Source organism: Haemaphysalis longicornis, unplaced genomic scaffold (assembly GCF_048455015.1).
Source record: "Haemaphysalis longicornis isolate Haplotype H1 unplaced genomic scaffold, Haemaphysalis longicornis Haplotype H1 scaffold_7, whole genome shotgun sequence".
Classification (NCBI taxonomy): Eukaryota; Metazoa; Arthropoda; class Arachnida; order Ixodida; family Ixodidae; genus Haemaphysalis; species Haemaphysalis longicornis.
The window spans coordinates 165582810-165654898 of record NW_027526422.1 but is presented as its reverse complement, the minus strand read 5'-3'; the positions used below and the strand labels follow the sequence as shown (position 1 = coordinate 165654898).

The window sequence follows — 72089 nt, the reverse complement described above, 5'->3', positions numbered from 1 at the left end:
TAATGGAGGAATTTCTGGTTGGTCTGGAGGCGCCGGCAAGTGTGTTCGTCGGCCACACCTTCCGAAGGATGCGGGGGCTGTAGGGCCATGGGGGAAGCTGGGTAGGATGTCGGAGTAGTTTTGTGAGGAGGAGTTCAGGATCGAAAGCTCTCTGAGTGGTTCGTCGTCTTTTCCATTTCAGAATGGCCTGTGGGTAAGATTGCGGGCAGTGGCATATGTCACCTCATTCCCACGTAGTTGTGTAGGGGATGGGGTTTAAAAATTACAGGTCTCTGTCAGTTCTGGTCGTTGTTTGGTGTATGGTAGCTTCAAGGCCGGTGATGTTTCCCGTTGCGAACCATTGGCAAGCTTTGTGTGAGTTGGTAATCACCATGACGTTGGAGGTCAGGGCGTGCACTACCGCTAAGTTGATGCCCGCTTCTTCAGCAGTACTTGTAGAGCCAATGAAAAACGTTGCTATGGCCAGGGTAAGCCATTAGGCGGGACTACCATAGCCGCGTATGAATGTCGAAAGCAGTGGCTCCCGGCGTTCGGGTAGCATGCTTCGAGGTCTCTGGCACATCTCGCTGCAAGGAGCCGGGCCCCGTGTTTTCTGAGGCAAGCTTTGTAAGTCGGGTGCATATGCTTTAGAACTGCAAGTACCGGTATGGCAGCTCTTTGGATAGCTGCCATTGCCTGCACAGTGTCCAGTGTGAGTGGAAAGGAGCTGTTGAAAGTGCCTAGCACATATCACCCGGCAGTAGATAGTGACAGTCGCTTATGTGGACTGTTGGTGAGGACTCCAATTACCTCCAAGAGGGTTTTACGGTGACTGGCAGGTATATTATGACTCGAAAGGCTGACCGATTTTTCAGTGGATTGTAAAGAGGAGGAATACAGATCTCTATTTGGCGGCGAACCTCAAGACTCGGTGTTTACTTAGTATAACTGCTAAAAAGAAACGTCTAGTATTAGTCGGAATAATCGGTCATTTCGTGGAGTTTATGTACCCGCTATTCAGTGTAAGAATACGGTAAGTTACCACACAAAGGACAAAAATGGTTCACAATTGCACATTGCGGGCAGGTTGAGAGCAGAAGCCCTGCTGCTTTTACCCCAGTTGTTAGGTATTCCTCGGCTACTTCAGCCTGCTAACATGCGTTAACAGCGAGAACCTGGTGATTACGCCGGAATTACGCAGGACCTCGCGTGGCAGCATTCAGAGATCTCCGCCGTCAGAAAGCTCCTGCGAGTTTAGCGGCTCTACCCACGTGCGTCACGTTCACCTGTAACGGGGCACGCACGAGGCAAATTCTTTCGTTACGTCAAGGTAGGACTACTACTACTAGTAGTTGTAGTAGTAGTCGCAGTAGTAGAAATAGTAGTCATAGCAGTAGCAAAACTTTATTTTCCCCAAAGGTTGTGGTGATTGCACTACTGAGTTATTCACTGCTGGCGTAGCGCACTGGTCTCCTACTGTGCCGCACACCAACCCAATTATGTTTCTGATAATTTACTTGCACTCTCCGGCTACGGCAATTGTTGTAGTATTCGTGCTGACGGACTACGACGGCCACTTTTTGAGTTTGATAAGGCATCTGGGGATTTTGTCTCATAATTTTACAAAGATGACGGAAGTTTGACAATATCTCTTTGGAACCCTCGGAATCGACTTTCATATCGTTGCAAGCTTCCCGATGGAGACGCAAGTCGGCTCCACACAGCAAAGGGACTTTATTATGTGATAACCCATGTTCCGGAGGTCAGGAACAGTAAACCCCAAAGGTGTGGCCAGTACTACTACCGAAGTACAAAGACCCGCACTTTTTTGCCGTCGTCTCCGGTGGCACGTTTTAACAGCGTGTCACAATCCATAGCACATACACAAACATGGCATAGAAGCTTTGTTTCGACTGCGTAAATGTACACGTGACAATATCATTCAAATGATCTAGTTGACATTAGAAAGATTCCCACGAAAAAGAGACGCGAACTAACCCCTGCCATGCAGCGAGCGATCTGGCAAGTCTCTCTCCCGACCACATGCCAATGCTTGAAGCTGTTAAAAAAACTCAACAGCTTCATCTGATAACCCAGCGCAAAATAATAACCACCAACGTCTAGCAGGCTATATTCTTCAGGGGTTCTTTTACAAAATTAAGAAATACTGTGACCGCCCAATCCCAACAATTTTGCAAATTTGGTTCGAAATAAACAAACTCAACTTTCTACGCTCGTTCACAACAAGCTCCCGACAACTTCCGTAAGTCTTGGCGAGTTTTACACGCATGCCCGAGGTTTGCGTGCGATTTCTTGTGCAGGGTGTGGACTCGCTCTGCTCCAGGCCAAGGTTTCGGTATTTTCACTCACGATGATCTCAGCCGCTGCGGTTTGCACCGGAGCGGTCGGCAGCGCTTCTGCCTAGACATGGTGTGCATGAGCGTCGCCATCGGAGGTGTTTACGGTGAATATTAGAAATTGCGGCGTTGACAGCACTACTTTGTGCACTTTACCTCTTGGTCTTTAGAAAAAATGTGTAAAGAAATCAAAACGTTCCTATAGAGAATACCCAAAGCATCAACATTTAAAATCGAGGTAAAGGCGCTCTCCTTGAAAGAAGGCTAAAAAGAAGAGCCATGCCCACTATGACCAGTATTTTAAGCCATTTGAAAACCTCGCTGCAGTAAGCCCCCATACAATCATACCTGTTCATTTATAATCGTAAAAGTTTATAAACACGTTCCTATGGGACATGAAATGGCATTAGTTATCCTATTGGGCTCATTAGGATGGTGTGAATCAACTCTTTTCGTTCCTTTGCAGACTGATAAGAAAAAGAGCCGGCCATAGGCGTGGTATCGCACTATATGCGCCTTGTTAGGAATACATTTATTCTGTGTAGGCTCCTGTATGAAAGAATGCGGAGAGCGAGTAATACAGTTTCCGTTTCTAGGCAATGCAGAGCGAGTGAAGGCAGAGGCAGCAAGGAAGGTTGGCCACATCAACGTTGCTAAAGAAGACCTCTCACCTCGCCACCTCGTTCTTCCCGGCGTGCTTGATGCTGTTGATGATGTAGTCCACGTGTGTCAAATGGGAAAACCGGTTTTGTCTGCTGCTTGTTCGCTGTCGGGTGACTGCGCCCCCACCTCGTTGGCCCTCCAATGTTTGTGGTCAAGCACACCTGTATAAAGTTGTTGCAGAGCGCAACAGCCTCACTTACAACCATGCACAGTACCCGAATAGGCAGTTGCTGCTGCGCTCGAAAACCATTTTTAAAAAGCCGAGCAACAGTGAAAGCTGGGACAAAATCAATTTATAACGCCGATATTGCTTTTTAAAAAGCCGATGCTTTCCTCAACCTCTTCCAGTTTACTCAGAATCTGGTGTTGCAACACCATTCATCGGGAAAGTCAAACTTGTAATAAACATGAGAAAAGAACTGACGTTTGCCTATTGTGTGCTGCAGCATGCCAAAACACCCTCGTATTTATTTGAAACAAATTCTACTTTGAACTATATTTGCTTTATGGTTGGTACAGTTGTCTTAGAAAACAGCGGACATTTTCTGGTAATGTTTCGCTTCTGCTCACTATTACTGTTATTTGCACTGCTAAGTGTTTTGTTTCCTTAAAAACCAAGCGGTGCGTGCAATCGACCAGTGGTTGTGGATTGCTGTTTCTCTAATTAGAGTTTTTTGTTTCACACGTTTTTCTTTAAAACTGTTAGTTACGTCACCAAGACACCTGTTTACAGAAATGGTGATTCGAAAGTGGCGTCCTACACAGCAAAGGGCTGCTAGTACGACAAGTCCCATTGTTTCCGTTCTCAAGGGTTGAAAGTATTCTGCAATTACCTTTTCAAAACATTTACTCATCGACAGAAAAAATCGTGGCACAATTTGAACTTTTGATTCCGTAATATTCCGTTGTACCTCAAGAGCAGGAAATTACCATATATTTCACCACTCAAAATGAAATCATTTTAATGTCTCAATATCTCCGTTCTGTTTTTAAAGGCTTGTTTGATGAGCAGTAAAAAGTGACAAAAGACTTCGTCGGTGTTGGCGGAACTAGGTGAACGGTGATTGTATCAGCGCTTTGGAGTTGTACTAACATCTTCAGTGCATGCTTCCCAGACTACCTGTTGCAAATCACGGCACCTTAGTCACGTTTGCAGGAAGTTATCGTTATACGTGAGCAACTAAGTGTGCGAAGAAACGCAATGACGCGGACTGTGATTTTTGAGGATGTCAAGGTATCCGAGAGTGTAAAAAACGTGTGTCCAGGAAAAAATTGCAATTCGCACGTACGCGTTTACTAAAAGTATAATTATAGAAAGGCCCGGCGTTTAGCGGCATATTTCTTTAGCTAATGCTCCATTACGATGCTCCCTTTACTGGAGACCACATAGAGCCACAACCACAGTAAGGGACTCATGGGAAGATTGACGCAATTTTAAATGCTATACCTCGCTGTTTACGGATAAAAGAGATCACAGAACGACTGCCCATTGGGCTAGTTGCTACTTGTTCATGATGGAAAACAGCGCAAAAACGACGAAATAGAAAAAAGGCAGACAGGAAACGCGCTGTCCGGTCTCCCTTTTTTTCTAGTTCGTCATCTTTGTGGTGTTTTTATATCATGAATAAAATAGATCACCACACTCAGCACACAGCTGGGGAATATGGTTGCGGATTGCGACAAAGCAGGTGGTGTTTTTTAAACTATGACGTTTTCACCGTATGTACGTCGAGCCCAATTACCCTCCGTTAAATATGTGCGATCCGAGGCTTGCACGTGAACACAGTAGACTAGGCTACAGTAGTCCGCATGCCAAAAGGTACCATGCCTAAACATAACTTACAAACAAAACATTTTATGCCTTTGTTGGGAATACCTACTGATTTTAATTGAGCTTGTATCTAGTACTCGGAACTTTTAGACGAGGCGATCGAACTCACTGCTCTTGATAACATTTATAACAGGTGCGGGACATGGTGCCACCTTGACGTGCTTCGGCCTGTACAGCATGCTCTACTTAGACAAGTACAAGGCCTCTGCGACGCCAGTCAAATTTGTCGCCTTGGCGACTTCAGGACTGGTTGCACCCCAATTATATCTCTCCTCGTCAATCCTTACGGTCTGTCTGGGGCACTGCTCTTAAGCGGAGCTATCTCAGTGCACGCCGCACCACTGGTAATGCTTATAAAACATCCTCATCCCTTCAAGTATTCCTGCTTTAAAATTGGCACGCCGCATCATTCAAGAGGTTCTGTAAAGAAGAGGCAGCTGCAGACGATAAACGCTGTTTATAACCCGCAGCTAATGAAGAACCCGTTAGCTTAGAGAGAATCAGTAGTATACCTGGCTAAACCCTCGGCAGATATGGCTGCTATGTCTGCGAAAAGCCCGGCAGAAATGCTGCTTCAACCCGAATTCTACGTCCCCATAACTGCATACTTTGTCAGCAGCTAGACGGACGCAATTCATAGAACAACCATCGTACACTATGGACCGGTCAAAGGAGCTCCCCTGGAGAGCAACAACTACCTCCAGGCGTACGGTGGCATTGGGGAACTTCTGGGCCGAATCGTAATTCCGTGCCTTTTGGGACAAATTTGCCAGCGGTAATTCTTTATTTGTAAAAGAAAGTCTCATTTGGGTATCCATAACACTATTCGGAATGGCATTCAATACATCCTTCGCGTCCTTTGCAAGCTTTAACGCTTGCGGTCTGTCCCCGGCATGGATTACCTTGGCCTGAGCTTATTTTATTTTCTGGCCGTCTAAACTTTGCGGGTCTAACTAGAATTAAGGCTGGCGTAGATTCATGTGGATATGGTAAATTTATAGTTGGAATGGTCTTGTTATGAGGGCATTTCGAAATCTTTCCGCCAACTTTGTCCAATAACTTGGATGTGAAATAGCAGCAGGCTGGAATGAAATGTGATCTTCTAAATTGTCATGGTGGGTTGGCTGCATTTAAAGTAATCTCGAAGATTTGTTGCAGATTAGTTTTCAGGAAATTGGCATTCTGAAAGGTTATTTGCTGTAAAGTTGCAGTATTTACTGCACTGGACCACTTCGCAGTTACTGTGCAAGCAGCAATTTCATTTCAGCTGTGTCTAGTGATTTTCTTTACGGCTTGTAGCGGTGAACCTAATAAAAGTCAAGGATCTACCGTATTTTCTCGAATTGAGGATGGCCTCGATTGTAAGCGGACCCACGAAATTTGGAAGGTCATAGAGTTACCTTGAATGTAATCCAAATGAAAAAAGGCACTGGACTTGGGATAAACGAACGCGCTTTATTGCTCTTGCGACACGCGTCTTAGCATGTTCAATGCTCAATCGTCGACGTCGTCTTTGAGGACATCGCTGTCGTTTTTGTTGATAGGCTCGTCTCAAAGCGCACTGCCCTCACTTCCGTCCAGCACATTTCACATGCTGCAGTTATGGAAGCCCCGTACAATTAGCTCGGCCCGAATTTCGCCCCATTCTGCAGTGACGAAAATTCCTATTTGGCTGAGTGAAGCACGTTTGATGCGCCTGGTACGTGCGAGTTGGCGGTTTTGCAGCGTGAACCAGTAATTGTGACTCTAACGCAGCCTCCCCCTAAATGGATTGTTGATGGCCGCATCGAGGAGTTTTAGCTGGCTCACCACCTTCTGAAAGCACAGACTTAACATCTCTCAAGTGACCACGGTAGGAGTGACTCCTAGGAGTGACCAGGAGTTACCCTAAAAAGCAGAGCCCTCGGCATTTAGAGTCTTCACCCAATCTTTGATGAGAGCACGACTCATCCACCCATTCTTATGATCTCGTTCGACAGAGTTTTTAGGAGAACTGTCCCAGTTGGAATGCTTCCCTTAAAAATAATGTGTGCGGCAGATTTCTTCCATCAGCTGTGCAACCTGGCGTCACGGTGGTGCGCAGATTCTCGTAGCCGACAGTTTTCCCTTTCACTTGTTTAGCACCCTTCTCATTCACTGTTAAGGCCACAGCAAAGCCAAAATACATTGCGGTCTGATTGGAGGTACTGATATGTCCCGCTGTTTTTCCAGCTGCTCCTTAACAACAAAGGGTTGGAATGCGACTAGCCTCTCCTTAATGACAGGGGTTCTGTGTTGTACCACAGTCATCCGCCGTCACAGGCTGAACACGACCTGCTTCATAAAACGAATGACCCAGCCACTGCTGTACTTGAGCTGAGTATATGCGCTCTTCGAATGTTTTCAATCTCCCTTTTCTTTAACTGAATTATCTCCGTCGTTAGATGCATTCCACCTTCTTTTGCTGCCGGATAAATTCGGCGACATCCTTGCCCACCCCGTGGTGTGGACCTTTCTAAGGTCTTATGAAAGCCAGTCGCTTGCCAGCGCAGTTGAAAAATTCGTTGGACTGCTTCCTCCATCAGTGTAGATTCTTCTCATCCATGTTGAATTCACGCTTTGCTTGGAGATTTGAGTTTCTCTATGCCTCCAACGCTACCTTCCGCTTAAAAATCACACTGTAATGGCCCCGCTAGGTCGGCACCATTTTGTTGCGAACACAGGTGTTTCTCGAAGTCACTCGGCAATGGGCACAAGGAAGCACGGAACGTTTAAAGCTGTGCCCACGACGCTTGAATACACAAAATGAACCCTGTAATCCTGCAAGCTGTAAGCCTGTGGCTGTGAGATAGCGTTGAATGTCAAGGCAATACACAAAACTCGCATCCTTGAATGTAAGGCGCCCCCGACTTTACTAAACAACCTTCTAAAAACAGTAGCGTCTAACATTCGAGTGAATGCGGTAGTTTTTGTCCACAGTAATACACATTAGTGTAAAAAAATTTATATATCAGAGGGTCATTTAACCCTGCTAGTGTGCAATTCATCAGGATTTTTTAGGGGCGTTTAGTATTTTTGCCTCTGCACGTTTTTAACCCTTTGAAACCTGGGAATTTTATCCACTTTTCAGCCATTGCAGTCCGCAACTATTTTGCCAGTTTATAGTGCTGGGAAGAAAAACTCTCAGCACCCCGGTGTAGCCCCAAAGCCAGCGTGGCGGGCGATTTCCTCAGTTGTACTATTTGCGATTCTTAGATGCAGTGTAATGTAGCATCGGGTAGAGCCTTACCAGAGTGAGCAGTACAATTGTTTACCGTCGTATGCAGTGGAGCAGTGTACTCATTGATTAGCTTCGAGATAATATATGCCTCAGGAGCTCTTCTTATTCACGTTGTTTTGAGTGAAAAGGACCACTGTACAATGTCGACAATAACGATTTTTTCGAGAATTGAAGCTTTCTTTCTACTATGGGATATAGAGCTAATATAAAGCAGTGGAACCAGCTTCATTGCTTCATTGGCTTAAGAAAGGTTTATTGCTGATGCTGGTAGTTGTTTTCCCCAACTGATTGTGTTACCTGACCATTGGCACACCATGGTCCTCTCGACGTATTTGCAATAGTCTGTCAACCAAGTGAACTGGTGAAAGTTTCGGCAAAAATTTCACCATGCTCTTATGAATTCTTACAAATTGAATTTCCGCCGCGGATAAGTCATTGCAACACCGGTCGCAACATTTCAGCTGATGATGCTGAGTGGATATTTCATGGCAGTGAATGGTTTGAGTCTGCTAGATAGTCATCGCACTCCTGCTCCTGTTCCTCGAAGCTGTAAATAATTTTTCCTACGCCCGACCATCTAATGCGCCATTCAATATTTAGTTGGCTGATAGGCAGCCCTAACAGCCAGAAAAGCTAACACGGAAATTTTGTGTCAGTAAGTCGCAGGCGTACATCACATTTTGCGATGAAATTGCAAGCTGTTGTTGCTACAGAGACTGATAATGAACGCACACTGATGCACCACAATGGCGACTAAAAATCTTTTATTGTTTAAAAAGCAAATATCATATAGTGAAGCCTTGGTAGGTCGAAATTGGTAATTTCAAATTACAGCTAGTCTAACTTGACGTCGGGGTCCCGGCAGGGGGAAACTCCCGATAATTCGAGCGGGATGGTATTCCCAACAGTCAGTTCGAACTAGCAAACCCTGGCTTTCACCGCTCCTTGGATATATAAACATAGGTTCATAGTGAATACAGTGCATTGAAAACCACACCAACTTTACTAGACACCCAATAGTATGAGTCAGAAGCACAAGCAGGTGTGCACTTAGTGCACATTTCACTGGACTGGCCCGCCAGCACTCCGGAGCATGCCGCAGCATATTTTGACTTCCACAGCCGGCACTGCCATTGTTGGGCTCAAGCGGTGGCAGGTTTTTTTAGGCCTGATCGCTGGGCCTGCGAGCAGCTACAATTCCAGAATAGGTCATAAAAAGCTGAACTCTCATTCCTAGCGCCCGCTTCCTAATTCGAACTACACTTGAACTAGTTTTTAGTCCCCTTCCGGTTCAACTAACGAGCTTCTACTGTGTTTTATCATCATCAGCCTGCTTTTGTGCACTGCTGGATAAACGCTTTTCCCTACAACCACCAGCCCCGTATTTACATTGGGTTTATTGCAGCACTGTTGCAGTCTTGATTCAGCTTAAACTTTATAGCAAACCTGGTCTATAATATTTGGTAACTACACCAAATTGTTGCAGTTATTTTAGGCGTCTTTAACCAAAGTATCTGCCTCGTGTTTCATTTGTGTGAGCCTTGAAATCTTGCAGGTATTTCCGTAAAGTGTTTTTGGGTCTGACTGATTTTTCTGTTTTCGTTGTTTTTTTGAGAAGCAAAGTTCATCTTCCACCCTTATTGGAGTTGTCTACTGATGCTGTTGGCGTGGACCCATATGGCCAGCTTTCTTTTCTTGCACCCTTACTGTTTGCAGGCTGTGGGGCATATTTTGCACATTGTTTGGATATATAATGTGAAATACCCCATGACGACCCGCAGTTTTCAAGTTTTTCAGCATGCTTTAGGGCTTGCAAGTACCCAGTCATGTGGGAAGACCGTAGACTTAATCAGATTTTGTCACGTCAGTCGGGTACTTACTTTTTATGGCAATGAAATAATTGCAAATAAATAAACAATCTCAATAATGTTGGTTACGCTTTTTTATTTCTTAACTTGTGCGCTTGTGTGAAACTACGATTTTTTCCATTCTGTATTTGGTCATTACCAAAAAAACCTGTGTTAAGAATATCACAACAATTTTTAATTCTTGCGTGATTATTTCTACCTTTCATAAAGCATGAAAGAACAAGCGTAGCATAGAGCGTGTATTTATGTTTTCTTTAAGCCGCATCTACGCTGTGGGTCAACTAAAACAAATAAAAGCCAAGTACAGCATTCGAACCTTTGAGAAAGTGACCAGTGTACTTTAAAATAGCACCTCAAATGCCAACCTTTCATTCAAACTCTTTAAAGGGGATTATAATTCGTCTCTTTTCTTTCTTTCAGCAAAGGCTCCAAAAAGTTTTCTGAGTGCGAAAATATTATTCGAACTACTAAATACTGCATTCAGGCACAAAAACTCCCTTCTGGCTTTGTAAAAGCTACCCAAAAAAGCATTAAAATACGACCTTATGGTCCCTCACTTGATACCGTTATGGCTGAAAAGAAACATGTATTATTCTCTATTCTATGCTAAACTAACGTACGGCATTTTGGTGTGGGCAACAACCTCACAAAATAATTACAATCGGCTGGTTGTCATGAAAAAAAAAAGATATTACGGTGTTTCAAAAACTTTTAAGGGACATTCCAAGCCCTGCCAACTTCACCTTTGTTTTCAAAACACTCAATACTTAGAGCTTACTTAGATGGTACACAAAATGAAGTTACATGTAGATGGTGACGCAGAAAACCGTCCTTACTTTGTACGGCGTCCAATAAGACGTACACCAAAAACTGGCACTACTTACGGCAAACAATCGGCCACTTATTAACTACCACATGTCTTGAACATCATAGCGGATAATTTAAAATTTAACACTATTGCAACCGTATTTAAGCCTGAAACCAAGGTGATGTTTAAGAAAAGAAAGGGATATGATAATCACTAGGCGTGTCTCATTCTAACGAATTTAAACTGTATTGTGTGAAGACATGATTTTTTTAAGACACAACGAAAAATCAGTCAAGAAATGTGTCGTGTATTCTATCTGCTGGTAACAGGTAATGCAGAAAAACGTTTTATGTATATTGTATAGCATGGCATTTTCATTATTGGAAATGTACGATTTTTTGTATTTTTCCTAATTTACTTATTTTTTCTTTCTGTATTGCTGGATCTTATAGTTAAGTATGCATACTTGATTTGAAAATGTCCTCTGCTGTGATCTCCTCTGTTGTGAACTCCCGAGGCTCAGGAGCCCTCATCAGGCGCTCAATGCCTTTAGCTCCTGCCCCATCAGCAGGGATTGTAAAAACGTCTGCCGAAGAATAAACTCTTCTTCTTCTTCTAAAACAGCCCCAAGTTGTATATATGCTCCCCCGAGGGAGGGAGAATATCCTTCTCAACGGCCTAAAAATTACATAAACATCACTTCAAAACGTTCCTGAGGGAGTTATAAATGCTCCATTTGAAACTACTTAAATTCTCCCAAGCATTTTTTAAAACTCCTTAAATACCACCTTTCTATCTCCTAAAAACATCCTGTTTTAGGGTAGTAAACAAAACCTCCCAATGATATCTTCTAAAATAACAAGAAGGAGAATCACTACAGGACAGGCGATTTAGTACCTCTAGGGAGCACATAATTTTTAGGAGTGAAATCTTGGCACAATAATCACATGCGCCGTTGCCTACGTAATAGCATGTCAGCTGTGATTCCAGGTGAAATCAGCAATTTTCGAGCTGTTCCTTAATTACCGCTTCGCGCACTACACGACGGCCACACCATTTGGTTCGCCTAGCGTAAAATTTAGCCTACCAGCCTTGGAGTAGCCGCTTTTCTCTGTGCGTATTTGATCAGTGGTCGGGGTAGCACTGCACAAACTGTGTTGTGCTAATTTACGTGCGCAGTGGAATGACCACCAGCATCTCAAGCACTGCCCATTGAAACACTGACGGGTCCCCTGGGAGCTCATCTTGTCAATCCCGATGGCTTGCAATATAGCCGCGGATGAGTTGCAGTTGTGAAGATTTTGAAGCCCTGTAGGGTTGCGCCCTTGCTTGTTCGTATCCAATCCTCTGCATCACATCCAACAATAGTCGATCGTACCGTTCTTCTCGGCACTATACACCGCTATCATTCTAAAATGATAGGAATATATTTTGCAGCGGTATATGTAACGAATTAACGATCATTCCTTCCGCTAAAGGAGGAGTGTCTAGTCAAGTGCTCTTGACGAAGCCGATGAACACATTGCGGTGGTTGGTATCGTTTATCGCATGCTTGCTTGAGTGTGCATCAATACCCCCGTCACCGGAATTCTGTTCGGCTCATAAGTGAAAAGGGAATGATTGTTGATTTATTCCTACGGGACGGCGTAACTGGCCGGTGTGTGAAATGTTTATTACCATTTCTAAAGGCTACGCAATTTCTTGTTATTAACTCGCCATGGCGGTGGTGGTGCAAGAAGGACGAGCCATCGCATGTTTGAGCCGGTCTGACATTAGGACGGACGTCACTATTCACAGTTGAACGACATCTACCAATACAAGCCGCTGAACTTGCAATGAGTATGAATGCTTGTTACATGTTTATAAGGCTCAAATGGCAGGTTTCCTATCGTTATGCCTAAAAAAAGCTCGCAAGATAGAACGTGACGCTTCGAAGTTAAACGTCCTCAACCGATACCAATTGAATTAAGTGGACGTCGACATCATTGCAATTGCAGCTGCGGTTACGGCTTGACGCTGGAACATCTGAAAGCCACACGAAAGGAGTAAGCTCGGGCTCTCCGGTGCATACTTGACAGTTGCTGCCATTATTCAATCGCTGTGTCACCTACACACAGATATACAGATACTCGTTGTGGACCGTCGGACAGCGCTCTGTAAGTGGGAACGTATACCGCTGCAGCACCGGTGGCGACAAACGCTTTTTTTCGTTTACGGAGCATATGCGTGAGTCATGCAATCAACTAAAACGCAAAAAGTTTCAGCATCCACCGCGTGACATCTGGCGCGCTCCATGAACCCTGAACTCCCAATTTAAAGGAGCCATGAAGGGAAAATACAAGTTGGGTTTATTAGAAAGACTGCTTAGTCCGGATAACAATGATACCAATATCATCGCAATCTTCGAACACATAACGGAGATATTAAAGAAAACGTGTGAAGCAGTCGCGACCCCCTAGCCAATTTCCCGGAACTTTTCTATGACGTCACGGAACCTTCTTTGTGCGATTGGCGGACGCTTAACTGACCTGTCGCGACGGCACATGACTGGACGTCTGTAATGGGACTTCTAGTTCCGTTTGACTGGATCACTTGAACGCTAACGTGCAGTTAACGCACTGAAAATTGTGTTTTATTGCTGGCCCGTATGACGTCATTCTTGCTCATAACACGTCACCTTGGCGCAAAATTTAAAAGTTTTTAAGTACTTCTTGCTTTTTTTTGTTAAAACAAACATTATTTGTGACTCTAATGGAGCTGAGTGAGATACTGAATCCTAGTTCTTTCAAATTAAATGAAGTTGTAATTTCTCTTCATGGCTCATTTAAAGTCAAGCAAATTTTATGCACAAAGAAAAGGCTCGTAACTACAGTTGGTATTTGACAACCGCGGATTTGGAGGATCGTCAGTAGAATAGTTAAAATATTTGTGGTTATCGCAGCCACATCGTGGAATAAGAGCATAATATTAAACATTCGTTGCGGTCAGCTAAGCCAAAATAACGAAGGAAAATTTTCGGTAAATATCTTCTTGCAGCTGGTACACGCATGTTCTATAGGGAGGAGTAGTTCAAAGTATGGTGTGTGTAGTTGAAATGGCATCCGTGAGACTTCTACAAAGAATAGTTAGGTAGAAGTATTCGTACTGCAAAAACTACTATTCGACGCATTGCTTGGCAGATCATTGACCTCGAAACACCCGTAAGGTTTTATGCCCGCGTGCCTCTCAAGCATTTTATTAGAAGCATTGGTATCACCCATATTAGAAAAATACTATAGGAAATATGAAGGGTTCTCCGTATCTCACCCGTGTTGCTTTAATATTGTGAAAACATTGTTTAGCTCATGGCAGGCAACCAGATTTGTAGGTCTCAATCAAAGGGGTCATTTGCTTCACATAAACCTCTGTCAAAAAAAGATTGCTTTATTGCTCCCGCATATTGTGCGAGGCTGCGGTGATTGATCTCACATGATTCCGCCTGTGTGCCCTGCAGAGAACTGCTATGCGAAGCTCTCCGGGCAGTAACTGGGAACCCATGCCTGCAAAGGGTCCAACTACGTGAGTGTGAGTTGTGTACGCAGCATTTTAGTTAGAGGAAGTGTCACGTTAAAATTGCAACAGAACCGGCCTCTTGCTTTTTGACTGTAGCTCATACAGGGGTATTATCTTCTCAAAGGGAGACGTGGAAACATTTGGCCCATCGAGTGCCGTGCGCCAAAATGCCTGCTTTTCTGAAACGAGCTTGCACTTCGCGTTCATATCTTATATATGCTTCGAAACATTTTTGCTAACCAGGGAGAAGTTTGAACAGTGTAATTTTGTTTGAAGTAACCTGCAAATCCAATTACTCCTTTCCCACAGCTGTTCAAATTATGCCCAAATCCTATTGCAGGAGGGAGAGAGAGAAAGAGAAAAAACGTTTATGGAAACAATAGGGACGGGAAGAAAAAGCTATGGGCAGTGGGCGGCCATCGTATTCCGCTAGGCACCGTGCTGCAGATGCCGTCCTTGCACGAGAGATCAGGGCCTCCTGGTCATCAAGCTGGAAGCTATGCAACATGCACTCCCTTGCTTGAGGGTAAGGGATCTGGGTCGTGGAGGATTCGTGGGGCACATCCAGGTGAGCTGAGGGGTATTGTTAGGCTCATTTTATTGGGGGCAGTTGGGTGTGTATTAGTAGGAGAAGTGGCGGTGATTTGTGGCGGTGGCGGTGATTTGTAGTACGTGTGAGTTCGAAATCGGCGCCAAATGCTGTTATCTCTGATAGGAAGGGAAATGTGGGAAGGGGGATAGGTGCGTCGGGTTGCTCTGTAGTGATATGGGATGTCAGCGTGGGTTTGCTAGGGGGGCGTTAGTGAATTTGCAATATCAGTTGCGCTGTGGACCTCTTGTGGGAATTTCGCGGAAAGAGAGCTCGAGCGGTGGCGTGTGCCACCTCGTTTCCAGTGAGGGCAGTGTGGCGGAGGGCCGACACTATGCCGGCATGAGGGTGGGTGGCGCATAGAAGGATAATGGGTGGAATAGAAGCTGATACACGTCCGTGCGCTAAACAAAGGCCGGCAGATGGGGAGTGAGACAGAGTTGCTATGCTGGGACGGATGGCTTGGGTTATTGCGATTGCAGTGGCTGCGGCTTCAGTCATGGTGGTAGAAAGTGTGCAGGCAGTTGCCGAGGTGAGGCAAGGATTCTGTAAGCGGGCAATATTAGCGACCAGAGCGGGTCACCAAATTTTGTGGAAGGCCGTCCGTATATGGGGTGGTCGGGTTAGTGCCATATTTTCAGATGAAGAGGCGTGTAGGACGCTGACGGTGGCCGGCATTGTATGTAGGGAGCATGTGAGTCGAAGTGATGGAGGTGTACGTTGTGGCGAGTCCGGAGTTTGTACCACCTGCCGGGACAACGTTTTGAGCAGATGACGACCGGTGGGGATTAGTTGTAGGCGTTGGAGTGGGTTTTAGACATGGGCTTCAGTAATCTCCCAGACGGAAATCTGTAGACCTAGTTTTCGTGAGCGGTCGGTAGAAGCGAAGTTGGGCAGGCCGAAGGCTGTCTTGTAAGGTTTGCGTATTAGACTCAATATTGGCATTTTTTGGGGATTTTAAATTGAGATATGGTGCCCCGAGAGTGAAGCGGCTGATGAGCATTGCTTGTAGGATGCGGCAGTTATGTGCTTCCTTGGGTCACTGTCGGCGAGAGCATATTTGTTGAATGAGGGGTGTAAGCTGGAGGACTGTCTGCTGAAGGTAGGGCACGTACACAGTCCCGGAACCGCCGTGCTTGTGGATTCTCAGTATGCGGATGGTTTCGACGGTAGGGATTGCTTGCCAGCTGAGAGTGAATGCGATGTCGGGGGTAGGGTTTGGTAGGCGCCCCGGGTTCGTGCTTGGAGGGCAAGAAAGGCGGATTTTGATGGGACGAGGATATTGAGAAAATACCAAATGCTCGAGGATATCGACTGCCCGTTGAATGCTATATTGCTGTTGTGTTGCAGATGCTGTGCTGGGCAACATGGTGACGTCGTCTGCATGTAAGGCTTGCGCAACGCGGGGTTTTGCTCAAGTAGTGTGGAGGCTCGCATTAGCTCTATAAGAAAAATCAGTGGTGAGACAACCTAGCTTTGGAAAGTGACCTTCTGGGGTGTGAAAGATCTCTGTCTGGTGAGGCCAATGTGGAGAGTGGTAGTTCGATTTCACAAAGAGGCTCTCACATATTTATCCATGGCAGATTCGCAGGTAGTGTTTTAAGGTTGGCGGAGAACGGTTGTGCGACTTACGCTATCTAAATCACCTTCTATGTCCAGAGGAAGGATGAAACTGGGGTGTACGTTGCTGAGGCGTCCAGAACCCGTTTTTTAAGATGGGCGCGGATGTTCAGCTCCGAGTGTTGGGTACGAAACCCGAACATGGTGTGAAGTAACTGGTCGGTGTCTCCAAGGAATTGCGCTAAACGGCGAGCACCCACATGTTCCAAAAATTTGCCCTCACAAGATGGGAGAGAGATTAGTCGTAAGTTGTCAAAAGTGAAGAATTGGTTCAGCTTGTGAAGTAGCGTGATATCAACCTGGCGCCACTGGGACGGCACAGTGGTTGCAATGGGCAAGGAGATATTCGAGGTGGTCGTCAATAAGGTTGCCTAGTAATGTGTGCGTTATAAAATCGCGTCCGGGTACTGTTGTGCGGGTTAGCCGGTGAGCGTTTGCGTGTGTTCGCAATTAGTAAACGGGCCATTCCGCTGATGCGTGGAGATGCCGGCGTAGTCAGGGTGCGAGGGTGTTGTCGGATACGGTGCGGGTGCGAATAACTTGCGACGGATCTGAGAGAGTAGTTCGATAGGCGGGTGAGGGTGGTTGTGGATCAGTTGCGCTATGTTTTGAGGATTGGCAGTTTTAGTAGGGTTGTTTCGCAGAAGGTGCCATAGGATGTGCCAAGCTTTTTTGGCGATAAGAGTGCCATTCATTTATTTACAGAAGGCGCGCCTGTTTAGTGTTTGAAGTTGTTGGGCGTATTTGATAGCCTCTTTTGTAATCTGTGCAATACGGTGCTTATGCTGGCGAATGTGGCTATTTTGGCCCTGTCGGTTGCGTAGGCCAAGTCCTGCCATCCATAGATGGCCTAGATGGTTATCTGCTGCCGGGAGATCCTGCGTGAGCTGATTTTCTTAGTCTGATTATTTGTATACCGAGAAGTGGTTGCGTTCATTCTACTATGTATTCGGTGGGCAGTATTGTGGAAAGGGGACCTTCGTGAAAGGCTTCCGAGTATATGAACTGTGTCATGACCGTCTTGTGACGAATACTGGTGTGTGGAATGATGAGGACAATGAAGTAGTTGTAGCTGCCTAAATTATCTGGTCGCAGATCTCATACCACGTCGGATGTGTTGTGCCTAAAGGACAGATCCGGTGTGCTCTCGATTCCGCTCTTGCCCAGACGTCTTGGCTGGGTCAAATCGTTCTGCATAGTGAAGCGGTGGTGCTGTGCGGCTTCTAGAAGAGCCGTGCCTTTTGGAGGCGTGGGTATACCGCATGTAACATAAGCTGCGTTTAAATTGCCCAGCAGTGGGCATGGGTATTTGCGAATAGCCGCACCACCACGTTGACAAGTTCTTTGATGTCGGATAGGGGTTATGTGGGCAGGCAGTGGACGTTTAGTATGCAGAGGCTTTGTGCTGGTGGCGTATCAGAAAGGACTTCAACTAAGGCGTGGTGGATGGGCAATGTAATTTGTATTACCTGGTCTGTCAATGATCCGACGATGACGATCCCAGTGCGCTGGTTATGGGGATTAGTTAAGTGTCGTAACTGCGAAGACTGGGGAATTAAGTTACAGTTTCTTGTAACGCGATGAAATCAGTGGGTTTGAGGAAGCCCAGAATTTCACGGCTGGTTTTTTTGCCTTTAAACAAACGGCAATCATACAGGTAGATGGTCAGGGGCACTCTTGCCTTGCGGGTCTATTGGGTATCAGGTTTAGACTTCGTTTTTTAAGTGGTTGGTCAGGGAGTAGCGTGTGTTCAATCAAGGCAATGCGTTCTGTAAGGAGACTACGATACGTTTGGCGGAGTCGGTGATCATTTTGGTGAGGCATTGCGCTGATTGTTGTGCCGGGTGATCAACTTCAGAGATAATGTGGGCTGTCAATTGTGCATTGATGATTTCCTCTACGTGGGCTTGTGGGAGGGCAGGGGTAATCAAGGGGACGAGCGGGAGAGGTTGGCACTGGGGGTCTCGCTTGGGTACAAGGACATCTACCCGGCATAGGAGTTCGGCATTCCGCATTTTGTTGGTGTATGTTTTTGATCAGGCCTAGGACTGCCGGGGGGAAGGTGGCGTGGAGTAGCATGAGTGGGGATAATTCGTGATAGTTTTGTATGTCGCTTTGGGGAGGGAATTGACCAGTGGGAGCGAGAGAGGCATGAGCATACCTGCTTACGTCGTGGTGGCTTGTGTGGATGCCTTGCTTGTCGGCGAGTTCGGGATGAAGCGGTGTGTACAATCTGCACAACCGTGGTATGAGGTTGGGAGCACAGTCGGCATTTAGAGGTGCACACACAGTCTACCCTTTTACGTTAAACTTATCAACTTCCGTTTTTTGTTCCCTGAGTTGTCCTGGATTTAAGCTTAACCCTTTTAGTGAGCTTTCGAGTTTCGAAAAGAGAGCGGAGTGGGTCAGGAAACAAACGCCTGATAAGCACATATTAGTAGAAGTTAAGAAAAAATAGGCGCGCGCTCACGGAATTTAATATGAAGGCAAGATAACCGTGGGTTATTAAGAGTAACAGAGTGAATCGCCAGCGAACACAAGCCTGGCAAGGGGCGGCAGAAAGTTACGTTGGAAAATTTGATGAAGACTTTTGCGGCAATAGATTGGTCGCAGTTAACATAGTTGTAGATCCACGCATAGGTGTAGATCCAGCATAGTTGTAGAATTGTAGGTACACGGGAGGGGCCTATGACCGGCAGTGGGCAGAGACAGTCTGCTGCTGATGATGAAGATGACATGGTTTGCTTTTAAAATAGGTTGTCCGCAGTATCAAACTTTCGGCTGTCGGGATGAGGGCGCACGTCCAAGCGGCGCTCCAGTTCACCGTACACGCGACACACTTGCACAGAGCGGGGAAACGTACGGCATCAGATGACACTGCCTCCCTTCACGTTTAATGGCAAGCGAGTCCGTTGAAACACGAGAAGCAGGGAGCGTGTGCTGCCAATGTCGAGGCCATGGTTGACTGGTGAAATATTGCCGGTGGTGGTTTCATATACGAAACAAACTCGTAGGATATGCCATCTTTCAATGACATTTTAAATACCATGAGAGGCACCTAAATGTACCGACAGAAGAAGGCAATCATGATAGTCTCCAAAATACTCACGTAAAAGACACCGCAAATGCCAAGGAAACTTACGGCGAGCATAGATCAAAGCTAATGGCAACGGAGCCTATAATCTAAACAAGGGAACGCAATGGTTATCCCAACACGCCTCCCAAAACCAGATAGGTTCAAACAGGTGGTCAAAAATATTGTAGCCCAGTGTTTTGTATTCTTAAACGAAAGAATTTGCTAAAGTCGTGAAGCGATTTTTATGCGCCGGATATATTTGTGTACCCAAAAAACACCCCATGACCTCTGCAAGATTTTCAGGGGCTGTTAATTCCCCCCTTAAATAATTTCTAGTAAATGAATGCGTAGGAACAGCGAGCTGTTTTGACGCATACGTTTTTTGGTTTAATGTAATAGGTTTGAATAGCCTGGTAATATGAATGATCTGGTGACATTGCTTTTTTGGTACTTTTTTCAGGAGGATTGGCGTACAGTTTAGCTATATAGGGTATTCATTCACCCCCATGTAGCTTAATGAAGCGGTAACGTACCGTGCCTAGTTTCAAATATATTGGAATATATTAGAATAGAACAAACTCATAAATTGTACCACGGCTGAGATAAAGTATGAAACTGGCAAACTCATTTTGACTGCTATTCTCGTTATTGTTGTATATTAGGGTAAAATATCAGGAATGTCGCCTTTCCGACTCATTTCGTGAGTGGCTTTGCCACGATAGCACTGTGGTCTTTTTCGCTGCAGCCTGTAAGACTTCAGGTAGAGTGAAACCTTTTCCAGAGAAGAAGGGCTGCTTTAGCCACTCATGGTGCACACTACTTCTACATTGTACCGTATAACTACTCCGTTAGCAAAACCTCACTGCTGCAAGAGACAGTGATTTGAATACAAAAAATATCTACGAATGTACAAGTCAAAATCTCCCAAAAAGGGCTTGGAAAAGATGAAAATAAATTTCTTTTATTTTGGTCATTATTAGGAACTGGCAAGCTAAAGAAGGTGCTGAGTAATTTCTTTTGCACTTTTGGTCACGTTGCGGCGAACGAATTGCGACGTAGTTTACTACTGTATTGTATATTATTGTTATAGTGTGCTCTGCGGAGCAAACCTTATATTGCTGTTGTCTTGCAGTGGGCGCAGTGGATAATATAGGACACCGGGAGCTGAAAGCAACTTCAGCAACGTCACTGTTCCCTATAGGTTGCAGAAGAGGACGGAAGCTATTCGCCCCGTCATTTGTATGGAGCATGGTGAGTAATATCATATTGTAGCTATGATCAATACCATGTCTTAGTCCACTCTTACTGGTAACGATAATACAAACGCAGATGACACTCTACCGTTTCTCCCTTCCAGAATTCTCAATGTATTCTCAAAGCGGCCGCGGAGGTTTCACGCAGCTTCCGCCGTCGCTTCAGCACCAAGACGGTTTGGAGGTAGTGGGGAAAAATGAGGATGGCCACCCCACCCTCCACCAAACATATTACGCGTAGGTAGAACAAAACCCGACGTAATGGTAGATGAAGCGACGATTTAATGAGTGGCCATGACGGCACAAATACCGGGGCTATGCCCCATGCGGCTCGTCGTCTTCTTTGGACTGAGGCCAGCATTGACCATTGCGCTCTGGTGACTTCGTCGTTTTCGTAGGAATAACAAAATGCCTACGGTTGCTAGTAGAAATACAGAGCAGGAATAACATAACAAAACATTATTAGTGACGTTGGACCCGTCGGTCGCCTTGGGGATAGCAGGACATTTTGTGGGGGAGCAGGCACGTGGCATTTGCAAAATGCAAATTTATTATGCGGAGATTTCATGGCTCGCTATTTTTAAAGTACACCATATGGTCAAAAATTCTCTAACTAGTTCGATCAACGCAGACTTAGCGTATACATGGAGTGCGGTATTCCAAATAGTTATCTGGTTGTGGAAATGCGTGTGCGAGGAGAGGCACACGCAGGCAACAAAAAATTAAGCTCAAGTAGACCCCACAAGGCGCGTGATCATACGCCACTTTACGGTGGGGGTTTTTGTGTGTTCCGTAATAAAATCACGGTAAAAAACTTCCGGACACCGCCAGCGTCTAATCGCCTTTGCCACATTTTTGGAGAACTTACGGTTGTTTTCTGAGTTCAGAACCCATAGCATATTCGAAGGCACAGTGTATATACTGTCGCGATTGCCGTGGAAAGATTATACGGGACACGTGTTAACGCTTGCGCCCATGAACCCAAACAGGAACTCCCGTTTATTTCGTGGCCGTGGCTGTCGCCGCACTGGCGGTGCGGGTCCAGAGCTCAACGGTTGTAGCTCAGCCCCAGCGCTATCATCCTTAGGAATTATCTGTCGGCTGCAGCAGGCGAGTGTGCATGCTAGGGCACCGTGAAATAGCTCCTCTCTTTAAGATGTAGCCTTGATGAGGAGTCCGTGGGGTCTGGAGGAAGGCAGAGTTGCACGTTGCGAGTGTGGCGGTTGGTGGTGTTGAGGCTGGATAGGTTGATGGGGTGTGGATGGCTGGCAGGGTAGCTTCGATGAAAGCGGGCCTGAGGCGGCAGTTAAAAACGAGAGTCACGGTGGTTAACGCGAACAGTGAACGCCTTCTCTGAGCGTGAAATGACGATACGGGTCTGGTGCAGTGGTTGGAGCGGCGGTCGGGCACTGTCGACGCGAATGAAAATGTACTGACCCTCCCCTCGGACAGGCTTGGGTGAATAAAATTGTTTTTAGCAGTACACGGCCGTGGTGGCTTGTGACGGATATGGGTGAAAAATCTGGTACAGTCATTTACGTAAGACGGACCTGGTGGGTAAAGGTCATCTTGAGGGTTTGAAGGGACCAGGTCGTCTCCAGGTAAACGCAAGGATATGCCGTAGACCATGCGAGTTGCCGCACAACCAAAGTACTCCTTTATGACAGTACGCAACCCGAGCACTACAAGCGTAACGAGAACTGTCCACTATTCAGGTCAGTTGTGAGACATCATTCAGGCCTCTAACTTTGTCTTGAGGATGGTGGGCTGTTGTTGTTAGGTGAGTAACGCCAAGTGGGCCTGTCAAGCGGTGAAAGAGTGCCGACTCAAATTGACGGCCGCGGTACGTGATAATCTCCGACGGCATGCGTGGACATAAGCGCGGAAGCAACAGTCTTAGCTGTAATATCTTCTATTGGAACCGCAACGGGTAAAACGGGTGATCGCTGTAAAGATGTTAAGGTAGCCCTTCGATGGTGGTAGAGGTTAAACCAGGTCCACGTGAATGGTGGAAGACCGTGAGTTCGGTAAGGCAAAAGTGGATAAAGGCAATTCGGCATGGCGAGTAACCTTGCATGGTGTGCCGGCGAAGCAGGAAGGGGTCCATGTGTGTACATCGGTATTGATGGCAGGCAAGACGCAACTAACCGCTTTGGGGCACGAACTGCACGATGAACTAGACGGACAACAGAGTCGAATACAATACGCCCGAGTGATGAACGGGGTACGGCCCTTTGCGGCCCAAGATTCCGTCAACGTCGCACACGATGCTGATTCGAGACTCAGGTTCCAGCATATCCTCGAGCTGCAGAGATGAGCTGTTTGAAGAACGGAGCGTTCCGAGTTGGTCATCTCGCTATAATTGAGCCGATTCCTGAAGTCTGCAAAAAGAGCGTTGTACGGCAGAAATACGACTCAGAGTGTCAGCGGGGATGTTCTCCGCTCCATTGACGTGTGCAGAAAATGCTGCCGGTGCAGAACACGGTGCATCAGGAAGGTTGAGTTTGTCGCAGAAGCTGTTGCTCTGAGAAAGTTTTGTAGTTCTGGAAGGATCCCTAACGATCGACGGTTCCCCAGCTCCTTAGCGGAAAAGAAGAGCAGGAAACGCTAGCTTCCGAAATGCTCCTACGGCTCAAGATGGCTGCATTCATCGCGTCGCTGAATTCTACGATGACGGGTTGGCGGGACTGCCCAGAAACCAAACCACGATCTAAAAAAGAAAGGACCCTGCAAAATAGAAGACACGGGTCCCTTACGACGTGCTGTGGCTCACACGGAAGCTTGCCTCAGCTTGGAGGAACCACACGTGAGGGTGCTGTGCGCTGAAGGGTGGCATTCGGAAAGTGGGGCTGGAGATGCCGTGTGCCGCAGCGGAGGGCGCTGATATACCAATGGACTTCTGTGTGTGTGCGTGTGGGGGCGGGGGGGGGGGACATTCCGCCGTCTAATTGATTGATTGTGGTGTTTAACGCGCCGACGCAACGCAGGCGATGAGGCGCGCCGTAGTGGAGGGCTCCGGATTAATTTTGACCACCTGGGGATCTTTAACGTGCGCCGAAATCTCGTACACACGGGCGTTTTTGCTTTTCGCCTCCATCAGAAAAGCGGCCGCCGTGGCCGGGGCCGGGAACATTCCGGCGTCTAGTGCTCGCTTTAATGTCCGGGTCACCGGCGTGTCTCGAGACGGGACACACCTGAACCGTTTTGCGCGTGAACCCAAATTTGGGTCCCCGTCTATTTCTCGCTCGTGGTTGGCGCCGCACTATCGGCGCGTGAGTAGCACTCAAGGGTGGTGGCTCGACCCCAGCGCTATCACCCTTGGGAATCGTCCATCGGCGGCACTAGGCGACCGTGCGTGCTGGGGACCGTCAGCCACAGTACAGAGGGCTGAGAGCTTCTAATGTCAAAAAAAGATTTGTTGCTGGTGAAAACTTCTTAATACCTCGCGCTCTCAAGACTTTAAAACAATGCAAGGCTTCTTTTTCTATAATGCATTTTTTATTAATAATCATCTTGTTTTGAATTGCATATCTTATATCTTTATGATCACAAAACACTACCCTAAATACCCAATTCCCATAAGGTTTCTGATGCAATAAAATAACTCTGAAGGTAATCTAGACCAGCAAAATCAAAAAAATGTAAATACTTTATTCGGCGTTATTTTTCGTCGTGTGCTGCATCTGTACATAACCTTCTCTATACACGATGCGCAACCGGTGTACCCGTCGATTTTAAAAATACGCTTGTGTACGTGCCTCTGTCTTATAAATCTTCAGAAAATACAGGTTTCCATTAGTGTGTCGGTGAATTTACGCGGTATCTGTGAGGTTCCTGCAAGATCTGTGGGTTTTTTACATATGTATTCTCTCTGAGCCTGCGACAATATGTATAACTTTTATGCTCTTTTTTACTGCTTGTGTTTTGATCTTTTGTATTTTTTTAGACAGCTTTAAACCCTGCAACGTCTCTTTGCTGGGATTTGCAGTATTGTAAAAACTTAACGCGTACTGGCGTACTTTCCGTAGCATGGTGAATCCGCTTCGGTAATTTCAGACGAACTGAACGAACAATGTCGAATAGCCCAGAGGCAACATGTTCCCACCAAACAGGGGATTGTAATGCGTAATTTCGGCATGTGTGAGACTGCACCAGCAAACAGACCTTGACTGCTGGGTGAGCATTTTAGTGATGCATGCGCATGGGGATGATGGAAGTGCAACACGACCCTGGCTCATCCAGAAATCTTCCAAGCTCTCTTCAGGACTGAAGCGGGTGTCAGTAAACTCTAGGACCCAAATAATATAAAACAGCTAGAGCCTTAACAATTAATTCGTACTTTATTGGAAATGCCGCCTTTTACAGTTTTCACTAATGTGAGCATGAAGAGTTAACCTACTAGGATCATTCACAGCTCCTAAGGTCCTGCGAAGCGTATATTGCTGTGACAGCTGGGCAGCCACCCTCCCTAAAAGAAAACCTAATCGCTCCCCGGAAGAAGCGCGATCAAGCGTTCATTATTTGACATTCCCGTCTATGCTTCAAAAAGATTTGGCTGCCAAAAACCTCGGTTGCTGTGCAATATTACCACAATTACTTAATCTGTTCACCTTCAGTTTATCTCATTCGCGCCTCAAACAAACCACGTAGTTGTAGAGTGGAGATACCTAATTTTTTCGGATGAAACACTGCCTATAGGAACTTGCCGCAGAGTCCTTTGCAGTAATATTTTAGTGCTCGGCATCTAAGCAACCACTTCAGTGGTTTCAGGTCACCGTCTTCTCTCGTTGTAACGAAGCCACAGAAGGGAACACTAAGAAGAAACGAGATCCAAAGAGCAGGCAATCCAGGAAAAACGCGTGGAAACTGTAAGGGGCCGGACGGTATGCCGAGATTGCGCGATACATTTTGACTTTTTTCAAATCCCTAGGAAATAACTGATACAACGAAGAGGCCACAGAAGATAGGCCGAGCAGGTAAGCGGAGGATTCAAGTAAGGCGAAAGGTGCGAGACATGATCTACCGCCGCAACGCGCTACGAGTCAGTGCCAGAGTTATATAGGCGTGCCTTTGTGTGTTCACTGATGCGTTGATCTCTTCGTTGGGATCAGCAGGTATGCGCGATCACCGAGAAGACTGCATTTGGCCCCGCGCCCAAATTTTGTATTGGAGAGTGTTGTAATCGTCAGCGAAATTTTTTAAAAGTTCATTTCCGCATTATGCGGCGTTCAATCGCAAAATATTTAGGCAAAGCCTGATCATATAATGCAAACTAGCTCGAAACCAGACGTTTTAATTCACTCCCGCAGTGGACACAGCTTTTGCGGGTCGCTATTTTTTAAGTACACCATCTCGTCAAAAACGCCCAAAGTAGTTGTGGGATTGACGCAAACTTCAGGTATAGCTGAAACGGAGTATTCCAAATAGTTGTAAGGCGGTGGAAATGCACGTGTCAGGACAGCCAACTGAAAACTTAAGCTCAAATAAAAACCAAAATGCGTGTGACCATATTGCCGCGAACCATGTATGGGTTTGTTTATTTATTGTTTGTGTTATCTGTGTTATCTGGTTATCTGCGTTCCAAGCAAAGCGCGTCTTGCATTCTTTATTTTAAATGCAGAGCATTTCTTTAACTCACGATGTTATGCGTCCGTAACTCGGCGTCCGCACCACGGCAGCTGCACCCTCTCCCCCACTCCTACTCGCCCTCAACACGCTTGACAACACGTGCAGGGCGCGCTCCGGCGTTGCAAGCACCGTAGCAACACCAGGTGCGGGTGCGACGTGGCGTGACGGTGGCGTGATAGCGCGCTCTCTCTCCGCCTCCTCTCCTTCTACTGCGTTCATTGGGAATATAAACCCGGGTGTCGGCGCGTCAGCCGCACTACATAATAATAATTACACTTGACGTTACCTAATACTCGTCTCGTTCTCTCTCTCCCCAATCATACCAACAACAACAACCCTACCACCACCATTACAACACCCATCGCCACAGCCACGCGCGTAACCCCGCTAATGCTCTGCATTTACTCGTGCCCCTCCCGCGGGGGCATGTCGGGGTCCCTTTTTTATGCCTTACGGGCTATCACATTCAGATAAGCAGACTGTTGTTGCTAGCTCAGAAAAATTCCCCGCATTTCCCCGAGGGGAAGAATATGAAAGTGCGAATGCACGAGTTGAATTTGCGTGGTTCGGTAATGTTCGCGAAAGAGAGATCACACACACACACACAACTACAAAGAAAGAAAGATGCATTTATTCACGGACACCAACTTGTGTTGTCGTTGTACTGGATTGCTAGAGCGGATCTCAGCTTTGAAATTTCGTGTCAGTACTCCTTTAAGCAGGTGCATTAGCGCTTCTCACGCCCGATTCTTGGCCAATCCCCCACGTGGGTATGTGCCATGTCAGCGGCCAGGCAGCGCGCGCCCATCTCCCCCGTTGCCAAGGAAGACGAGGAGATTCCTGGCCAATCCCCCACGTGGGTATGTGCCATGTCAGCGGCCAAGCTGCGCGCACCCATCTCCACGTGCGCGGACATCGCCGGTGGACGCAGGTTCAGGGTCACTTAAGAAGTGCATTCGCACTTAATAATCTTCTGTGATCTATAATGTTCTGGATGTGAATCGACGGTTCTAGAAACACGCGAACCGAAAGATAAAAGCCGGCAGAGCAGACGCCGCGGCATTCGACTCGCCGTAGCTCGCATGTGTACGTCACTTTGTTGACTGCTGCTTCGCTGCCTCTGTATTCTTTGAGTTGTTAGGGGAGCACAAGTTCGCTCAATAAACGTGTTTTCCTCGAAGACAACTGCGTCGTCTGTGGCTTCGCGACTATATGTAACCTGACTGTGGGGGATTTTGGGTGTTCTTCAATAAGAGCACAGTCAAAACAATAACGGAGGCGGTGCCCATCTAATCGTCCTTTCCACATTTAGAGATATCATATTGTCGCTTTGTGAGATAAAATTTCCCCGCATTTCCCCGAGGGGAAGAATGTGAAAGTGCGAATGCAGGAGTTGAATTTGCGCGGTTCGGTAATGTTCGCGAAAGAGAGATCACACACACACACACAACTACAAAGAAAGGAAGATGCATTTATTGACAGACACCTATTTGTGTTGTCGTTGTACTTGATTGCTAGAGCGGATCTCAGCTTTGAAATTTCGTGTCAGTACTCCTTTAAGCGGGTGCATTAGCCCTTCTCACGCCCGATTCCTGGCCAATCCCCCACGTGGGTATGTGCCATGCACAGACACCTATTTGTGTTGTCGTTGTACTTGATTGCTAGAGCGGATCTCAGCTTTGAAATTTCGTGTCAGTACTCCTTTAAGCGGGTTTATTAGCCCTACGCACGCCCGATTCTTGGCCAATCGCCCTAAGTGGGTATGTGCTAAAGAAATTAGGAACTCTTCTTGGCCAATCGCCCTAAGTGGGTATGTGGTGCGGACGGACGGACGGCGGTGGACGCGTGATTCAGGGTCGCTTAAGAAGTGCATTCGCACTTAAAACACCATGGCACAGTTGAAGGCATAGCGTATGTGGTGCTATAGGGCTGAAAACTACAATCTTTCCTCCAAACTTTAAACCACATGGCATAGTTGAGGGCATTGTGGGTATGGCGCTATAGAGATGAAATATTCAAACTTTCCTGCCTTGATGCTTCTGCAATATTGTCTTACAACACCAGGCGGGCACACTCTTGATTTGACCAGCCCAAGGCCACCACCTACTACACTTCGCACCTGCCCAGCGAGCGCTCCCCAAGCACCGCTGTGGCGGCAATAATTTTTCCCGCTGCAAGCGGCGTTGCGCTAGATAAAACCTTGTCACCTCCGCCGCCACCAACACCCCGCCGCCATGTACTCGCACTGAACAGGGGTGGTTTGGTGTCGATCGGGGAAAGCGGCTGTACCATGTTTTCAGTAGCAGCCGTGCTAGGAATCACGGCTTAGTCGTACGGTGCATGAAGTCATCGCCATCATCATCAGCAGCCTATCTACGCCCACTGCAGGGCAAATGCCTCTCGCATAAATCTCAAACTGCCCCGGTCGTGCGCTAACTGCGACCAATTTATCCGTTCAAGCTTCATCTCATCTGTCTATCTAACTTTCTGCCGCCCCGGGCTACGCTTGCCTTCTCTAGGGATCCACTCTGTTACCCTTAATGACGAAGGGTTACCTTGCCTTCGCATTATATTGCCGGCCCACGTCCATTTCTTCTTCTTAATTTCTTCTAATATGTCCTTAACACGCGTTTGTTCCCTGACCCACTCCGCTCTCTTCTTGTCCCTTAATGTTACACCTATCATCTTCCCTTCCATTGCCCGCTGAGTCGTTCTGAATTTAAGTTGAACCCTGCATGAAGTATATGGTGTTTATTGCTGTTCTGAGGCCCGTCATTTTTTTGAAGGAAGGCCGGCACCCGTCGCAATCGAGACGGTTACGTACAGGACTAGTGTAAACAGGCCGGGACCGATGTCACTTTTGAATCCTTCCCGCCGTAATGGGTTAAACGCAAATCTCGAAAGGTCGAATGAAATTTCAATAAACAAAGAAGCCCATAAACGCCGTCATTAAACTATGTCTTGAAAAATTCAGCCAGGCTTCGCCAATACTGCTGCTGGCGGAACAGCTCTGGTAAGAGAAAAAGGAAATGTGAAAAGCCAGCCTCAATACCAGCGCTGAAAATATGTTGACTAGTACATTGAGCAGATACGTGTATAAAACGTAACAATATAACACGCGTCCCAGTATGACTCGGTTGGGGAGCGAGCTTATACTACTTCATCCAGCAACAGTCGTTTAAGTCGTGGTCGTGAGTTTAATGTGACAGTGCATTCAGTGTGCATATCTCTCCAGACATTCAAATTAACTGATTCGTAAAGACAAAGCACATATCACAATTGCATAAATTAAAATTGTGAATACGACTGAAATAATCTATGTACTAAAAAAAGGAGCAGCATACAGGGTGCCCCAACTATCAAGCCGGAACTTACAAAAAATAGTGCAACGACGTTACTTGAAGAAAGCGCATTGCATAATGGGTTGCGTACAATTTGTTTTGTAAAGAGATTTAATCAACTTTTATTAATTACCTAACTTGAGAAGTACTGTACCAATCCTTAAAGTGTCAATAAGGAACTTGTAAGTCCCCACGAGAGGCATCTAACTGCGGTATTTTAGGTGGCGAACTGTATGCGTACTCATTTATTCTTGCGGATAAAAAAACCAATGCAATATGAAAGATACCACGCGGCGCTCCCACCGGCATCATAAACCAGCGCCCTCAAATAAGCTGATTTAAACCAACTCCTATGCCTGTCACACGCCCGTGTAGGCACTGCATCACCGTTATACGGGCATGGGACTAGTGGACACAGCAAGTTTCACGGCGCTCATGTGGCAGATAAAGCAAAATGTCATGTCAGTCGCCATTTCATCCGTCTTCTTTTATTTTCTCCGGCTAACTCAAAGGGAGCCTGTTCGAGAGCACTGCTTAATTGTGCGGAGGGGAGTGCCGTCACGTGGTATTTTTTTATATTTCGTTGGATGTCCTAATCAGTAAGAAGAAATGAGTATGCGCTTAGTATTGCTCAGAAAATACCACGGTTGGATGTCTTTTGTTTGTGCCTACAAGTGCTAAGTGACATTTTAATGATTGGGACAGTTCTCAAGTTGTATAATAAATAAAAAAGAAAAATTGCGGTTGATCCGTCTTTCATGGGAATCGGTAAAATACGAAAATGAAATGGGCCTTCACCGGATTAGTTGAATGTAAAGGAACATCCTTCATGTGCAAAGGGTTCGCGAGCCTGATCCTGCCAGACGAAGAGACGCCGAAACGCAAGAGACAAAAAAACAACCGGTTTATTCAGGGACAACAAAACCAGAAATTACATGTTCAGAAGCAGCAGCGTGAAACACAACGGCCATGGGAACAACGCCACAGCACAGCCTTGACTCAATTTACGCGCGTCCCCCGAACACGAAGGCGCTGGAACCGAGACGACAGCTGTTGGCGGTCATTGGCGTCATGATCCGCATATTTCGCTTCGCCTCTCCTAGACGGCAGCAGCATCGGAATGAGTCATAGGGAAGGACATAAGGCGCGTTCGTAGAGGTTCTCACGTATCTGCTCATAGCGCAGTTGATAGAGCGCCATGCATCTGCCATTGCGGCGAGAGGGCGCATGGGCTCGAATGCGGGCACCGCCACGTCACTGGTCCGTTTTTGGCGATGTCGCTCCCGTTAGAGATATGACCTAAGTGAGACCTTGGTGTACCTAGGCATAAACACTTTCGTGTTAAAATACCTAAGTAGCCTTATTACCAAAATAAAAAAAAACTCGCTGCTACTCCACGGTTCTGGAAACATTGTGCACTAGGTTTTTTTTCAAATAACGCCAGTGCTCTTCTTGAAAATTTAGGTGCATGAAAAGACGCACTGTAAAATACCGTTACGAGTGGAAATGTTCAGCCGCTTGGTTACGTATTTCATTTTATTTTTATTGGGAAGAGTTCATCATGCTAGAGAAAACGAATAAAAACAATATATATATATGTATATATAAAAAACGATATGCCGGCAGTCTACAACGAGCCCCTCATTTCCAAACAGTATATATATATAATATATATATATATATATATATATATATATATATATATATATATATATATATAGGCTTTGAAAATGAGGGGCTTGTTTGGAAATACAGAGAGAAATGCCGGCAGTCTAAAACGCCAAAGAAAGCACAGGGAAACGGTTAGACTATTTTTTATGGTTGGTGAAGTTACATTATTTTTATTTTTTAATTACGTGAGAAAGCCAGAAAGAAAAATCCGCGCCCAGAGTGGGGACCGAACGCACGCCGTTCGATTAGATCTCGAATGCCTTATCAATTCAGCTGTCTGGGCGACTGTGTTCTCCTTCACTTTCTGGGGTATTTATATTTACTACAACTGTATCTGACGATTGAGGGTGGTAGCCAGCGCCACTCAGACTACACGGGGAGAAGGGGACCTTCTTTTCAACCCCCGGGGCGTGACGCGAACGTCTACAGCCTGTCACAAGCGGGTAACTGGCGGGAAACCCTCATATGCTACCTTGGCATCAAGGCTGCCAAAACCGAGACCCTCACTGAGCTTTCCCACAATAATAGGGTTTGGAAATGAGGGGCTCGTTTGGAAATACAGAAAGAAATTCCGGCAGTCTACAACGCCAAAGAAGGCATAGGGGAATGGTTAGACTATTTTTTATCGTTAGTGAGGTTACAATATTATTATTTTTTATTAATTACGTGAGAAAGAAAGAAAGGAAAACACGCGCCCAGAGTGGGGACCGAACCCACGCCTTTCGATTAGATCTCGAATGCCTTACCAATTCAGCTATCTGGGCGACTGTGTTCTCCTTCACTTTCTGGGGTATTTATATTTACTACAACTGTATCTGACGCTTGAGGGTGGTAGCCAGCGCCACTCAGGCTACACGGGGAGAAGGGGTCCTTCTTTTCAACCCCCGGGTCGTGACACGAACGTCTACAGCCTGTCATAAGCGGGTAACTGGCGGGAAACCCTCTTATGCTACCTTGGCATCAGGCCTGCCAGAACCGAGACCCTCGCTAAGCTTTCGCACGATAATAGTGTTTGGAAATGAGGGGCTCCTTTGGAAATACAGAAAGAAATTAGATGTCGAATGCCTTATTATTTCGAAATCTAATCGAAAGGCGTGGGTTTGGTCCCCACTGTGGGAGCGTGTTTTTTTTTTCTTTCTTTCTCCCGTTATTAATAAAAAAACAATAATGTAACTTCACTAACGTTAAAAAATAGTCTAACCATTCCCCTATGCCTTCTTTGGCATTGTAGACTGCCGGAATTTCTTTCTGTATTTCCAAACGATCCCCTCATTTCCAAACCCTATTATCGTGCGAAAGCTTAGCGAAGGTCTCGGTTCTGGCAGCCTTGATGCCAAGGTAGCATAAGACGTTTTCCCGCCAGTTACCCGCTTATGACAGGCTGTAGATGTTCGCGTCACGCTCCCGGAGGTTGAAATGAATATCCCCTTCTCCCCGTGTAGTATGAGTGGCGCTGGCTACCACCCTCAAGCGTCAGATACAGTTGTAGTAAATATAATACCCCAGAAAGTGAAGGAGAACACAGTCGCCCAGACAGCCGAATGGGTAAGGCATTCGAGATATAATCGAAAGGCGTGGGTTCGGTACCCAGTCTGGGCGCGTGTTTTTCTTTCTTTCTTTCTCACGTAATTAAAAAATAATAATATTGTAACGTCACTAACGGTAAAAAATAGCCTAACCATTCCCCTATGCCTTCTTTGGCGTTGTAGACTGCCAGCATTTCTTTCTGTAAATATATATATATATATATATATATATATATATATATATATATATATATATAGTTATAGTTTGTATCTGTAACACATATTTTCTCCTGACTTGGTAAAAGAAAATACATCGTGAAATATCACTCTTCTTGTTCTCGAACTCCTGAATTAGCATCCAGCTTGAAAACAAGGTAGCACTCCTGGTACGTGCTCCAAAACATTCAGATTGGTTCAGTCGCTAGTGAACTAGCCATATAAGACGACTATCTTTCCATTTCGTAGTAAGGTCTTGTGAATGCATGTACTGCGCTTTGCGAAACACCTCGAGCCGTTTCTGCCCGTTCGCATACCTGAAAATCTAATCGAAGGGACAATTTTTACAGGTACAGACATTTTAGCGGCAAAATAATTTTTGTTTATTAAAAATGACCAAAATTTATGGACTGAAATGTTGTTCAGCTGAATAAAAGAACGGGCGCCACACTTAGAGAGTCCGCCGCTGTCCGCAACAGTAAGACCTCTGTGCAACAGTGCGTGAAAGCGCCCCTTGCGCCCGGATGCGAAATAAAATCCGGCGCAAGCGGCCCCATAGAGCGCGGCTGGCGGGGCAGGTTCGAAGTGTAGTTGGTTGTGCCCGAGGCACACGAGGAGAAACGACGGGACGATGGCATACCTCTAAACCCTAGTCCCTGTTTCTTTAGTCCTTTTGTAGCATGGGCTGTTTTATTTTTCAAGCCTAATCTTAATCACATAGCCAAGATGCCACCGATTTAAAGCCGACATATCAATTCTCTCCTCCCGGCACCCCACTACCCCCCACGCCTTTGTTGCGGCCAGCAGTGACTTTGCAGCAACTATCTTTAAACGGTTCAAACGATATTCCCCAGGCTAAACTGCAACGTTGTTGTCGCATACCGATTACGGCAGAACCCTTTCTAAGCCCTCTCGGAAAACTTATAAATCTATCAGTCACCCGCCCCGGTGGCTCAGTGGCTAAGGCGTTGCGCTGCTGAGCACAAGGTCGCGGGTTCGATTCCCGGCCGCAGCGGCCGCTTTTCTGATGGAGGCGAAAAGCGAAAACGCCCGTCTGTACAAGATTTCGGCGCACGATAAAGATCCCCAGGTGGTCAAAATTAATCCGGAGCCCTCCACTACGGCGCGCCTCATCGCCTGCGTTGCGTCGGCGCGTTAAACCCCACAATCAATCAATCAGAAATCTATCAGTCAGAACGTAAGCACAACCCTGTCTGTCATACATCAGCGGTGTAGAATATGATAATGGAAGAGTTCACAAACGAAAATTGGTTAACAATTTGGCAAAATGAACATCAATAAAAATGCGTTGAAGGCGTTGAATAAAATTATTATTTCAATAACTGCTGTTCCTCCACAACAACACTCCTCAAAGATTTCACTTTTATAACAAAGACATCTCATTTCTGTTCATTGGTTTTGGACTGTAGATCCACCTATTGGCCCTGTTAGCTGTGATGCTGAGCATGACTGTGTACCAGAGGCTCAATGATCGACAGCCACCGAACATTATATTCATCTTGGCTGACGACGTTGTGAGTATTTTTTTGATACATACACCTTCGATAAGTGGAATTCCAGCAGATATTTACTGTTCAGCTTAGGGGTGCTGTTGTACTTCAAGAGGCAATACGTTAAGCTTTGGTGTGGCGCTCTTTCTGTGCAATGAATCAACTCCTGGCGCGTGGAACACATGGAAACGCGTCGTGGTTGTGGTAGTTCTGGAATATATTATGACTACTTATTCCTTTAATGAGGCTTTTGTCGTGTTTTCGCCCTTCGTAATCTTCCTATTGAGCTCAAAGAACTTGTCAAAAGCGAGCTGTTGGGGAATGAGTATTACAGTGAATACTAAAATCGTGCTCTATTGCTAAGTTTGTGTTGCACCAGTGGCACTTTCGCCGCTCTTCACAGTATGCACCTAAAGCGTCAGACAGTATGTTTTGCTCAAAAACGTTTTTGCCCGGCAGTGTCGCCACCGTCACTCATGAACGTACAGACCTCTTTTGTTTGCGTAGCTGCTCGTCGTCTTTCGTTAACACCGGTGAACAATAGGCGTCGATGCCTTCACCTACTGAAACTGAGAAACGGTGACAGTCGGACGCCCGTTTACGACAAGCATGCTCAAAAGTCACGCGGAAACCTAAAGTGGGATAAATTATGTTTCAAGTTAGAAAGAAAGAGGCAATCCATGCGCGCACGCATGTTCGTGTGTGTGAGTGCGTAAGTGTGTGCGTGTTCGTGTGCGTGCGTGAGTGCGCGTGTGTGTGTGTGCGTGCGTGCGTGCGTGCGTGGGTGTGTGTGTGTGAGGGAGGGGGGCTTGTATGCATGCGTGCGTGCGTGCGTGTGTGTGTGTGTGTGTGTGTGTGTGTGTGTGTGTGTGTGTGTGTGTGTGTGTGTGTGTGTGTGTGCGTGTGTGTGTGGGCGGGCTTGTATGCATGCGTGCGTGCTTGCTTCAAGAATGCCCAAATGACCTTGTTGATGCATGGCTTGAACATAGCCTTTCGGGAAGCGGAACTGAAGGGGCCTACAATAATAGCATGACCCGGTGAATTGGGCTGCACCGTGGTATAAAGGTGCGTTAGTGTAAATCAAGCGAATATATTGGAATTTCGCCGCTCTACACGTCTGTGTTCATCTGAAAGTCGGGATTACAGCATTCGATTACAACTAGCTATACAGATGATTACTACAGAAGTATCCCCGCTGTTTGTCGCTGCCTCGGACCTACGTTTTTGTTTCTTCCCATTTACGTATATTTATTTAATCTAACATTGAGGCACTGAGGTCGGTGGAGTAGATTGAGGTCGGCGGAGTACATTCTTCTATATATCCCAGTGTGATGCGGACTGCGACGTGATACATGGCGGCTGCTGGTGAACCGCTTGTGTGACCATGCAAGGATGCAATTTTCACAAGGCCCTACAATCTAGCTACATTTACGTTCTAGGCTATTTTCGGGAAGGGAGGGCCTGTGTTGCATCGTTTTGCTTTCGTGCACTATACTTGAGCACGGCACAGCCTTGAATTAAATACAAGTTTAAGATGGGGATTTAGGTTGCTGTTTTGGGCATTCTTGGCAATATTTCACTTTAGGTTCTTCTTTCGTAACAACAAATGTGCACATTTTATTGGACGCTCGGCGTTCGAGCGCTCATTTCTGTTGCTCAGCAGATGCGCTGCAACCGTACAGCACCATTGTTAATATTTGCAATGTGCCGCGGCAAGACTTTCGAAGTATTGTTTGCGATTTGTGTGGCTCCTGAAAGACATGTAGTGCTTGTGAGTAAAACTAATTACAGTGGACGTATCGTCAAAAAACGGGAGAAATTCGCCATGTGAGGGCGAAACAAAGGGATTGAAGAACCTTTGGAAGTGAAACACGCCATCCGTGATTAATAGCACAGAATCACGGGCGGAACACAAAACGTATTCGGTGTTTACATAAATATTGATCTCTCAAAAAAGAAGAAACAAACTAAGAAACTCTGCATGTATTTCCAAAAAAGCTTCAAAAGTTATGTGACAAGGCGCGCGGCGGCCTTTACCCTCTGCTGCAGTGGTATGAGAGTTTACCCGTAGGGACAGCTGCAGCTAAGCGAATGGGCAACTGGACATACCATGTTGCAAGAACGAAACATTTAGGAATGTATATAAAATTGGTGCAAATAATACTTTCCAATATAAGAAGCAAAGATGGCACACGTACCGTGTGTGATGGAACATACCCGGGAAGGGGAATGACGCCACACTCGACACCAAAAAGCTCCAAAGACCAAGCGGTTGCAGCTGAGGTGGAGAGAGGAGGTGAACGAGGGACGGGTAGAGAGCGAGCGAGACCGAGCCCGGAGACGAGGCAGATCGAATGGGGCACGGCACTGTGAGAACCCGCGTAAGACGTCCGCTCGACGTTCCACAGCGAGGCAATGCCATCGGCAGTCTCCGCCACGGTTCTGAGCGTCGCCGCCCGGATGCCCAAGATCCGGGCATCGGACTAGTCGATTCCCAAGACCCGAGCTACGATGCCCAAGACCCGGGGCATCGTCGCCAGCACGTCGCCAGCACGGATCGGGCTCCGGCGTGCCGAACGGCGCGTGACCGGGCGCGAGGCGGGATGAAGCCTTCAACTTACCCGGCTCAGATTCTTTCCGGCGTCGCAACCTGTGGAGTCAACCCCCCACAAAACAAGCACCGCAATGAGGGCGACGTCGGCAACCGCGTCCTCATACGACCGACCGTGAGCGTGTTCTCACAGTATCGTGCCCCGTTCGATCCGCCTCGTCTCCTGGCTCGGTCTCGTTCGCTCCCTGGCCGTGCCTCGTTCACCTGCTCTTCCTCCACGCCAGCTGCAACCGCTTGTTCTTGGGAGCTTTTTGGCGTTGAATGTGTAAATGAAGATGTTGAACACCCTTGCTGCCTGACTAAATTTTGCATGCCTTTATTCACAGTGTAAATTTCCTACTTTTTTGCGGCCTGCACAGCCTGTAGTATTGATACCTTAAGCAACAACTGTTGGCGAATGTCTGCAAAGCAGGCAGAGGTGCTTTTTTAGAAAATTTAAATTATCGCTTGTCTTCATTGCGCCTGGATAAGCCTCGTTACATAGAGGACACCAGTTTGGTTCCTACCGAAAATTTCAGTCACGCTTAGTATTCTGTGGTCAGTCAGGGGTACGTCGACAAGCGTTCGATGCCACTCTGTGGACAGATCAGAGTTGCTATGTTAGAAGAGCGAATGAAGAAGAAAATAAACTTAAGAGTGCACGTGCAGATAGCGGACATGAGAAGTTGTTCAGAAGATGTGGAAGAACTCGCCTCATCTGCTTCCTGGACTTTCAAATTCCACCATCTCCCGGATGGTCTAGCATGGGCAATTTTAGATGGCGCACTCCACACCATCGATAAGCAGCCGATATAAGCTTTCCTGCTGAATCGGTTTGCACCGGTCGATTTATGCTATGAATATGAACTGCGGCGATAAACTAGCGCCCAGTAAGAATGTGTTCGGCGGCAACTCCTGAACAACGGAAGCAGCAAAGGGTTCGCGTGTTGTTAACGACGCACAAATAGTACTTCATTTATGACGACAACAGCTTCAACTGTCTTCTCAATCCCCAAAAGTGACAGTAATTGTCGTCATGAACATGAATTGCACCAAAGTGACCGACCATGTAAACACAAACTAAATGCACAAACACACAGTTGGGTTCGCGTGGAACTTCCCCCTGGATGGCTGCCACATGAGGCAAGGGCGCAACCGCAGCAGCAACAAGGCAGCGGGCTGGTATGAAAGAAGAATCAGACTGATACGTGCTCGGTGGTGTGTTGTTGCCATCGCACGTTCATAGAGCACGCGCACGTGGGAGAGACCCGTGACTGTGCGGCAGCTTCCGTCTCAATTGCGCCGAGCCTACCTGTCACGGTAATTTGCCTAAACGTACATAAGGAGGCGAAAACACGGTGCATTATTGAAAATTGTTTAATAATGCCGCTATTTTGTCTTGAAGTACCATAAGCAGGCTAAAGTGGGGCAGAACGTTTTTGGTAACTTCCAGCTTCTTCGTTAGCTGCGCAGTGTGACTGGCGCGGGGAGATATAGACATATTAGTCAGAAGCAGCAATTGGCCCTCAAACTAACCGAAAGACCAACTGGGCAAGCATACCCATCGAGCAGCTTCCCCCGTGCATTCATAGTTCACGCTGACTGGTAGTGACGTATACGTATTGGAGTGTACCTAGAATTTTGATTGATTGATTTGTTTTGTTTGTGAGGATTAACGCGCCGAAGCTTCACAGGTGATGAGGCGTGCTGTAGTGGAGGGCTCTGGATTATTTTATTTTTGAGCACCTGGTGCACCGGGAATATTTATTACATTCACCCACGGCTTCGGCATGTACAAAAAAATAAACTTCTTACAACATGTCTCTACAGAATTGATATATAATCATTTTTTCCAAGAGACGGAACTCGCCACATATATCCAGTAAAATATTTTCTTTTAGTTGCACAAGAGCCCGAAAAGATTGAATTCCAAAAAGTCTGAAATGGGAAACACAAACCGTATCTAGCTTGTACATAATACGTATATTTCAAAAAGCGACCAGCATTCGAATAATGAGCCTTTCCGGTTCAATAAATGTTATCCTGTTGACACTTTGCAGGGCTGGGATGATGTCAGCTTCCACGGCTCGAAGCAAATTCCGACTCCCAATCTTGATGCCTTAGCCGCGGATGGTGTAATCCTCAACAATTACTACACACAACAGCAGTGCACACCATCTCGATCGGCACTTATGACGGGACTCTACCCTATTCGCACTGGTGAGTGCGTTTTATAGGTTTAAATCCTGTGCTTACGCCTACCACCATGCTGCGAGTGCAAACAGGCGGTTTTGTTTTTATATCCACTCATGAATTCACCTTGTGACTGTATCGTTGACGCGCAGGTTTTTAGGGAGCTAGAGGGAGCTTTTATTTGGTCATGACGGCTTTGGGACAAGTCTTCAGGAGGGCAAGTGGAATGTAAAAGTGAGTAAAAGTGAGCCGTCTGAGGGCCTCATTCAGATAGCGCTAAGGGCATTTGTACAGATTAGAGCATTAGGCAGCGCTGAGAGGTTACTAAATGGTTGTGAATGCGTGCAGCGGCATGTGTAGGAGATATGAATGTTGTGCAGCGGGTTAATTTTGGACAATGCCAGCGTGCTGTCGACGCATCTTTTCCACCGAATCCCATGACTACGCAAATAGCATTTTTAGCATCAGGAATAACAACCAGTCACAAAGAATCGTGGTGTTGTTTCTTCTTACTTTATGTGTAAACATCAGCACAGAAGTTTATGTTTTGGTGACGGTCAGACGGGAGCCTTTTCCAGTCAAAGTCTGGAATTGGTGAAGATCATACAACAATCACTAACTCACCCAAGAATTAGAAGTACCTGATACACTAATATTTACTTTTTTATACGCACAACGGTCATGAGTAATAAGTTAAGCTAAATACGCGTGGCTTTCCCTGTTGGGATTATAACAAACCGGCGACCATCTCCCTTGCTCAAACTGTCACAGCTCCACTTAAAAAACCTACGCTGTACTAAGCTTCCCGAAGGACGTCAGCATGAGTGAGGTTCACTTGAAATTGGCGTCGGCTAGTTTTTTTGCAGCTGAAATTGGCGTCGGCTAGTTTTTTTTTGCGGCGCAGTGCAATTCAAAATAAGCCGAATAAAAAACATCTCTAATTCTACCTCTGAGCTTGGCCCCCCACCGCCAAAATGCAATAGGCGCCATGTTCCAGCTGCCCAAAAGACTATGTGAAATGCAGGCGGTTATGAAGAATGTTCTTTCGTTGTTCTTTTGCGTTTATTGACTTCATGAACAAAGTACACGCCCTGGATCAAGTGACGTAAGCTAAGGAGTAGCCACGTGGTTGACCGCCCACAAGACAGCTGACAACTTTGTGCCCAGTGGCGTGTAGTGAATCACCCAGCAGGCAGAATTTGCCGACAGTTGTCAAACATACACAAAACATACAAATCATATGATAAATCGTTTCCCCTTAGCATCGGTTTTGTGGCGCACGGTGACTTACTATAGAGGCACTCCTATGCACAAAACTTCACCTTCTTCCTAAAATACGGTCTGATTTTATTTAAACTTCGGTTAGGTTAGTTGTATTTGGTATTTTCATGTTGCTTCCTCATGTTCATGCATATCTCGAACAATTACGCCATGTTCTGACTAAAACGTGTTGCTTTCCAATTAACTTTTCTTTGAACACTAAATGCCCAGTATTCGTTGTCTGGAGAGCACTATAATAGCACACTGGACACCCTTGCCGCAGTTACAGAATGCCGTGTGCATTATGCTTTCTCTAAATACGTGTGTACCATTATCTGTCCTCTGCTCGAGGAGTAGGCACAGAGGAGAAAAGCCTTTGATCTTAAGCAATCTAGAAGAATAGTTTAAACGAGTGCATTTTTTTATTGTTATTGTATATATTGGTTTCCAGCCTTATTTTTGGGGATAGTTCTCACCTATTCCTTTAGTTCCGGTTGTGTAGTTTTGAGCGGTAACATAATGTTTCCGGCTTTTATGATTTCGTCATTGGCCTACTGCTTTTTTTTCTCGCTTAAAGCGTATGCAGCATTTTTATGCAAACATGCCATCTACCCCCATTTTTCGCTATTCTTGCTTCTATGGTGCCGTTCAAAACACATTTTACTGGCTCCTTCATTACATTCATGATGTGGTCATACCATGACTTTGTGCACTTCCCAGTTTGTTTTGTTCTGAAGCGGTCGTACTTTCTGTCCACCGAGCACCCTGGAATACTATTCTAGCACTCACTGAACCTATGATTCCTGTTTCATATTCCTGTTCATCTTGAACATGACCCCGAGAAATTGAAAGTTTAATGATAACGACGCTTCTCTTTACATTTTTTCCGTAGCTGCTGCTGACGTGTTTAAAAATGTTTTTCCTGCGTTAATACAAAAGCCGAATTTGATTTATTCCTTGATCTCTGGTATTCTGCCCAACACACCTGTGCGTATTTATCATTAGCATGCCGCACAAAACTGCACCAATCACTTTGCCTGTACAAAAATGTAAGTGCAGGCATGCCTGTTCTTCAGCACCATAGGGAGGCGAAGCTAAAGTTTGCCGGGCGAGGGCAGCGCTGCACTCTCCCCTCCCCGGGAGTACGCGGGGGCTGCCGGCGCTTTGGCACGTTCTTTTTTCGCAGCGGGCGTGCTGCATTTTTCGCGCTAAGAAGAGGGATGGGTTAAATTTTCTTTTGAATTATGAAACCATACGCGTCAGCACGTGTCCAGCAAGTTCGGTTTAAACGTAGAGTGGTTACTGAGTTCCTTTTTGTCGACGTTTGTCTTGTCGTCTGCTACAGACCCTCCACTCGACCGGCAGACTGCCCCGACGATTTTAAGGGGGGAAACGCGTCGTTCGTCGGTCGCCGGCTGCTGTCTTTTTGTCTGCAAGGCGACAGCTGTTCAGCTTGTCACAGAGTACTTTTCTCTTGTTTGTTACTCCATTCGCGTGCTCGCGCTTCGGACATCCGAATTTTCTGGACTGCAGCAACACTGAGGCTTGCAAGAAATGTAAGATAAACGTGAATAATTATGGTAATAGGTTATTTGTTACTCTTGAAACAATCAGCTGCATCTTATAAAAACGCATTAGAAAGGCGCACGCTAATTAAGAGGTCCTTGTCCTTGAAGGAATTTTACTTGTCCTTGAAGGAATTTGTGTTCGCAATGTTTGTCACCCGCTTGGAGTACAAGTATGGGTTAGAGTGACAGTTCGCGGAAACAACAGAACAGCTTGTGGCGTATAACTCTTAATTACTATTAATATACAGAATTTGGTGTATACCTATTTTAATTACTAGTATTTGTAAATGTAGGGGAAAAAACGAACAACGCAGCAATCCCGTCCAGAACACAAGTCACAATCGCAAGACGCACCAGTGATACTACAGCCAGGTAAATTGCTAGAAAGTATTTTTTTTCATCCATGCAAAATTGCAACCAATTGTGTTATATATGGACGATATCGAACGGCACCAGCTAAACAACTCCGAATGTCATTGATTATAGCGGAAAAATATCATTGGCAGCATGCATTAAAAAAAGTGTAGAGGAGAGGACCCCCCCCCCCCATCTATTTCCAGGCAGCCTGAGCAACAGAGAACTAGTGTTCTCTTCTGCAAAATCCTTTTTTTTCCATTTAGCTTTCCCCCTCTGATTAGCACCAAAAGCAGCGGGGGCAGCCTTGGGAGCCAAGCTGTTCTGGACGCGCCACAGCTGTTCTCCACTCTTTGGTCGATGCCGTGCACGACTAAAGGGCCACGTGTTTTCGTTTATGTACGCGGCAACACGGCACGGGCGCAAATGCATCGCCCTCGTACCAGCTGCACCAATATAGCTAAGTTTGTGTAGAGGACACTGCGCTGATTGCAGATGTACGATGAAAAAGTGACCTCGTCTAAGTGCTCCCTTCACCCCTTTAAGACGCCATACCAACTATGCCAGAAAGCCGTTGTATTTCCTGTCGCTCATCATCGTCGCGAGACTGCTGTTTTTGCCCATAATTTCCAAACGCGCCTTTTATGACCGTGTGTCAGTAGTCCAGCCTTCTTTGGTGCAGCTGTTTCCCTCTCTGGGCGCGCGCTGCGTCACTTTTTCTGAAAGCTCTCCTCCAACCTTCCACGCGCCCTGCTGTTTGCATTTCCGTATCGCGATCCCCGACTCCTGCTCCAATTTTCTGGGCGATTGTGTGCGCCTCACAGGAATTGTTGTACCTCGCGCGTACTGTAAAACCTTAGGGTCTGGAGCTTTAGGTAAAACGTTTGGGGGGCCTGGTTATATCTGTGTTTTTCCGTCTTTTCAAACCGCGGGCCCAAATTGTGAGCACATACAGATGTTGTCAATGGGGCAGAACTAAGAATAATTGAACTATGTGTAAATCCGACATAAATGGCAGTGAAAGGTTACCTTAGGTGCCTTAGAAGCTAGTCACTGGGCTGGCGTAATGCTCCCAAGGAAACCAATTCCTATTCTCCGATTCCATAAAAACCGCAGTAATTTATTATAGGACACGCGCAGGATCCTCCTTATCGGTCCATATTTTGTGGTGTATCACAGCCTCAGGAGAGGATATCCAACAAAAAAACAAACTGCTTTCAGTACACCTTTACAGCAATAACGCCTTCCGCACAGGGAACACGGCTTCTTCGTCGTTTCCAAATTAGAGCAGTCCCAAGAGTTTGACGCATTTCTCTTGAACTGAAAACAGTTTCACACTTATCGCAAATTTCGAAAGTTGAACGAGGTCGCTCAAATTACAGTTTTTATTTCGGTGGCGCCGCGAGCCAGTAACACGTGAAGGTGTAATATTGACTAGTTGGCGTTTCTAGCTCAGCACTAACGAATTATTTTATTTACTAATTTTTTGGAGCGCCTCACGTGTCCTATGAGCGAAATATTATTGAGAACGGCTTTTATGAATGACAGCCTCTAATAGTTCAAGCGAACATCTTAGTATGGCCATGTAATGCGTGAACTAGGCATGATGCGCAGATATTACAGAAATGGGCAGACTTCTCTGCCAGATTTTTTTTTTGGGGGGGTGAAGCACCTTTGCGGCTCGGGATGTCACGTCTCCTACCGTCGTTGTCTCCTTTCGCCATGGTAAATCAAGTTGTGGAGCCATGGCCAAAAAACAGGTGGATAATGAATGAAACTGGTTTAAAATGAGCTACCAGATTTACACAAATTTAACATACAGAAATAATCCAGAATATTTTGCATTATTAGCAGAATCTTTTTCCGTCTCGAAATTGATTTCAAACGCCACGTTTTCTTCTGTAAAGAATGATTTTCAGCTTGCTGCAGAGTCTGACACGAAGACTGCTGCGGCAGCCTGCCTCTCATTTAATAGTTTCAATCCTGTTCTGCGCAAGAGAGGGCGCCACTGCCTCAGCAAGCGCACAAATGCTCCTCCAAACGGCGCTTCTCCGGCGCCCAATCAGCGCGCTCTGTGTGTAAATAGTGAGACATACACCTTTTGAATACATTTATACGATGCATGCTTCGACCTTCCCCAGGTTTCACGTTAGAGGAGCTGGCCTTGGATTTTTTTTAGACCAGTCGCATGTCATTGTATTTTCTACTTACTCCACTGTGCTCGAAAAAACACGATTACTTTTTACTCATTGTAGTGAGCCTTCGCGCTTACAACAAACCAGTTATATAATAAGCCAGCGGCCCACATTTTAAGGAATGGTCTTGTGCAGAAGCCAACTGCCAAAAGCCCTTTTATCGGGCACTCCCAAATGTAACTCAAGCCCTAAAGAACGCGGTAAAACGGGAGCTATATTTGAAATACAAAAGAAAAATTAAAACCGTGCCCTAGTTTGGGTCTTCTAAGATGAAAACAACGCCAAATTACAAAAAACTTCCTAACCGCAACAAAAATACAAACCTGCTCTGCTCTCAGCATATTTTTACATGATGTGACCCCTGTCTACCTACATATTCTCGGTTGCACAGGTACTCAACACTCCGTCATCACTCCTGCCGAGCCGTGGGGACTTCCTCTTGAGCACAAGCTTTTATCCCAGTACCTGAAGGACCTTGGCTACGAGACACACATAGTGGGAAAGGTTAGCCAACAATTCAAGAGAGGAAATCTGCGTGACCATACGATAATTCTGGAACTGAACCTGGTGCATTTCCGCTGGCAACGTTCAGAATGTCAATTTGAATGCTCAAAACAAGGCAGGCCATCAAGGCAGGACCTCGAGCAGCCGCACATGTAGGGAATTGTATTACCAAACTACAATGTTATCAAAGCAATACACTTTGAAAAATTGTGTTTATCCTTACAGTAGCGTCTAAATACCGTGGTGCTCTTGAAACTGTCGCCTACCAGAAAAGCAAATATGCAGCCACTTGCTGGAATTGCTGGATACAGTTGTGTCACTTTCAGCTCTTGTAATGCCCTACTTTAGCAAAACCGCAATACCCCGGGAATGTCACAGAAACCGAGTCTAGTGGCACTTTACATTGGCTTCACACAGCAATGTAAAATTTTTGAAAAGCTAAACACTTAGAAGCATACTAACGTGACTGTGACTGAAGGGCGTCGAAAACTGGTTTTCATATTTTTATGAGTTATCGATGCTTGCTTCCCAGAATGTATTAACTAAACTAAAGTTTGACAGCATGAAACTAAAGAACGTCTGCTATTGTTCTGCTTTGTGATTTGTGCTTGCAGTGGCACCTCGGTTCTGTTACGAAAGAACACACTCCCACTTATCGGGGATTCGACACGTTCTACGGCTTCTACGGTGCCGAAGAAGACTACTACAACCACACTAACAGATTGGTATGGTGGCATTTTGTAGAAACGCATAAGATTCTCATTAAAAAGGACTACGAGAAACGTGACTATGGCGGAATATATTTACATAGGGTTGAATAACGATTTCGGGTGGAGAATAAGGACGTTTATTATATAAATATAGTCATACACAATGTACTAAAGTGAAATGGTTGCGAGTAGACTTCGGTATACATGAAGAATTTAAAACAGCCTGGCTGCTGTGTCGAAGGGTGGGTGTGAATATGAGAGGTACGGTTCAATATTACAGCCCGAATCGGATCCACCCATCCTAGATGTAGACGTGAATAACTAATGCAAGACTTCCCCTTCACAGCACACCAACATAGTTAACTGCCTTGAGAATGTTTTTTCCTCCGACGTTACCCTTTTTATATCGCGGATCAGTTCTGTGCGTATTTTGTGATTAGTCAAATTTAGGGCGAATCCGCACCTGAACGAATTTGAACCGAGAAGAATTCGAGCAGCGTGTTTTTTAGAGCTTCATTCAACTTTGCAAATAAGAACGTTTGTGATGCGAGACAACTTACGTTTGCGAATATAGTGCTGGTGGAGAAAACTGCAGACTTGGACTCCCCTTTAACACGAGTGCATTACCCGCACTTCACTAAAATACCAACGTAAAACCACGCTGGCAAGCGTATGGTGTGAGCGGGACAATTTAGGAAAACAGCATCGCCACCGGGGACGTAACAAGTGTATTCCGATCTTAATTTTCTCCGAATGCGATGATAGCCTGTATACTGCTCTTAAATTTGCTTGGACTATTGCCAATTATTTTAAGTGCTATTGAAGGCCTTTTCTCTAGTGAATAGTGTTACCGCTGGTTAGGTTTGACCATATAATTTGTTCCGAAATTCTGACCGATTCAAAAAGCTCACAATCACGTATTAACACTCTAAAGATTGCTTTTTAGATTTACTTTGTGATGTGAAACCTGTACGGAACAAAAAGTATTTTTAAAATTTTTAAGTATATCGGATAGCGTGCACTATAAATATGATAAGACGCGGTATGTTTAAATGTAGGTGGTTTTTTTCCATGCATGGCACATTTTAAGGGTCATCCCGTGGATACAACTAGTTTTCGTACATCTGGAAGTTCGCACCGTAACAGAACACGCCGAAATTTCCCATAGTGTCAATAAAGATGCAGTGCAATCTGTTTGTATGGTCTTCACCTGACCGGGAAGAATACGTAACAATCAGCAAAACGCAGCAGTAAGGAAAGCTCCGAAAATAAATGCAAACAGTATAGCGTCGACTGGCAACCAATTATTTCTGTAAGTTGGGCTTTCAAGCCTTGCAAAATTGAGAATACAAGATTGCCGCTCTTCGCGATCAAGGTCCCTAGAAATGTCAACTCTCTTCTGCGCTGGCTGCTTGTCCACTGCATTTAGTACGTCGAACTCTTCCTCGAGGAAAAGCGCCATCTGCGTTCGCGATGCCGACAGGCGCGGCCATTTGTCCTTGCGACTTCTACGGTGTTTGAAGCGCGCAATGACTAGAGAACGCACGCTTTTCATGCTGTGGTGCTTTTATGGCAAATACAAACTCCCAGCATTGAGAAGTCAAACCCCCGTTGAATGCACAGTGATGATGGTGGTTGCATAGAGTAACATTAGCATAGAGTAAAATCACTTGAGACGATGAATCGTAACTGCCTCCGGCCTTATGCAGTCAGTTCTGAAGCCATGCCTGGCCAAGTGTCGTCAATCGTCGAATTGGTGGCTGGTGCACGTTGCCCTAGCGGGTTCTGGGTGCCAGATTTCGGCGTATGGTGGGGAAACGTATTCTAACCCACGACGTAAGAGGGGGGTTTTAATGCGTGGGATTCTATGTGTGCTTGTACGGGACTACACAAAACCAACGTAGCAGCAGGTAAAACGCAGCACCGAGGAACGTAAAAACGGGGTTCCACTCTATCACCTTTGATAGCCACCCGTATTACCTTAAACCAGTAGAAAATCCAGGGGTCTGCGCAAGAAACAGGGAAGGGTGTTGTTCAACGCCATTGTCAACAGCATTAACGGGGCTACGGATATGTTGTAAACATTTTGAAGGTAAGCTTTTTTTACTCTGTAGAGAGGCAGTGTAGAATCTCTAAACCCGGACTCTATTGAAAATAACTCAATGCCCAAAGAAATTTCTCGACAAAAATTTATTCAATTTTTATTGACAAAACCTAAACGATTTTGAGGTATTGTTCACCGCTACAACACTGTAGTCTAATTAAAGTCAGTATCTTGAAGGCAGCCGGGGTCTGTTATTTTCGCCAAAAAACGCGATCTCATTATACAGCGTATAATTGCGAATCTTTTATTCTCTACATAGACACGCTATCGGGTGTTTCTAAAATTGAATATTTGCAGGACATTGAATTCTGTCGGAATTGGCAACAAACGCTTATTGCCTAAAAGGAACTTAGCTCGTCAGATATAGGTGCGTCTCACTTTTGTCACGTGTGTAGAAACAGTAGGAACACCTTTTAAACTCAATATTGGGTTTTGAGCTTAAATGTAAGGAAAAACAGTACCTTTTGCGAACTATTTCTGGGTAGTCAATAAATACAAATACTGTGACTGTGAGAGACCCTTTTCGACTCACGTTGTTTTAAATGCGAATGCATTTCTTAGTCGAGCCGTGTCAGGCGCCGTGCGGCGTCCACGCGCCCGCAGGTGTTCTCTCTCCGCTCTCACCCCCTCTCCCATAGCAACAGCTGCGAGCGCGCGCACTCCTCCTCTCCCCTAGCAACCGGAGCAGGTGGTGCGGGCGGATCAGCGGCGAGTGAGTGGAGAGGAGGAGCGCGCTCGGGCGTGTGAGGGCGCTCGCATCGCGGGAGCTCGCCGGAGCTCCCGCGTGGGTGGGAGAGTGTAGGCGAGGGTAGGCGTGGTGCTTCGGTGCTTCTCATCTCGACGCTCGCCCCACTCTCCCACGCCCGCATGCTTCTCAAAGACCCTTTGACTGTGCACTTTACCGACCACAAGGCAGTGATCGTGGCCGTCAAGTACAACGACAACACAAACAGCTGTTAAATAAATGGTTACGCTACAAATCACCGTCTCCTCATTAATTATAAATTCCGCGCACTCTCGCGCAAAAGAAATGCATTCGCATTTCATCACGATTCTTTTCGGGGAGGTGGGGTGAATTTTTCACCATGCGATGCAAACGTCACCACAACGGGTTCACGACAACAGCTTCTTTTTTTCTGTACTCATCATCATCGACCATGCTTCGTCTACGAAGAGTCATCATCAGTCTCTAGGCTGGGTCACCATCTTGCCCCCTGCCGGCTTAGCCTTCAAAGACAGCGATTGCAGTACAAGTTATTCGCCCGATCACCATATGCTTTCTATTACAAAAATAATGTTTGGTGTTAAAAATTGTGTAAACACATGGTTTCCCAAACACAGCTCCTTAAAACACTACACTTCTGAAGGTTTTGACAAATAGGGACATTTGAATTGTTAAAGAGATATTTTTAAACCCTTGTTCTCTTAACAAGCAGTGTACAGAACACCATGCGCGTTGGTGAAAGAAAATAAAATATACAAAGTATAAATTGTAATTTGCATGTTTACCATCCAGCAATAATACCATTTATTAAATATGGCTGGTTGACGGAATATTTGGAGGTATTTTACAACAATGTTCGCCTCCCAGTGGTATTTTTGTCTTATGTTTTTTGGTTTCTCATCTGAAACGTAACAGGATGACCGCTTGGGGCTTGACTTTTGGTTTAACACTGAACCTCTTTGGAATGAAACTGGCCACTACTCGACAACGTTGTACACTGAACGAGCGAGGAACCTTATCAGGAACCGCAACAAAAGAAAGGTAATACAAAACGTTTTACCCAGACTGCCAATAGTACAGAATAGTCTGACTTGACCAGAAAGTAACAAATCACTCATACCTCCTACTTTTCTCAGGAGTGGGCCCTTGAAAGTCTTAGATCTTGTCGTTACGATGCTATCGCTACAATACTAGTCTTTTAATGTCACATTTAGGTCCTGATCTCTTTCTTTATTTGAAATTTTTCACCATGCATGCAGAGGATACACAGCCACTACGGGGTTCTTCACCGTGCGAAATTTGTACGCATACTTATGGACACGCGCATTAGGTTCGCTCAAAATTGCCTTTCAGTCAAATGTGAGAAGCGAAGCCCCTTAGAGCCTTGGGCTGTTGTAGTCTCCGATCGTCGTTATTGTTTTATGTAGTCACGGTACTAAAATACCAGGACACTCGTTGTCCGAAATATTGCGCTAGAGCGTTTCGTGGTTTCAAAGACACGATTCTTTTACAACCAAGCTGCATACCTTTATTCCCCAACGGTTTCATCTCCATGAACAAAAACGCCAAGGCGCCAAGAATACACTTACACACTGCATGCTTAGCCCCTCCCGAGGTTCCACATTTGTGGAGATGGACAGGGATGTTTTACAAAAAAAAAGGCTTTTCAAACAAGCAAAACCAGCTTACGGCCAGACGTTGCCCGAGGTCCACTTTTTTGTACTGCGTTTTTTGTAAAACCCGAGAAGTTCGAAGAAGTATTGACGAAATTCTGCGCTCCCTCTATGGTGTTTTCTTCGTGGCGTTCGCCTCCCTTGGCGGCTTTTTCTCAGAAAATAACTGTGCATTAAAGTTTTAAAGTTACCGCGTTCCACGGCTCCAAGTTTTGTGCCTCGATGCCAGAGTTGCCGTACGGTGGCGACGTGCGTGTATCGAGGAACTCAACAACAACGTCTATAGAACCGCGTTTCCCTACTCCACGAGCGTTTCAAGCGGAACGTAGAACCTACCTAGTACGATCTTTCCTTTCTGTTGTAGTTTGATTTCTTAAATGCCACCAGGAGCTATAGTAGCGCAGGAAACAGCAGTCGACTCTTTTCTTGCGGCGGCGGCTTCGAAGACAAAGCTAACACCAATAATTTTTAATTCAGTTTCGCCTCCTAAAATGGCTATTAATCGTATATACTCCGTAATTTTGAATTTGTGCGCAGCGCGAGCTCCAGTATTCTCGGATATGGCGCAAAGCTGCTCTGCTTCAGGACGTGATTGCGGGGAGAGCGAACGCACGGCGTCGCGGTACTCTGCCGTTATCTCGCAGCACGGCGCCACCACCGAAAATGTTGCTGTAAATCGTGTTTGAACCTTTCGCACAAATGTGACGTGGTTTGTATGAGCCCCGAATAAGGAGTAGGGGAAGCACATCCTGTGGTTGCCTCACTCATTGTTCAGAACAAACTCCTCAGTGCTGCCGTGCGCTGTGGCAGCACTTACTCGTTGGTTCTCTAAGAGAAGGGATGGTAAGCCTCTGCGCCGACGGTGCGAACTTCATCTCAGGAAGCAACCCTGAACTGCATCTTAGGAAGTGAACGCCAATTATGTTCGAGGGCCCGGCGGCTCGCGCTGCTACGGCGTCTATCGCGCCGCCAACCAGCATGTCTCACGGCCTCCCCCTTACACTTCCGCCAAATTTTCTTCCACTGCTCTCTTTCTCTCTTCTCCTGCCCTGTTGCGACGCCGATGCTGATGTCAATACACAGCAGCGGCCGCCGAAGTGATAGGAACTAAAATACAAGTGCAATTCTGCGAAGATATATATTCAGGCGTAATATAGGCCGTCCTTTATCCAAATGTCTTTTTTCCTAATACGCAGCACTCTTCGCCCGTCTGTCTAAAAAGGTATCTCATATAACCATGGCAGTTTCTTTCTCATGCAAACAGCCCTCGGGTAACACAGATGGGTAAACATTCCTACCAATTGCCGAAAACTTTCAACTTTTTTTATTTCTAGTCCCTGCCGTAGCCATAATGTATATTTATATTCTCTTCAATTCTGGCTTTCACTCAATCTATGCGCATTACGTTTGTTTCAGCCATTTTTTCTTTACTTGAGCCACCAGGCAGCTCACTCAGGCGTAGATGTGCAATTTGCTGCTCCCGTCGATAATATTAAGAAATTCCATTATATCGCCGAGAAAGAGCGCACAATTTACGCTGGTAAGTGAACTTTTCAGCAGAATATAAAAATTAGGATTTGTAGGTTCTTGTGGATTTTAAGAAAATCAAGGGGTGTGTTGATGTTTCAGAACACACGCGCGCAAGAATGGGCAGAGTATTTGTGGTTGGTAGGGGTGCACTTTCACAGCACCAGATGTTTAAACAATTGTGTCAATCGCTTGGGTTGTGGTTGTTGTGGTTAGTTTTTGTTGTTTTAAGAATCGTGATTTTGTCTCAAGAACGAGCGTTTGTGTTGTCTTAATAGCCATAAGAAGCATTATAGGCACTGTCGTCTTGAATCCACTGATTCAAGTGGATTCCAGCCCACTGTGGGATAACTGGCAATGCGAAGGAGGACATTGCTGCATCCGTTCCGCATAAGCATTGTGCATCGGCAATACCTATACTATTCTCCAGAAAAGATGCATCTGTGCTTGCATCCAGCATGGCATGGAACATGCAACGTGCAGCCTGGGATGACGTATCAGGTCATTACGCGCCGCTATCTTTCATCGATCCCAACTGCAAATTTAAAATGCCACCAGGACTTTCAAAGCGGGTAGAAGCGATTCTCAATCGACCAGATTTAGGGGAAATCCCCAAGGTGGAGTAAGTTTCTCTAAAGGAAAGTTTGACATCCACCTAAATGCAGCCATATGGCTACACAGGAAAGCTATACAGCTTTCTCGGAAACTTCGCAGTCTAAGAAAAATTCGTCCTGGTCTTCGAAGTTGAAGAAAAGACCAGTACGAATTTTTCTTCAACTGCGAAGTTTCCGAGAAAGCTGTATAGCTTTCCTGTGTAGCCGTATGGCTGCATTTAGGTGGATGTCAAACTTTCCTTTATAGAAGCAATTCTACATCGCATGCGGTTGAATGTCGCATACACGCGACCTCTTTAAGATAAAACAGGCTACGTCGCCACTCTGCCCACACTGCGATGTGCGAGAAACCCTGCAGCACCTGCTTTGTGAATGGGCTCGATTCAGTGCTCAAAGAGTGTCCCTCGCAGTGGCTTTGGGACTGCCGCTTTTCGTGTACATGCAGCTAAACGACGTTTTAGGACCATGGGCTTGTCCCAAAAGTGCTTTACGGGTTACGGAAGCTCTGATAGAGTATCCGCAACACACAGGTGATCTAGACCAGTCGCTTTGAATAACTCGCTGTCTCTGTGCGCATCAAGTTCTTGAACATCATCGCCATCATCTTCATCACGTCATCAACTGGCGTAGCAAGTTTGGCATTTTAACCCAGCTAACATCGCCAGACTTCATTAAAAATTGCTCTCTCTCTCTCTCCCGTCGTCTTCATCTTCCCGGGGTTGAAACACATAAAAAACTTTATTTATACAGATACAGATACACAGGATATCTTCAATTATACCGAAGGAACAGTAAACATTTCGAAAAGGGCTTTACGACTGATTTGTTCCCAGAAGCTTCCTTATCGCTCGGGATAATCTTTTAATGCTTCTTTGTGATCTTGAACTTACACATAATGCCTCTATAACCTCCAAGTATCAATGCTCTAAAGACAAATTTTTTAACCCATTCATGACCTAAGTATATGAACCTAATAACGAAACTGCACCCCAGAGAAAAACAATTAAATTACCCCGAAAAAGTCTGTAAAAACTGCTGAATCTATATGGATTAGTGAATGCGAAACCATTAAAATTGAGTTGTAGAACAGATATTCCCGTGTTGTGGATGCCACCATGTGTGACAGCTGCTAATGCGGATGCTTCACGGATCATTGCTGGGTATTCCGTTTGTGAAGTACGGGTCGTATAGAATGCGGGTCGTCGATTTAATGCACGCGGTAATGATGCTCTGCCTAAAGTGGCACCCGCCTGGTAGTCCTCAATCGTCATTTTTTTACTATCATAATCTATAATTTTCCCTTTCCGACGGTTCTTTTTTTTTACATTAATATGGCTGAGATGCTTATTCAATCTAATAGGTCAACGGGGTGTTTGGTCGGCTTATGTGGGGCCATGCTTTGTTTACTCCTCAACCAATGTATACGCCTTTTTATTACCACGCTCAAATGTGTGTGGTAGTAATGAGCCGGTCGGCACCATGACCATATAAGCCGCAGGGCACCGCTATTGTCGACGTTCACCCTTAGGATGCTGCAATTATAAATCCGGGGTGGTCCAGGGGTTCCGCACTCGCACCCTAATCACTATATCGCCGAGAGCAAACCTAATAGATTTTTGTAACTCCTTGTTTTACCATGTTTTAGGAACTTCCCCGAATAATGTGCCGTCACTTCTACGTGTGAATGACATCGTTCCTAATATTTTTTGTGCAGTCGGCCGCTTTAGTACAAAGGATGCTGTATATTCAACTTAGAAAGTTAAAAATTGTTTTTAATTGCAAGATTCGGAATTGGTTTTCGAGTTTCATGCCTTCTCATTGCTCTTTGGAACTTGAATGAATCTGCTTAGAGAACTTGTAATGTAAATGGATCGCCGTTGCAACCGCGCCTATGCAGCGCCTTGTATTAAGAGTATATGAAGCTCATACGGTAGAGAATTCAAGGCCTTCCAAGCAGTCGTTGTGATGTGCGCAATGCGAAAGCCTTAGCTTATTGTGGTATTTGGTATATTGTGGTATTTGGTATATTGTGCTATTTCTTGCGACGCAATGATTCACAGCTGCTATTATTGTAGACGCTTCAGAGTCCACCGCCGCGTAGAGCAGAACAGAAAAAGGTTTATAACAATTGCCCCGTGCAACGGTGCACTTCAGTCAACGTGCGCAATGACGTGGTGCCTAGAGTGGGACGTCTCCGGAGATAAACACGTGAACTACTAATGTCACAATTATCTTTCTGTTCTGTGTTGTTTTCTTCTATTTCGATTAGTAGGTCTCACAGTCTTGGGCAATAGCACTTTGTTCTTATGATTACGCTATTGGGAAGCGTGCTCTATTAAGTTCATACTACCGGCTACATCTACACATAGACAGTGGTGAAACCAAATCCTAAATAGCACTTGCGGTGTGACTCCTGAACGTGATGGAAAGTGACCAAAAGAGGTTCGCCCTGGCTACGCGGAACTGTGGTTCTGGGAAAGTTATGGCGAGCGTTTCCTCTCTTGTTGTTGAACTGATTGTTGACCCAATTTTCTCATAAGCAAGTTTGCAGATATTGAATCGCTTTTTGGATGAAATTAGTATGCGGAATCACCTTTTGCGCCCGTTTATTCAGAGATATATTTTAATTTTAAACCCTACAGCCATTTTTCGAGATGATGGCATAACGTCGCGGGAAGGTGAACTGCCCTTACCTATTTAAAATTGTGTCTTTGGCTTTCTCTTCCCTCTCTTCAGCCATGTTGGATACACTTGACGAATCTGTGGGTGCGGTGTTACTCGCACTCCAGGAGGAGGACATGCTCGACAATTCAATCGTGGTGTTCAGCAGCGACAATGGCGGCTCGTCATTCGGGCCTCACGCATCCCGGGGTTACAACTGGCCCCTCCGGGGAGCCAAGTTTGCCCTCTGGGAAGGCGGCACACGGGTACCAGCTTTTATCTGGTCTCCGCTGCTCGCGAAGAACCGTCGAACGTCGAAGCAGCTGATGCATGTCACAGATTGGCTGCCGACGCTCTACCGGGCTGGTGGTAAGCACTGAATTGAAAATGAGAGATGTTTGCCCTGACCCCTACATATGAGGTATGCACCTCCCTTCTTTCGATTCTGTGTTGCAATACACAAATAGTTGCACCAATCACCTTGATAAGAGTTCGGAAAATAAATGCAATGTGTATGCAATGTGCATGCAATGCAACGCACCAATGTGCGAGGATATTGACGGAAGGCCAAAGTTGCAGTCGACACGTCTATCAGCAAATTATCTAGTTTCACAAAATTGCATTCCCAACGAACAACCGAGAAAATACTGAACGAAGTAACTCCCAACAGAATAGTGGCACCCACTTTTTTATTGGTACAGCTTGTATTTATTCCACACTATCACCCATATATGCCACTACCCCTGTGTTGTAAGAATGTAAACTGCACGGAGAACATTTTTTTGTCATGCCTGACAAATGTAAAGACGTGCTGCAACCCGTTCATGCATAGCTCTCACGCGATTTATGCATCGGTTTTACGGCAAATCTGCATGACGGGAGCAGACGGCTTTCTTGGAAACACCACATCACCTACCTGGTTTCGGAAGAAAATTATTTAAATGCGATAAAAGAAAACATGTCTTCCTGTAGCTCATACCACGCAAACAATGTGCGGATGTATCTGATTAATGTGGTGCTGGCTCTGCAAACATGTTATGGTAAAGTACTTTGGACTCCCGCCCAAAAATACACGTCTGTGTTCAACCTAGACTGCTCAGACACTTTGAGATCTTTGTAAATTTCCAAAAAGTATCGCTAACTGAGCGCAGCAATATTTAGAGAGGAATTGGTTGTCTCTCAATGAGCTTCACGACTAACAGTACTTTAGCAGAGTTTACCTAGCAAATGCACAAGCAATCGTTTCTGCCCCATTCTCTCTGCCTTCCCGTGTTTGAAAAAATACGCATAACGTAAAACGCGGTCGTACCAAAACTAGGAAAGATTGCGAAAAAGGTGCCTATATATGTATGTTGCAGCGCGTTTTGAAAGAGCGGACAGTTTGTAGTGGTTTCATTTCATAATCGGGGGAGCTCTTGTGGGCAGGCCGTGATTAAACCGTTGCAACAAAGGGAATATTTGTAGCCATGCAACGCTTCTAACCCGGCCCAAAGCATTCGCAGTGTTGCTATAGTTTACCGCAAAGAACCTGACAATATGACAAATAAAGTCACGCAATTTAGTTTGACCCCTTGCATTTATCTACTATCGTGTTCCTTGTTCTCGTGGGCAAGCTACCCCTTTTTTCAAGCAGTTTGTCGTCTACAATGAAAGATGCATTGCCTGCATTAACAATGTTTCAGTTGATATCAAATAAAACACGCCGCGGTAGCTCAGTGGATGAGGCGTTGTGCTGCTGAACACGAGAACGCGGGTTGTATTGCCAGCCGCGGGGGCCGCTTTTACGACGGAGGCAAAAAAATCCCCCCACCTCCCCGAAGGGGATCGTGCGGAAATGCGAATGCATTGGGTGCACCGAATTCTTCTTTGCGGTATTGTTGCCGCGAGGGATTCGACTTCACCGACTTCCATCGCTATCAAGGCGCAAGTCGGCAAGCAGTCACGGAGAGAGGCGCGCGCTCCCTGCATTTATATGCGCAGCGAGCGGAGAGGGGTAAGCGGAGAGGAGAGAGAGACCCGCGCCAGCCCGCGCGCGAGCTCTCTCTCCGCCCCGAGCACCGCGATGCGAGCGCCCTCACACGCCGAGCGCGCTCCTCCTCTCCACTCACTCTCCGCTACTCCGCCCGAGCTCCGCGATGCGAGCGCCCTCACACGCCGAGCGCGCTCCTCCTCTCCCCTTGCCCTCCGCTACTCCGCACCTGCTCCGGTTGCTAGGCGCGCGCCACAGCTGTTGCTAGGCGCGCGCCGCTCAACGACGCAAGACAACCTGCGGCTAAGAAATGCATTCGCATTTAAAAGCAAAACCGCCCGTGTGTACGAGATTTCGGCGCACGTGAAAAATCCCCAGGTTGTCCAAATTAATCCGGAGCCCTACACTACCGCGCGCCTCATCGGCTGCGTTGCTCGGTGTGTTAAACCGTACAATCAATCATTGATATCAAATAAAGGCGCGGAACGCTTATTTCCTTAAAGGTCAGTACTAACGCGACATAGTCATCGCAGGCACCATCAGCAGCAAACTGAAATTTGTTTACTTATTGCAAAAACTCGCACGTTCATATCTGGTATGCAAAAAATACGTGCCCTAATCAGGCGTACCTGGCTGCGTAGCTATACAATGCCTCGGAAAGATTACTCGCACGTTGAACAAAGTTATTTCCCTTGTAAAATCCGAACAGACATTTCAATGGCTGTAAATACAGTCTTAAAAAAACCGCAACGTGAAACATACTGAGGCACGTGTATACAACTGCAGGGTGGATTAAACGGCACAGCGCGTTTGTGTACACAGCCGATCGAATGCGTACATGTTTCGGATTTTGATTTACAGTACAGTGCGCATGATACTCTTCTAGTTGAGTACAAATTTTGCGGGGGCTATGCCCTCTTTCTTTAGGGGCTTAGAAATTGGAGTAGAGTGCGCTTGATACTCGTTTAGTTGAGTACAAATTCCACGGGGGCTGTGCCCTCTTTCTGTAGGGGAATAGAAATTGGAGTAAACTGCGCATGATACAACTATACGCCTCGAGATTCGCGATCGCTGCGCCGCCTGCCGCCGCTTCTCCGCGGCGTTTGCGGGATTAGCGCTGCGTGGCTGATAAGTGGTCACGCAGTGTTTTGGTTCTCTTTCGCTTCTCTTTGCCTTTCCGCGCACTAAACAAATTGTTATGGTGACGTCTGTAAGCTAACTGCACGTTTAGGATGCTTAAAAAAACAGCTGCGTCTTGGTAGAGCGCTCGAACGCCAACAAGAGCTACCCGGGGAGGCGGTTCTGCGCGCTTCTTGGCCGCTCTTGCGGTCGTCGGCGACGGCAGCAGCATCTCACCGCTGTCACCTTCGAACACGTCAGCACAAGTGAATTCTATTTATTGTCACCTCGTTTAGACCTGACATTGGCACTGTAAGAGGTTGGTTCGTTTTGCAGCGCAGAAAACAAATGCGGCTTTGCTTCGAATACGTACGTCGTAGAAAAATATGTTTCGGGGATGTGATAACCCAATAGCTGACAAAAACTTGTGCCTTTTATTAGAATATAAGGCACGCGAAAATGTTAAGTACACTCAAAGGCTGTGCATTGTCAGATATGTGCCCACTCATGTCTTATAGTAAGAACCAAGGTATATGTTAATGAAACCACGGGAAAATGAATGGTCTGCAAGTCAGGAATAAATAGAATAGTCGTGCGGGAATAAAAACAAAACGAGAGCAGCTTCTGAAATGCTAAAGACGTTTGTTTGAGCAAGGTAGTATTCACCAGACCAACTAGATGCGAAATGCACTGATATTTCGCTAGACAATGGGGGGGGGGGGGGTGTGGAGGAGGACGCTCAACTATCGTTGTTTACAAATGCGGAGCGAAATCAACGAATGAACGTTTTAATAATCACACACAAGCTGCGTGTTCACTTTTCGTTTGTTTTTCGCCTTCAACGAATGGCTGATCACTCGGCGGACGCATTTTTTGAAGAATACAGGGTAGGCAGTTCACAAGAAATACGAGGTGTCGTTGAAAGAGTTGATTGATTGATTGCAGGGTTTATCGCGCTGACGCAACGGAGACGATGAGGCACGCCGTAGTGGAGGGCTCCGGATTAATTTTGACCACCTGGAGATCCTTAACGTGCGCCAAAATCTCGTACACACGGGCTCGTTGGAAGAGTGTCATATCTGATAAGGGTCTCTGATTTAGGTTTATGCTACATTCTGCAGTCTCTCTGTGTCATACGACGATGTTTCGAAGAAGAGTTTGGTCGCGGACGCGGATTACTCTATAAGCCCATCTTCGCGCTTCTCGTGGAGGATAAATGTACCAGATGATTCTTTGCGAGCGCTCACCTCGGGACAAGACGACCCAGCATTAAAGGGACACTGAAGTGATATGTAAACATTGCGGGATTACTAGCGCAAATTGTAGTCCGGAGTCCCCAGGCCATGTTTCGACCACTCTAGACGCGTTTACGCGATTTTATTTAGTAGAAAAACTAATTCGAAAACGCTGTCCTCCTCTCTTTACGCTCGCCCATTTTCTGTGGCGTTTTCGTGTGACGTCAGGAGGGGATGAGCTGGCAATTGGCTGCGCCACGGCTGCGCTACTGCACGGCTACCCGGCCGACAGAGTCAGTCGGCCCAGCGTTTCGTCCGCCGGCCGCCGGCGGGTCGTCGCAATCAAGGAGGTTAAAAAAAAATTGCTTGGTCGCAATTCGTTCGCTTAGTTGAAACGAAGCCAGGACACGTTTGTGAATGGAAGAATGTGCCTTTCTTTACTTGGTTTGTTTGTACACTGTATCTAGCTCCAGGTCAAGGTCGCTTCACAAAAGCGCTGCACATGCGACGCTTCGCTGACTGGTACGCCAGTAGGAAAATATAAGGCCTCTTGAAGGCGGGAGAAGAGTCAGCGAAGTCAATATAGGTACTAAGCAAATAAAATCAACTGATATTTTTACCGTACAGCGTAAAACTAGGGCGCGGGAAGCACTTTTTTGCGCTGGGCGAACAAGCACAGCGGTCAGCAGCACGACTACGCATCTGCGAACGCTTTTCCGTCTACGAAATGCAATTGGTAGACGTGAGCTACTGTGGAAACTCGGGCGACGCTTACTGCACGATCGCAGTACAACAAATAGTCACCTAAGCGGCTTGAAATGCCAAAACTAAATAAAAGTGTAAACCGGTTGTACAATATATACCCTATATTAGCGAGCCATTCCCGTCCCGCTCCGTGGCCTAGCAGTCTGGGGCGCTAGGAATTCACCCCGAATGTTTTGCGAGTCACGAGTTCGAATCCCCGCGGGTATGTGCTTTTTTTTGTGTAAGTTAACTTTTTTGTTTTCCGCCGATGTTTTCTATATTGAGTTCACCTTTTTTGGGGCCGCAACGTTCATGTCTACACGAACTAGTTCACAAAACGCGCGCAGGCTGGCACTGCCGCGCTAGCGAGTTCTCGTTGGCGTGCTGTTGCCATAAGCACCGACTGCTTGCAGGCAGTGGGCACAGGCCAAAATGAACAGACCCTTGGCCTGGTGCGAACACGCTTTTTACGATACAGGCATGAGGGAGGCAAGCTCCAAATATGGGGGAAAAGCGCATGACATTTGCGTGTCTGCGGGTACGCGGAGGGCGTCCATGCACTGCGTAGGTCTTGGCTAGTGAATGCTACGACTACAAGCCGTCCTGGGAGGCTTATCTTGTGCATTTTACAGCCGACAACATGGCAGAAGCGCGGTATGATGATTACTGAGATATGGAGAATGCCCATCCAACAAAGCCATTGGTTATGTTTTACAGAACCGAAACCGAAACCGAAACTTGTGTGATTGCTAACCTTGGGCATCGTCCAATCACGGCGCCCCTCCTCTCAACGTCACAGCCTTAGTTGGTGCGGCCGCCGCAAACCGCGCATGGTAGTTTTTCTTCTTTCGCGCTTTGTAAAATAATTACCGATTTGTCAACCGTATAAACGATGAAAAGTGTGCTAATTTGAGCCAGTCTACGCAGTGCAAGCAAAAACGGGGCTTGACAAATTCACTTCAGTGTCCCTTTAAATTTGTCGTCGTGTGCTGACTCCGGAGTGTAATTTTGCATTATTCATCGTACTTCTTTGGTACAATGTTTGCGAAATTTATGCCGCATTGGCTTTTTCAGGTTACTGATCAATATCTGATATGTGATATTGGCAAGCGTAACTTGCGTGCTGTCAGGTATGAGTGCTCCGCTGCATTTTGAAGTGCACAAAGTCGATTTACATCATAGTGTGTATGGCCGCAACATGACCATCGGAGCAAACACTGTCATTAAATTTCAGGGCAGCAGATTGCAATCAGCTGCATGCAAATGTTCGTTTCAGGACGCCGGCCTGTGACACACGCCCTGCGCTCATATAGATCTTTCTAAGATCGCGTCATAAACGCTTATACTCTCGTGAACACACCAGGCTTGCAAACAGAGTGCCTGCTCCACGTTATTCGGTATTTCGAACGCGGACAAGCGGTAAATCGCTGTCTTGAACGAGTCCCAAAAGCAACGGCGACAGGGGGGAGCGGGCCGGGGACTCCCGCGCCTGCTTTCGAAACGGGCCGCTCGGGGGATTTCAGTGGCGCCCCTACAGGCCGCGCTCGAGGCGTATAGTTGAGTAGAAATTTCACGGAGGTTATGCCCTCCTTCTTACGGGGATTAGAAATTGGAGGATAATGAAAAAGACTGCATAGCAAGCTCAATGACTTTCAGGTCGACTACGTAATACCAGAATCCTTCATTGAAGGACTCTGGTAATACCTTCAAACGCTTAGTGAATGTTAAAGGTGTAGGACTCGCTCTTCGAAACTATATATATTTTTTATGGGTGAAATGTCTTTTTTAGTCTGGATGTTTGATAAGGCAAATTTTCTAAAATGCGCTTAGCGCTTTTACCTCTGCACCGTGTATACCCCGCCCTATATTTTGATTTCTGTTTAGGCAGAACGCGTTGGATGGGCTCTATAAAAAGTATTACATATCCGAGGAGGAGGAGGCGCAGGACGAGAAAACTTTATTCCAGCAAGTGGTCAGAGAAGCGCGGTGGCCACCGGCCTAAGGCTGGTAGCGACTTTGGTAGCTCTTTTGAGCAGGACTTCTTGTGTAGACCGGTCGGAGCTACCCAACGCCTCCCTCCACTGCTCGCTGCTGGTGATTAGAGGGAAGGGGTCTTGGGGGCACTGCCATATGGAATGACTTAGTGAGGCATGCTCCCCACACAGGGGGCATGCTGACGAAGGGAATTCTGTCGGATGGATGTGGTGGAGGCGAGCTCTGCTTGGGAAGGTGTCCGTTTGCAAGAGCCGCCAAATACGCGCCTGGCTTATCGTAAGGGATGGATGAGGCGGGGCAAATTGTCGACGCGAGAGGCGGTAGTGCTCTGTTATGTCATTAAATGTGATCAGTCGATCTCTGGCGGAGCGCGCCCCGTGGTGAGGAACGATACTCACGCCGGCTCGGTGTGTGAGTTAGGAGCCATAGCATATCCGACACCTCATACTTTTTTTACAATAAGTCGCAAAATGTACTCTACCTATACAAAAATAAAATACATTTTTACCGTATAACCCGATTAGCACGACCCACCGGTGTTGCAGTATTGAATAACCTTGCTTTACTATATTTTGTCTAGAGGCTGCTTTACGTGCCGTGTACGATTATTAGGTTCCATATGTGGCGAAGTTCCTAACTGCGTACTCCCAATAATTTATAAAATGTAAAAACATTAAAAGCTCGTATTCTGCTTGGCTGCCATATTATGACAGGATACCGAAATGAGAAGCCGAAACAGCTGAGGAGCAACAATATTGATGTGTTTAGACATATGTGAAGACATTGTATGCAAACAGAATATTTTTATTACCTTTAAATGGACAACCGCTACTTTATGTACCTGCTCATTTCGTGAAATATTATCTACGTTGTTGAGCATTAGCTGGATGGATAGAAAACATTCAGAACCGATGCATGCATTGCAGTTCGATGGGTGATCCACCCTTTTTTAGACACCAATTACATACAACAAAGTTACAAGTAGTCGGATGTAAAACATTCATTTATATAGTTTTTCATTTCACTTTGGAAAAGCGACCATGACTACTTGATGCATCGGCTATCCACCAAACTTTGCACCTCAGTATTCACCGTTCGTATTTACAGGCGGAAACGTAGCAAAGATCGGACGTCACCTTGATGGAATTGACATGTGGCGCCATCTGTCTTTGGACTTGCCGTCACCAAGAACTGAGATGTTGTACAATATAGACCCTATCGAAAATACATCAGCGATTCGTCATGAAAATTACAAGCTCCTGCTAGGCATTTACGCTGATGGAAAGTTTGACGGTCGCTTCAAGACAACCGGAAATCCACGGGCAGGCAACGACTTCGACGACCTCATGGCAAACTCATCTGTTGCGCACGTGCTCAGGTAAATATTCTGCATGCAGCCGAATAAACATTTTCGGTGCTTATGTTGCAAACATTGCTCGACGAAGTTGCAGGAACAGTGAAGAGCATTGAAGATGTACAGTCAAAAATAAATGAAACGCGAACTCTAAAATATGAACCAGAACAGGGAAGCAGCGCGACTGCTTCCATGCAAGTAAAATTGACGCGTGGCTTAACTACAAAGACAAAGTTAGAAAGTATGGCTCTGGAATTACGCCAATAGCGCAACATAATTGAACCTTCACGAAGAGTACTTTTCAAGTCGGCGCGTTCTAGTTCATTATTTCGTGTTCGCATTGCATTTGTCAATCACTGTACGTATATCGTTGGCACTTTTGCATTGTGGGTAAGGTTACAAGTCTGAAACTGCTCAAAGTATCGAATCACCCATACGCACTCCGTAAGTGCAGCACTGATACTCTTACGCGGGTTTATTGTCTGCTACTCTAAATAAACACCGGCTCAATTTCTGGTAGTGTACCTCGAATACGTTTCGCAGCACCCACTTTTACAAAGCAAAATTATTCTGTCGGATACTACGTACTTCAATATGTTCCCAGTTGTTACGCCACTGCGTTGTCTGAATAAAATGCTTTTAAAGGGTATTCCTGTTCCCATTCATCGACCCTATCACCTTCATGTGTTCTGTGAGCTTTTTACAAAACAAGCTAACAAATGAAAGTCGTGTACCTCGTGACTGCGCTCTACCATTATTAAAACTTACCCTCTCCAAATGCATCATCGTCCTGGCTACGTCCCGTTAGTCTTTTTCAAACCCCCCCTCCCCCCAACCATTCAGCGGAATGTGGCCACTTTCTTACCTTTTTTTGGGATGTTATTGTTGTGCTTCATCATACAGTGTGCGGTTAACACGGAATTATTTATGCACAGCTTTTCATTTTGCCTGCTTCTCAACACGGTGGAGGTCTCGTCGCTTTCACATCGAAGGAAACAAATCCGAGGAATACTAACGGACATAACACTGCTTCTCGAATTTCCCCCTGCACCCTGATAAATTGAAACACGAAGCATTGATTCAACACTGCATAGTGTCAGGTGTTAAACTTGATTATTTTGCTCACATTGACGTCTCGTCTCTTCAGTGTATGAATTCCAATTCTATTTCGTTAACTTCTCGACAACGGTAAGTGAGTAAAGACCTCCGCAAACCCGCTTCCTATTAGAAAGCAGACTTGCGTCTGTTTTTAAGAGCTTCTTACTATTGTGGACAAATTTTAGATCTAATACTGTTGCTTGGGGCATTTGTGGCTGTTTCATTTCCAGGTCGACACTCAGAAAGTTGGGCTCGTTGCCCAACATCGAGTAAAAGGAGTAATTTTGGAAATACTCAGTCCGTGCCTTTAAACCGACAGCACGCTACTTAGGTTCCTCTGTTGCCGGAAAAAGAGAATCACCGCGTGCAGTTTAGTATCTAGCCCTATATTTATCTTACTGTGGGCTCCACCCCCCCCCCCGCCCCACCGACCCTGTAGAAACGGGGAACTGAAGTTTCCTGTCATCTGAAAACTTTTGAATATATAAAGTAATTCTATGATTATTTATCGATCTGGAAATCGAATCGTTCAGTCGATACACCACCGTTTCTATCGCCCGAAACCTTCCCGTTTTTCTATAACTAACGCAGGTTGTATACAGTGACGCTTGTGCGTACAAAAGACGCTACTGGCACCAGGTACTTATAAAGTATCCTAGCTTGCGGGAAAAGGTATCGGTTGATGTTAGGTGCACGAGAAATGTATTAAATATTCTTGCTGTAACGGCAGCATTTCTTCCCACACACTTTTATTCGAAATGGCTGATTCCACATTATTTATCTTCGTTGTGAACCAGTCGCCACTATTTACTAAAATTCCATTACATGAAATATTTCCCGCATTCTATTGATTTTTTACGTAGGAGGATAGATATTCTACACTTAAACTGTAATTACGTGTATTTTATTGAAGACTTGTACGCCTCAACGCCAATAACGTGTATTTTATTTAGGACGCTCGACTGTTTGGCACTGACTGAGTACAAGTTGACAAGTGGGTTTTTGACTATGCTGAACAGAAACCTTTTTGTACGTGGTACCGCATGTACAGATACTGTCTTGCATAATGATTTGAACTGTTTTAGACCGTTGTCTATATTGTGCGGCATATAGCTGAACAACCAAATTAGTTCAAATGTAGGCTCCCAACTATAAGAAAGCACACCATTAATTGAAGTGATGAACACAAAGAAGCCCTAGACTAAAATAACTTCACAAACCAATGATATAAAACAAAACCTCGCCAATCTATTTACATCAGCCAATACCTGTACTTACTAATAGGTAGTTTCCCATTATGTCTAGCTTTATTTATCGACGGCTATATTGAAACCGGTTCTTTTCCTCATTGATAAAAATATTTACTGCCTGCGCCGTCACTCAAACGCCAACACTTTGTTCGTGGCCATTTCGTTGGCCTGGAATAAACCTCCGGCCGCAGCGCCAGCCATGATCGAAGGGTATGCTGAATTAAAGCTCAAGGCAGCGCTATGAAGAATTCTTTTCTGTTTTGAAAAATACAAAAGCATCGCATTTAATCTCACCCTTGGCGTTCTTGTGTCTCGTGTCCTACATCATAAAAGGAAATCACAAAATTTTCTTCACTGCGAGAAACCTCAACCTCCCAATGAACGGCACTATTGGATTAGGACGCTTCAAGTTTAACAACAAACTGTTTTACGATGCGCCCAGTTTGCCCAAGTCAGTATCGCTGCTATAGGACAACGGATGTTTGGTTTTACATCAAACCAAGATACAAAGATTATTTTTTATATCTCAAAAATTAAGGTAGTAGTGTTGGTGCAAGTAAACCTGCCGTTTCATGCACCATCTTTTCGAACAAACCCAGGCGCTTTTACGGAGTCCATCACCTCAAGTTCCCACAGAATTGGCGTCAGCGTGCCACTGTAGATTGCGGTCAGGAAGGAGAGCAGGACTCATATTTCTTTATTGGACAACCGCCGTATCTATTTGACGTGGCGAAAGACCCGTGTGAGCTGCACAACCTGGCCAGCACTCACCCAAAGGTAAAAAATTAGGAAGCGGATTGGGGCGTAAAGTTGCAGTGGTGTATGAGTACCTAATACGGTGTTAATTGTCGTGAGTTTTGTGCCGCAACAAGGTCACACCCTCATGTATGAAGGTATTCTGAAGAAACGTTAGTGCTACATTGTGCTTCCATTATCAGGACGAGGTCAGTGGGATCAATATGTGTGAATGAATCAAAAATGAAATCCTACGGCCCCCGTAATCCTAATTCCTGGTGACAAGTTTTATGTTCGGTCGGGGTATACGTAGTTAAAGTTGGTTGCTTTTCCATATTATTCAAATGTGGACAGGGTGCAGATTCGAGACACAGAGACTGACCACTTCAATTCTCGCCGGGCGCCGCACTTATTGTCGCCTTCATACACCTTTGGCCACCTACCCTACGCGGGATCCCGCCTAATATCTGCGGCTTCACCAAGAAGGGCTGCTCAGTAGCATGTTCACGAGGATACCAGCCATATCTAAATTCCGCTAAATGAATAACTGTTTCAATATGAGCCACATTTTAAAATTTCTATGTTTATATAATCTTGTTAGGTGGCAGGAACCTGTTTTATAATGTTTGAAGTACTAGATGTACTGTTGGGGGCGGCGGGGATGGTGATTACAGCAATTGGCCAAAACTAACTAGCTCACCTTCGCTGCATTGCGCGGTGACAACCAGCGAGCCTTTGCTGCACTTGCCACTGAAGTAATCATGGATGAGTGGTCTGAACTACAGCCTAAATCGCAGATTCCCCTCGAAACGAAGCTTTCATTTGGGAGACGGAGGATATATATTCACGTATTGGAACTCCATTGCATCAAAGGTGCTCTATACCAGCTGCACCGCAATCTGGCCTACTGGTAGATTACACAAACTAATACCAGACTCTTACCAGAAAGCCACGGAAGCAGTCACAAAACACACCATCCCATGCGGCCTCCAATGTATTCTGAGAACCTCGAGCGCATCTTTGTCAGACACAAGAAGCACGGCAGGCATCTATACCTTATGGCGATACAATAACGCCCGCGGTAAGCGACATACCCGCCATTCCTAGCGGTGCTTATATTGAGACCTCATGTGCACTAAGGTTGTGGAAGAACGCTAATCCCTTAATGTGTCAACCACGGCACTTCGAAAATTACGAGCATGGTGAGCCGAGTGACAAAGCGACACAATGGGTAGAAGGCGCTACATGAGATGACTGGCGCAAGGACTGGTAGCCGGCTGCGTGCTCTTCTCAGCACCTTACCAACGAAGGCGCTCATTTCCGTTACCGTATGTTGTGTCGCATGGGCTGTGGAACCTAGCGCTTGTCATCGGCAGGTTTGGAGCCGCTACACAAAACGGCCAATTGGCAATGCTGACTCCAGTTTTTTCTCTGATTGCGAATTTACTTTCTTTCGCAATATATTATTGCGGAAGTTCCACTCCTTTAGGAATTTATTTCATGGTCTGTTGTGAACTTGGCCGCTTCTCTTCCACTGACTGCATCGGCTTCAATTGGGTTTACTGTGGAAGGTTCAATGAATAAATTAACTAGTGGATGTAAATACAGAAATAGATAAATTTCTTCCAGTTCCCCTTCCCCAGGTAAGGTGTAATGTGTCTTCAATAGAGGCATTCTCACGCCAATGCGTTCGCTGATAAAGCCCAGTTGCTAAAGCAGACAGGACGCTTAATGCCAGGTCACATATGCCCAACTGTCAGCCAGCCAGATGATATGATATTTTCCAAACCCCTGTTTACTTTATCGAGGATGGGCAATTTTGTAACATGAGCGCAAATAAAATGATTGCAAATAATCTTGGGCGTACCTAAGGAGCCATACTGTATACACACTACTAGTATTTCCACATTTGCTCGGCAATTACGCATCTAAGAGTGCGGCTATTTTCTAACCAGGCAGTAAATGACTTTCTCAGAGAGCAGTTATGTTGAACACCCGGCTCGGTGGCTCCGTGTTTGAGACAGTGTGCCGCGGATCCCTAGAACACGTATTGCCAGCGGCAATTCTTTCACATCGAGTTGTAAAGCAAACCAAAATCCTGTGTCGATTTCCCCGCCCGTCAGACATTTGCAGGGGTTACACATGAATGGTAGCCCCCCTCTCCCCACCCAGCGACGCGCCTCATTGCTCAAGGTAGCTTCAGCGTTTTAAATAGCGAAAGGTGGATTTTCATATGTGGGATAAACCAAAATTCTGTTTCATTATTCCAAAATACCGGAGTGGTGCTCACACCCTTGCGCCATCTACTACTGTTCACTTTTACAGAGGAGCAAAATAAATTACCCATTTTTGTAAATTGAGTACGGTTCACAAGCTGTGTTTGATTCGTACTAATTTTTGTGCAGGATTTAGAGAAACCTTTCTCTTTGGAGACTTCTCTACTGGACATTTCTAATGACTGAGCTCATGGAAAAGAGAAATACTGAAGTTTTTTGTTTTGTATACTACATATTTATGCTTTGAAGAGTGGTTCATTTTCGCTTTCGATCCTTTATTAATACGTGCAGTTGGTTGCCACTCTGGAAAAGAAGTTGTGGCGCTACGCTGCGACAGCAGTTCCGCCGGAGAACCTACCAGCAGATGAGAACGGCTACCCAGAAAACCTCAACGGAACATGGGCGCCATGGATGTAACGATTTGTCGTCCTCGGAAAAGATGGGACTGGTTTTACCTATCTCAACCAAAGCTGCATGGTACCCGCACTGAAAGATTCGCCAAAAAACAGCGTTTTGTACAGAAGCTGCGAGATTGACTCTCTGCAAATTTTACGGAATAAACTTTTGTTTGTCGCCAACTGTTTGGTGTTTCATGGTATTTTTAGCGTTTACTGCAGAGCAAGGGCGAAATAAAATTTTGGAAACATTTAAAATTTTAAGAAAGTTGAAACTAAGCGTAGTCATTATCGCCTTCTTTGTCGTCAGCGTCACACAACTGGTGTCCAAATGACCGCAGCTGGAAAGTGAATAAAACACGCTTTAATTCATGTCGGATCTTAAAACGTGTCTCCAGGGCAGGAAACCAGTGCTTTTCCAAAGCGCTAATTGGGCACCCTAGCCGAAGGAGGTCAGTGGGGAAAATACTTCATGGCGCAATTAATTACCGCCGACGGCTACGAGGGGGGGGGGGTGGCTAGCGCGTGCTCGTTCATGGCCCGTTGTACATAGATCATCCATGTAAATACATCGCTTCACCATCGTCCAATCGTTTAATCTGATTGTCGCCACGTGACCATGATATAAACTTTCACATTTCGCGCTACAGTGACGTGTGATGGGCAGGAGAGATGTAATATCAGCTAGCCCTAAAACGTAATCATCAGCGTGTTAAACGCAAGTTAGCATTCTAGTAATGCCAGAACGAAAGTAGAGGCCCCACTGAAATGTCCGAGACATGCTTTTAGAGGTTGGTTGCGTCGGCGGGCGCCAATCGCACAAAAAAGATTCTGTGACATCATAGAGAAATTGCCAGAAGTTCCCGGTAGATTCTCTACTGCAGCATCGCTTGTATCCACTATATCTTCGGAGTTTACAATAAGATAGGCGCAATTTTTGTCAGGACAGAGAAGTTTTCTAAATGAACAAAGTTGCATTTTCTCTTGACAGCTTCTTTAATGCTCCCCGGACTCCACATTTCACGCCAATGTAGGTACACCCTGCGACGTTGTCTTGGAGTGTGCTCAAACCGCTGGTCTTCCCGATATTTTTTCCCTGAGCAGTGGCAGAGCGTACTGTTCAGACGACACCTGTTCGACCGGACGGTGTTTTTTGACGAGCCGATACCGTCAGGACCTACAAGCGACTTCCGATCTTGGAAGCCACCCGACATTTTCGATCAATAATGGGCCACCTCGATTATCAATTTCGCATCGTCTACGGACCGCCGAGACGCGATCCGCCGCTCGTTGTCTCATGTATTCCTACGGGACTTCCGGTCCGACGGCAGCCCTCGAACTGCCCGCGGTCCGCCCAGGACTGGTAAACCGAGGAGGCCCATTGTCTCATGTCTCTCTCGTCGGCAATGGCAGCAAGGCGACGAACCAACAAAACGCTCTGTGCCTTAATTGAGAACCTCAGGTGGTGAAATTCAGCTTTACCACGTATTCGCCGTGATAGGTACCCTCATTCTGTCTAAGGAGCGGTTCGTGCTAATATGCTGCTACAAAAATAACACTGAAGCCTGCGGAAAGCTCTATCTTTTCGTGGCACCTGAGAGTCTTCTCAGTAATACCGTGAAAATTCATTGATAGGTCTTTCCAGAGAAATGGCAAATAAAACGTATTACACGAAACTCGCTCTCTCCAGACAGTTACTAAAGAAGATAACAGGCATACTTCGCCAGCAACTCGCTCTTTTGAGCAACATTGAATTAGGGGGTCCATTTGTACTGCAGGTTCCTATTTTCAATGTCCATGAGTTCACTCTTTTGGAACGCAAAACGAACAGAGAGAATAAACGTTCTTTATTGAGAAAAAAATAAAGTGAAATGAAAAGGAAGTTGCTGGTAGTTTTCGCTTTGATGGAAACTGGTTTCTACGACAACCCGTGTAAAGCGTCAAGTTGGTGATGCCAGCCTTCGTATGCTTGGAAGTATTCAATGCCCGGAAAAGCGCGATAATTCACTTTTTTCGCGTACGACTCACTCGTATTCGTTACCTTCCGCTGCTTTATTCGTTTCACCATGTTGGCAAAATGTTTTTCACGAGACCAGCTACACTCCGGACCTGCACAGCGAGCGCTCCCCAAGCACCACCGGGGCACGGAAAAAAAGTGCGGGGGCCACACTTAGCGAGTCCGCCGTTGTCGTCAACAGTATGGCCTCTGCGCAACAGTGCGTGAAAGCGCCCCTAGCGGCCGGACGCACAAGGACACCCGGCGCAACCGGCACCATGGAGCGCGGCTGGCTGGGCAAGTCCGAAGTGTAGTTGGTCGTAGTTTTGCATTTGCTCATTCTTCGCCCCTCTCGATGGCTTCACACCGTGGTCTTAAACTTCCAGCTTCTTTCGCAGTTCGCCTTAGTGACGTACAACAGCGTTGAACGTTGACACTGCCAAACAGAACTCGCAGGCCAAGTCAACGCGCCTCCTCTTCTATTTCTCTTGGAATGTA

General features: G+C 45.9%; 1 protein-coding gene across 2 annotated transcripts; it reads left to right on the top strand.

The window, feature by feature from the left end:
• The first annotated feature begins 13733 nt into the window (after positions 1 to 13733).
• On the top strand, positions 13734 to 69747 carry LOC144145440 (arylsulfatase B-like). 2 transcript variants are annotated; one of them, XM_077677063.1, is made up of 13 exons: positions 13736 to 14323; positions 16257 to 16292; positions 20735 to 20853; positions 34668 to 34772; positions 39399 to 39558; positions 45300 to 45412; positions 46027 to 46137; positions 49866 to 49991; positions 52040 to 52163; positions 55501 to 55794; positions 63595 to 63865; positions 66789 to 66966; positions 69492 to 69747. In XM_077677063.1, the coding sequence occupies exons 2-13, from the start codon at positions 16274 to 16276 to the stop codon at positions 69615 to 69617; spliced, it is 1746 nt and encodes a 581-aa protein (XP_077533189.1). In that variant the 5' UTR covers positions 13736 to 14323; positions 16257 to 16273; the 3' UTR covers positions 69618 to 69747. The 2 variants fall into 2 exon arrangements, with proteins under 2 accessions (XP_077533190.1, XP_077533189.1); XM_077677064.1 differs by lacking the exon at positions 66789 to 66966 and having other exon boundaries at positions 13734 to 14323.
• The last annotated feature ends 2342 nt before the right edge of the window (positions 69748 to 72089 follow it).

Excerpts from the sequence above, each read along its gene's own strand:
- LOC144145440 (XM_077677063.1), top strand. Across the intron at positions 52,164-55,500 it reads AGAGCGCACAATTTACGCTG|CCATGTTGGATACACTTGAC; the intron begins GTAAGTGAACTT and ends CCCTCTCTTCAG. Across the intron at positions 66,967-69,491 it reads TGGCCAGCACTCACCCAAAG|TTGGTTGCCACTCTGGAAAA; the intron begins GTAAAAAATTAG and ends TAATACGTGCAG.